Source organism: Ipomoea nil, unplaced genomic scaffold (genome assembly GCF_001879475.1).
Source record: "Ipomoea nil cultivar Tokyo-kokei standard unplaced genomic scaffold, Asagao_1.1 scaffold2541, whole genome shotgun sequence".
In the NCBI taxonomy this organism is placed as follows: Eukaryota; Viridiplantae; Streptophyta; class Magnoliopsida; order Solanales; family Convolvulaceae; genus Ipomoea; species Ipomoea nil.
This window is the reverse complement of record NW_017618969.1, coordinates 426,238-498,326: the sequence shown is the minus strand read 5'-3', so window position 1 is coordinate 498,326 and position 72,089 is coordinate 426,238. Positions and strand designations below refer to the sequence as shown.

Here is a 72,089-nt window from a genome sequence, read left to right as displayed (position 1 = left end):
ATTAACTACATTAAACATAAAACAAATAATTAACGTTAATCAAGAATTCAACCCAAGGTTTTCGGACAAAAACTAGTACAAGTAGCGCGGCAAAACACCGTCCAAAATCGCCAAAGTCTTCTCTTCTCCGGTCATTTGCCCTGAAGAGCAGAGGACACTCTCTCCGGAGAGGAGGGTGGCAAGATCGCCAAAGCCGGAGCAATATTCCGACGACAATCATCACCATGCATCGCAGGCTAATAATGAGGTTCCGGCGAAGGACTTTCGAGGTTGCACCGTCGGCCCTGATTACTCCGCGGAAGATTTCCAACGTTCCCACGTTGGATACCATCTTCGAAGAGGGGAATTTTCCGTCGCCCGCCGCCACCGGCGCCGGAAACAGCATCACCAGCAGCGGCGGCACTAAAGTATTCTACATGGTTCCTCTGGTTCTTTCTCTTGTGTCGTATGCATTGATAAATAGGTACATTGAAATATTGTGAGATAAAAACTGTTAATTACTCATTTTTCGGAAATGTTTTTTCGCATTTCAAGATTTTAATTAATAAGGTGTACATGTTTGAGCTACCCCAAGCTTCAATTTTTCTTCAGTAACACCATGCTATATATACATTTTTCCTTAACTTTTGGTCTAGAGACCGTGTGTTTGGGGGTTTGGGGATCAGTGTATCTCTTTTGGGGTAGCGAAAGAAACATGCAATTATAAAATTATGTAATGTCTTATGTACTGTCTTAATTATGTAATACTAGTTAAAAAGATTACTGTCTTTAAAACTCTTATCGATGATATAAAGGTTTTAATTTTCTTATTCAATTGAATTGTTTAATGATAGAAAATAATGTATAGTATAAAGTGTGATTAGCAAAGGAATGGGAAAATACAAAGTGTAACCCATTACAAACTAGTGTCATCCATGTTGGCAAATTAAAAGTCATTTTATTCGTTTTTTTTTTAAAAAGTCATTTAATTTTATTCTGCCATAGAACAAAAGCAAATCTTTTATGTTCATCACATGATTGGCAAGAAGCAAACAATATGCATTTTAATATAATGTTTCCCTATCCTTAATTATTAATGTTAAATCTTTTTTTTTCCTTAAAAAAACTATTAATTTAATCGACCAAACTCAAATTTTTATTTTAATTTGAAACAAACTCAATTTAAAATACTTGAAATGCTCTCTCTCATGGGAAGATGTGGGATTTGCATTCAAATGAGTGACAGTAACACTATCTCATGTTAAATAACAAACAACTACATCAAGTTGTATTCAATACAATATATAATATGTATTTATACAGAAGATCAATGAACAATTACAAACAACTTCTGAACATGAATTAGGCAAAATGGTTGAACCTAGGACCCCTATTACATAATACATAATATGGACTTATTACAAGGTTAAATCTGTTGTTTTGAACTTCAGAATTTGAAAAAAAAAAAAAGAAGGTAAACTTAACTAACTCTGTACTTCAGAGCTTCACGTATACCACGCTATTCAACCAACTGTTCAGAAGCAGCAATGTCACCTTTCAATTTGGCCCGCCCTTCCAGTTCCGAGATAAGTTTGTTTCTCCATAAGGTCTGCACATTGAAATGGAGCAGATGAGAAAATCGAAGAGATGCAAACGTCAGGAACAGGTGATCAGGGATCCAGGTAAAAGTAAAGAGCAGGAGAATTGCAGTGGTTCAAGATAAAACCCTTTAATGGAGTTCTATTATAGATGCACAAACTGAAGAGGTTCAAGGGTAAATATGCACAATGGCTTAAACAACATTACCCAGCTATCCAGAAAAGAAATTTAAAGAATGATAAGTAATCGACAAAGTAATAAAACAGACAATAAATGATTGCTTGCTTGTGGTGAAGAACAGACAATAATCAGAACTTATATTATAGTACTTGCAGTTCAATGAAATTAGATTCCATACATTATTACTATTGCAACTTTACTTCCAATCACTTCCTTGAGATGCTAAACAAAAAGGACACACGATCATTTCTGAATCTAAGCCAGTGCCATTCTTTCTTTATATGGCAGGACGTTATGTTTTACATGTCTTTCTAGATTTTACCAAAGTACAATTGGTGCACTGGACTGATTACGTGTTCCCAGAGAATCTGTTTACGCATGAAACAGAAATTTCACTATGATTTCTCACAATCTTCTCAACCTTCGACAAAAAAAAAAAAAACTTATATTATGTTCCCCATTAAGCACAGTGGGGGAGGGAGGGTTGGTGTATGAGCTGCTGAGTACACTATACACACAATTTGGGGAGGGAGGTGGGGGGGGGGGGGGGGGGGGGATGCTTTACGTCTTAAACTTCATAAAGATCCAATTATCTTTCCATATGACAAATATCTGTATAAATGACAAACTGACAAAGTGCCCTTTATCTTTCAATTTAGATGGAAGTTGAAAAGAATCAAAAGATGCTTATATGAAACAATAGAAATGATTTGTGAAGTATTTAACAACTACAACTTCTGATAGAAGCTAGATCAGCATCTATTTAACATTACCTTGAAATTTTCAGATGAAGCAGTATGAAAACACATGCGACGAAGATAAATGAAGCGCCAACACAAATATAGGCCATCCCAAGGAAGTTATTCTGGCCTCCCAGCCAGTTAGATGTTGAAAGAACAAGTTTCTTGCGTCCACCAAAACTGTAAGTATTATAGTTGTTCACAAGCTTCACAACTATTACATCACCTGCATCTAAATCTTCTTCAATCCTTCCATATAACTTTCGGAAGGTCGGGAGGGCAGCAGTTCTCATCCATACAATAAGATCCTCCTGATCACTTAGCTAATTGATACATTGAAGTCAAACACAAAAAAGGAGCAGGTAAAAATCATGAATTAAATGAATAAGCAACAATATATATATATAGAAGGTATATGAAGCAAAACAATTTAATTAAAACGCTATGTTGACTGTTTAGATGAGACTCATAGAATATAGAAGATAGTACTGAAGAAACTACTAAGGTTTCAATTGACAACAAGGACTTATTTAGTGTCATTCACTACTTAATGGACATCCTGAGAACATACAATATGAAATTTTTAGTTCATTCTTTTTTTTTTTTTTTTGGTACAAAATTTTTAGTTCATACTGTTTCTATACAAAATGTGCATTATGATGGGAGTATAAAAGACAATATGTCAGTATTCTAAACTTCAACCTAACTGTTTCAAGTAATAGAAAATAGATGCCAATCAGATTTTGGTTACACCAATGAGTACTAAGTGCTTCTTTGGTTCAGCTAGCCTTAGAAAAAAGAGCTTCTTGAATGAAGAAGCTTTATCCAGCCTTAGCAACAATTTTGCACTTTGTTTGGCCCAGAGACTGATTTTCGGAGTAGATAAGCTCCAAATTGGGGCTTGGTGATGAATACTAAAGGGCTTTTTCACAATTTCTATTGCAGAATCTCCAAAATATTATATATTTTTAGCTGATGTTAATTGATTGTTGAGCATCAAAGTTAAGTCTTACAGGAATGCTGGGATCTAACTTTGCACCACCAATTAAAGACCCATTCTGAAAGTTAAATGGATACACATGCTTCCCAAATTTGTGAGCACGGTCACTCCTCCATGCAATGTTCTTTCTGTTAACTTTTAATTCATCAACCCCACGGGAAAAGTCATATGTGTCATTAAACAAGCTCCATGCAATCAGACCACAAGGGACAATTGGTAGACCATTATTTGTGTCCTCAGGTTTGCAAGAGCCTGTAGTGTTATATCTCAATCCATGTAAGAGCTGTTGATCACTTTTGCTTTTTACATACCTAGATTAAGATTTTAAAGCTGAGTCAAAACCCAAATACATGGTAAACTAGACAAAAAGAAATACGTAAATGGAAAAGAAAGGAAAAGAGCAGAAGAAAGGGAGAATATAAACATGAAAAATCACAAGGAACTTCAAATATAACTGCAGGGAAATGTTTGGGTCATATATTATATGGGGAAGCTCAATCTGCTTGGGATAAGAAATAACGCAAGAGCACAGTCAAAGTTCTAGCATTGAATTCCAATCTAATCCTTTTCATGCTCCATTCCGGAACTTTAAACTTCCACTCCGTCAACTTTAATTCCTTCTAAAGAAAGTGATTCTCATTAACATGAAAATTGGGATTTTTTTGTTGGTTCTTGTATGCTCTGTTTAAAATCACGGGCATCAAACGACCCCCTTCTTGATAATGAACAATTAATACAACAGAGAGCAAGACAAAATTGATGGCCACATTAACATGCCCCTCCATCAACCAACGTACAATAGTCAACAATCTCTTCCCTGAATCCTAATCCTAGTGGAGGATTATATGATTGAGCCCATTTCCTTATCATGATGGTGTTGGGTGTTTAAGACATTGGACCATTGGATGAATATCATGATATTGTCTTTCTAAATTTGCAGAAGTTCATCTTCTTTTTTAACCCTTTTTTTTTCCATACCAAGGGTAATATATGTCTTTTTCCATATTTCTTGAATTATTAAATTTTCATGCCAAAAAATTGAATTCCAATTCAATTGGAAATTCCAAATCAAGTCTTTCTGTGATTCGAACATATACCAAAGACATCGAATATAATGTAAACCCACATTGGTTCCTGTAGAAAAGCTCACCTTCTGTGGTTTTGGTAGTAGTTATCAAGCTGATAATAAATGTAAATTGGAGCCTTCATGTACTTAGGCACCTGTGATGGGAAAATGCAAACCAAAAGTACCATAAATATCATCTAATATCCAAGAAACGTTGGGCCAGTATGCTTATATAGTAATAAGTTTAAAATAACGTTACAAAGAAATGCTACCTTTAAGTACCGGGTACAATTTTTGGGAACTGAGTCATCTACGATATATGCCACTTTAGTATTTCTAAATGGTACAGGTATACACTCAGTATCATATCTGTCCACTATCTCAACAACCTGCAATGCAACTTAATTAATCCTTCAAGGAAGACTAGCAATAACTGAATAGAGCAAGAAGATAACCAAAGGGCATATTAATATCACTCAATGTGAAAATAAAAAATAAAAAAATATTACACTCCGTGAAGCGTGAAGAAAGAGAAACCCCATGGGAATAAAGATAATTCCTGTGATGAAAAATGTTGAAATGACCTGCAAATCACAGGATAGCTCAAGTAACTCGCATGAGTTAAAAAAGCTGGTAAAGTGGAGCTGCCAGCAGAGCTTTGTGCTTGCTTACCCATTTTGGTGTTAGAACAGGTTTACAGGCTGGGAGATCTTGTTGAGTAAACTGGTACAGAGCTGCAAGTTGTGGATGAAGTTAACGTTTGAAATTAAGACAACCAACTTTGATCAATGACTTTTGGTGAAAAATCATATCGTTTGCAATTCATAAAAAAAAAATAAAAAAATACCAACTTCATATTCTACTAAAGTTTCAAACACATGAAATGACCACCAGTTATCAGTGAATTCGCCAAAAGAAGGCACTAAATTCTTGATCATTATATCCACTATATACATACATATATAAAGTGTGATACAGAATGGTATTAGTTCCTCAAAGTCAGCCTCCTCCCTTTATACAGCATGAAATTGGTATTAATATGATCTTCAGGCTTCACACATTCCATGGTTAGCAGAAAATGTCATTCGCAAACCATTCAAATTGACAGTTTATAATCATTTCGTAATTTGCTCAAACTACTTTCACATTGATTCAAACAAAATTTATTTTTCAAATGTTCAAAAGTAGACAGAAACAAAAGGAGCTCAAGGATCTAAAAACGCTTGCCTTTTCTCCAGCCTCGTCGAGGAACTGCCGAGGAACTACTTGGTCCCTCCTGCTCCATTCAAGGCAATTAAAAAAAAAAAAAAATTCCCTGAAAAAAACTTCAGAAACTGAAATAAATTCGAAGAGTAAAATATTAGCTCAAAACCTTACATCACAACAAATATCATATAGAAAATGATGATTTTGTTTTTCTGAAATCCCTGATAGAGAAAGGATCAGGATTGAGTTTTCACCTGAAATGAAGTTGTAACAATTCGTAAGAAATGCGATTTGAGATTCGGAAGATGGGGCGAACAAGGGTTGAAGTATGGAATTTCAAAAGAGCGATTGCTTCTGATTGGGGAAAAGCACTCTGCACTGTTTGTATTCATATAAACACACGGATCATCTGTATACACTTCCACCGCAGAGGTTCAACGTCAAATGCAAAGAACGATTGCTTCTGCAGGGGTTTCCATGATTCTCAAAGTATTGGGGAATTTGAGATATTATTAGAAAGTTTAGGGGGTACATGTAGTTATCTGGAAATATTTGTACTCCGTAAAACATAACGGGCCATCGGCGAATCGAAGGCTTACTTGGGTCGGATTATATTGGGCCCGACAGCCCATCCAATCGGCCTTGAATTTATCAAAAGCTTCAAAAAGTTGCTCTATTTGGAATTCAATCGTAGAGTTAATTACCGAAATGGTCCTTAGACTATAGCGAAATTATCAATTTGGTCCTTGACTATTTTTTTTTTTAATCAATTAAGTTCTTCAATTTTAAAAATTTTAATCAATTTGGTCATTCGTTTATTTGACCGTTAGTCAACCGTTAACAAGGGACCAAATTGGTAATTCGCTATAGTCAAGGGACCATTTTGATAAGTAACTTTAAGGGTGGGTTATTCGGTTCAGTTTTCTCGAACCGATCTATACCAAATTAGTTAGATTCGATAATATACCGAACAAACGAACGGTAATAGATTCTTGTATACCGAACGGTTCGGTAAAAACTCAAACCGAACTGAATTGTTCGGTAAAAACCGAACCGAACTAAATACCGTTTGAACTTTGGATTGCTATTTTGTTATATATTAGACTTTCGATATAGACTATGTAAATACCATAACACATAATATAGAACTTTTGATAACAAACAATAAAGAAATCAAATACTCCGTAAAACATTTACGAGAGATACCCGTAAGAATATGAGCTGAACGGCAGAGCAAGCAGCAAAGGACTTGGATTTATTTTTATTTATTTATTTATAATTATTATATTATTATTATTATTATATTTTTTTAAAAAAAATCAGACGGTATTCGGTTCAGTTCAATTTTTGATCGAACAATTCGGATTGATTTTGTATCGAACCGTTCGGTATACAAAAATTCAATACCGTTCGGTTGTTGGTATATTACCGAACCAAACTAGTTCGGTTTGGTTCGATTCGAGAAAATTAAACCGAATTGCCCACCCATAAAGTTAATTACCAAAATGGTCCATTGACTATAGTAAAATTACCAATTTGATCCCAAGTTAACGGTTGACTAACGGTCAAACAAACGGAGGACCGAATTGGTTAAAATTTTTAAAGTTGAGGGACTTAATTGGTTAAAAAAATTAGTCAAGGACCAAATTGGTAATTTTGCTATAGTCAAGGTGGACCATTTTGGTAATTAACTCCAATCGTTATATGGAACTGTGACCCTTGTCCAAAATAGAATTTTAATTTATGTTCACAATGCGCATAATTCATGTTTATAATACAGATACACATAAACACGATATAATGGACACGAATTTTGTGTATTATAAACATAAATTCTGTGCATTATGAACATGAATTCTTTGTATTATATAGTGCACTGTGGACCCTGGTGATATGGATACTACCCCCGTTCCTTGGGTTGTGCTACGGTTAGACCCGGTCAGTAACGAACCCCCGGATCGTCCTTGGGGGAGCCCGATCGCCCCCGATCGGAAACGTAGACCCCGATCGTTTTGCCGAGACGGGCTGTGATGAAGTCCGACCTCTAGCCGTGGACCGACCACTTGCGGTTGGTCCCAACCTACCCCCTTCGGACAGTGGTCCAACGCTGTCAGGGGTATAGTGCCACGTGTCGTGGGCTCCTTCGGCCCCGGCCGGATCCAGTGCATGCGAGCCACGTGTAGCTCATGCTGGAGGCCCGGAGTGTGTCTCCCCTTCCTCCTATAAATATTGCATTAAATGCTGAGAGAGGTGGACTTTTGGACTGACTAGAAGACTCTAAGTTGTTCGACCGGAGACTCCCGACCCGCTGTCGGAGGATCTCGCGCTTGCGTACTCTATGTTCGATACCATACTGTACGCATACCTTCGTATTTACAGTATCATTTTGGCGCCATCTGTGGGGATCAGTACGAGAAGCCATTCAATTTGGCATTACTGACCCTAAGTGAGATGTATCCGTTCATGGATTTCCGCAACAATTAGGAATTCGATGAGAGCTTCTCCGATCTCCGTACTCAGCTCAACTCAGGAGTCAATCTCAATAACACTCCGGAGAGAGCTTTTACCCCTGACCCAGTCAATGTAGTTCACCAAGGAACAACCTTCCCGACGATGGCCGGGCAAGGACCGGCCTTCCCACCGATGGTCGGGCATATGCCGTTCAAGTACCCGATGTATCCGGCCGGGCCGTTCGACCCGCGTTCGAATTTTGGCATAGCCCGCAAGGATTCCCCCCGCCCCTATCGTATCCTTTCCAACTAGTCCCAGGAGGATACCCACCGCAGACCCAGGTGCCCATACCCAACATGACCGAATTCATGCCCGCTAGAGGCGCCACAGGTGCCACGGAGCTAGAGCTTCGCCGAGCACAATCCGAACGTCGCCCGGCCCGATCGAGATTAGGGTCTTAGGGAGTGCCTGGGACGCAGACCAGAGGACCAGCGCCTTCGAGCGACTCCGGCCGACAATGCAACACCGTTTGGGGTCTCGCGGCAATGGCCGAACCTCCATAGACGCGGCGGCGGCGAGTTACCAGGGTGACTCAAGCGAAGTCAGTTCTTCCCGACCTTAATTGAAGGGGCAAAGAACCCAGAAGGCCTGACCGGGATGATCTGCATGGGGACGCTAAGGGATTCCTAGAATAGGTCCGCTGGGAGTTCACCAAGTGGAAACAGGAGCACAGTCCCCGTTCGTATGAGTCCGAGGTGCCGCTGTTACAAATGCCTTCCACGGCCAAGATTATGAACCAGCCATACCCGTACAACTTACATATCCAGGGAAGTAAAGACTATGATGGAAAGTCCGATCTAGAGGCGCATGTCAATTCCTACTACGACAACATGTTGTTGATGGGAGTAATCGACGCCGTAATGTGCTGAGCATTCTACTCCACCTTGACCGGGCGAGCTGCGGATTGGTTCATATCACTAGAACCTGATTCGATCCCTTGCTTCGCCGAGCTTGCCAAGAAGTTCGTCCAAAATTTTGCGACATCCCGGGCTGTGCGAAAGCATTTCACATACTTAGAAAAGGCAAAGCAGCTAGAGGGCAAATCCTCGTCGGACTTCCTAGTAAAGTGGAAGAACGCCATCAGCGAGGTTGAGCCGATGGATGATCGGATTGCGGTGAACGTCCTCCATTCATCCCTCTAGGCCGGGGGGCTATACCAAGATTTCATCATGCATCCCCCGAAGAGTTACGACGAGGCCATCTGTCGAATCACCGATTATGCCAACGCCGGAGAGGCAAATACGGTCAAATGGTTACAGGAGGTCGGAACGAATTGGAGGCCCCCAGGACGACCTGAGGGAAGAGCGACCGAGCCGCAAGGTAGAGGGCGTGGCAAGCCGATCGAGTTCACACCTCTCAACCGCCCAGGCGGTGGACGTCCTCCGATATGCTTAATCGTGTAACATGATCCAGCTCCTCGAGCCGTTCAGAGATGGTCAGGACAAGAACAAGTAATTTGACTATCATCGATGTAAAGGCCACGAGGCCGAAGAATGTACTTACCTAAAACAATTGATTGAGGACTTGTTGCAATCGGGCAAGCTGGCCCAGTTCACGGCAAAGAAAGAAGAATGAAAAAAATCATCGTGGAAGAAAATTTTCAAGAGATCGGATCAAGGAAAAAAGGACAAGGATCCCGATCAGGACCCCCTGCCCCCGGCCAACAAGCAGGTCATCCACGTGATCTTCGGAGGACTGTAGGGTAACGGTGGATCGAAGGTGCGCCTCCCGATCGGCCTCATAGGGTCGGAGGGGGAGGCGAGAAGATTTGGACTTTCCAAATTTCAAAATTTTTATGGTTTTAGTTTTAAATTTCCTTTTATATTAATTATTAAATAAGTAAAATAATATTACAAGAATGGTTCTTAGCGGGTTATAAACAGGTTCGTGTAAACGGGTTAACACGATAATATTAATAGGTTAAACGAGTTCTTAACGGATTTAACGGGTTGACCTGTTAAGACACGAATCATAACGGGTCTTTAACGGGTCAACCCGTTAACGACCCGGGACACATTAAGGCTAAACACTAACCCGTTATTTTCGTGTTTAGTTTCGTGTCGTGTTAACGGGTCCTGTCGATAATTGCCAGGTCTAACGGAGGATGACGAGAGCAAAACCTCCTTCGTCTCGCCGGACGGCCTCTACTATTACTGAGTCATGCCATTCGGACTTGGAAACGCCGGCGCAACGTACCAACGAATGATCAACACTCTGTTCAACGGGCTGCTAGGGCGAACAATGAAGGCCTATATTGACGATATGCTGGTAAAGAACCTGGATCGGTCGCAGCACGATCGGGACCTCCGGGCGTGCTTTGAATTATGCGTACGTATCGCCACCCGACCAAGTGCACATTTGCGGTCCAAACCGACAAGTTCTTGGGCTTCCTGATGACGAAGCGAGGGATTGAGCCCAACCCAGCAATCTTAAAGGCTATTCTCGAGATGCAGCCGCCGACCACCGTTCGCGAAGTTCAGTAGTTAACCGGAAGGTTAGCCGCCCTTAGCCGGTTCCTCTCCAAACTAGCAGAGAAGGCACTACCGTTCTTCAAGACTTTGAGGAAAGTGAACAACTTCACGTGAGATGATGAGTGCAAGGCGGCCTTTAGTGAACTAAAGGAGTGCTTGATGTCTCCGATCGTCCTCTCCAAACCTGAGCCCAAGGAGGAGTTGGACGCATATTTAGCGGTGTTTGACCAAGCCGTCAGCGCCGTGTTATACCGGACGGATCCCGGGGGAGTTCAGCGGCCCGCATATTATGTAATTCACGCCCTTCAAGGTCCCGAGATCCGCTACTCCCGCTTGGAAAAGGTTATCCTCGCCTTGTACGTCGCAGCCAAGAAACTGACCCCGTATTTTTAGGGGAGAACCATCCGGGTGCTAATCGACCAGCCGATTGGAGCTGTTCTGCGAACGTCTACCTCATCAGGACGGCTGGTCAAATGGGCCATGATGCTGACACAATGTGTCATGGAAGGTAAACGGTCGACTGATAATTGCTATATTCTAACAAATAATATGCTATGTTGCAGGTCCAGCATGAATGAAGCTGAGCTATGGCATCAAAAAATGGGTCATCTAAGTTATAGACTTCTCGATAAACTTGTAAAAATAGAAGGTGTTCGTGGGTTACCAAAGATGAAAGTCGAGTCAACTATCTGTGGTGCCTGTCAAGCTTGTTCTCTGTATAATGAGTGGACCAAGCTCGGGCAATCGGTAGAGGCCACGGGTACTCAAGTGAGACGATCCGATCCTTCCATCAACGGTTATTGGCCGGGAGCTGGAGGATGCTGCACTGATGGCCTCGAGATTGGGCCATTAGAAAACCGCCTCCGTGGGTAGGCACGAGAGGGTGGACCATGGAGTGATCTTTGCAAACCTAAACCTGTAGGAGGAATGGGGTTCAAGAGCATCATAGATTTTAACATTGCATTGTTAGGCAAGTAAGCATGGAGGCTTATAAAATCCCAGACTCCTTGGTGAGCAGAATTTTCAAAGCTAAGTATTTTAGGAACTCCTACTTTCTCAATGCCAATCTAGGGAATAACCCTTCCTTTGTGTGAAGGAGTATCTTGGAAAGCCAAAAGGTTATTAAGGACAATTGCAGATGGAGGGCAGGAAACGGGAAGAACATACAAGTATGGGAAGACCCCTGGCTCCCAAATAAACATAACCACTTTATTCAAACTCCAAAACCTGTCTACCTTAATTGCACCAAAATGGCAGCCCTCATGAACATTGAAGGCAATAGCTAGGACAATGAAATCTTAGGGGATATCTTTGAAGAGAGTGACAGAAATCAGATTCTCAAAATCCCTATCCCTAATGTCAAGCATGAGGATAAACTCATTTGGACATTTGGAGTGGTGATAAACTCATTTGGACATTTGGAGTGGTGAGGAGAAAGGAATTTACTCAGTAAGAAGCTGTTACCGGATGCTTGGAGTGAATGGATAGTGAATGAAGATCATAACCCTAAGGTGAAGAACTTCATTTGGCAGGCCTGTACAAACAAGTTTCTCACTACTATTAATCTAAATTTTAGACAAGTTCAATGTTATTCAATGTGTAATATGTGCTTGAACTACTAGGAAACTGTGCTGCATATGTTCACTACTTGCAAGTTTGCCAAAGACTACTGGAAAATTCTCAAAGTTATGCCCACAAGCAATGCCAAAAGCTTTACAGACCAGATCGCAATCAACAAGAAAGGCATGAATACAGATTCCTTCTATTTACTGCTTGTCACATGCTAGAAGATTTGGGAGACAATAAACCATAAGGTGTGGAACAACTCTTCCCCTTCTAGTGCTATTATGGTGGGTGGGGTTCAAAGCTTCTTGGAGGCATGGACCAAAGTTCAAATAACCAACAGCAAATCTCAATCACAACCAGAAGCTCGGTGAAAAAAAAACCCCCAAAAGGTTGGACAAAATTAAATGTGGATGCAGCCTACAACAAAGACTTGAATACAATTGGTTTGGGATTCATTTCACGCAATGATGAAGGCAGATTTTTGGAAGCAAAAGAGAAGATGTAGCAAGGACAATTCCAGTCAAAGGAAGCAGAAGTCATCAGCATTAGGGAAGCGTTGAAATGGTTGAAGGAATTGAACGTTAATCAGGTCCAAGTCGAAACAGATGCTTTAATTTATTGGTTATCCAGGGACTTAACAATCCTAGTCTAGTTTCTTCTTTTGATCTAGTTCTAGAGAATATTCGTAAAATTAGCTAATAATGATTTCTATTGTATTAGCTTTATGTTTGTTAAGCGATCTGCGAACACAGCAGCTCACATTCTGGCGAGGGAAGTTGTTCATTGCTGATTGCATGGTTTGGGCTACTTCGCCCCCCTTTTTTCTTGTTTGACGTTATCTCTATGGAGAATGAAATCTAAGTTGTTTGTTTTCAAAAAAAAAAAAAAATGTTTTTACCTAGAAGAAACCTACAAATAATGCTAATTGCATACATTTTTTATGTTAAATATTTTAAATGCACAATCTTTTTAGAGAATGGTCTAATTGCACGAACTGTAAAAATTTAATGAACTATTTAAGAGTTTTTCAAATTTGTTAAAAATGAAAAATATGGACCAAATTTCATAAAGGATAACAAAGGACGAACCAAAGGTGCATTTTCCACTTTCATGTTTGGTTTGTGTCTTAGGTGTGGAATTAAACCCTAGCTTGTTATCCTTTTTTTTTTCTTTTCTTTTAAAATTTGAGAAATGGGTTGATGGTATAAAAGTAAGTGATCATATAACATAAAATGTTTAACCAAATAAGTTAATATTATAATCTTATAATTTTAACTAAATACAAACTAAGTACATCTTATGTACTTGATATTTTTGGTAATTTGATTTTTCTTTTTTTTTTTTTTTGTAAATGTTACTTTTCCATTCTAAAATTATTAAATACTCTGTAATACTCATTACATGACCGACTGCACCATAAGTTAATAAAGAATCTACATAATAATTAAATATAAAAATATATAAAATTAAAGAATGATACATCAAGTAATTATTAATAGAGACTGATTTATGCCTAAAAGGGGGTGGTTATACACTTATACCTAAATGTATCAAATTTGATATAATTTATTACTCTTGTTATTGTCTTTTGGTTGAATTCATCAAGCATGGGAGTGTTTGGTAAATAGTAGTTAGCTGATACCTATTAGCTGATTGGGTTAGTGTGTTTTACTAGTTGATAGCATTAGCTGATTGTGAAAAAGTGTTTGGTAAATTAGCTGATAGTTGATTACCTGCAAAATGACTTTCTCAAATATCTTATTGAAAAAGTTATTTTGAACAACTTTTTTAATTTTAGCATTTTGAAACAATAAGTTGTTAAAATAACCTAACTAATAAATATATTTATATTGATTGTTTAATCAAATTAAACATTTAATAGTAATAAATAAGTTAAAATTAATTGATAAATTAAATAAGTTAGTTCAGGATTTTTTTTTTTTTTTGTGTACTTTATATATCTTATGTAGTGAAAGTTGATTTTGAGACACCTGGAATTTTTCAAGTCAATTTATGAGATGACATGTTCAAAAGAAGGAAACACACAATTAAAGTGCCTTTAAATTATCAACACGTACTCATGCATGCCATCAAAGTTATGGTCCAAAATTTCCAATTTCCATAAAGAGAAGCTCTTTATTGATGAAGTTGCTTTAAGGAAAAGTAAAATTAAAAGAAAAAAAAATCAATAGTCAGAAAGATACTAATATACTCTGAAAATATTCATTATCTTGATCTCTCAATATTGTTTTATACAAACATTGCACTTCTCCAACAAATCCAACAAAGGATCACGAGGGAATACATAAGAGGTGTTGGGTAAATAGCAATAAGTTAATTGGGTTAGTGGATCTCACTAGTTGATAACACTAGTTAATTGTATAAAAGTGTTTGATAAATTGGTTGTTAGCTGATAGCTGATAACTGATTATATACAAAATGACTTTCTCAAAAAACTAATGAAAAACTTGTTTTAAACAATTTTTTGAATTTTAGCATTTTAGAACAATAAGTTGTTAAAAAAAAAACTAATTAACCGAACAATCATATTGATTACTTAACCAAGTCAAATAATTAATAATAATCAAATAAATCAAAATTAACTGATAAGGTAACTATATTAGCAAACACCACATCATCCGTCAACCATTTAACCACTGTATCGTAATTCTGCTCTACCAATGCAATGAAACACCTTATCAAGCTGAATGCCCTTCAAAACACACCGAATAAATGATACTAATTAATATTAAAGTACTAATTATTCTTAAATTTTAATTGAATTTTGAAGTTAAGAATGTCATACCACAAATTTTACCGTGGACCATGGTAGTAACAGTGTGGACCAGGTAGAAAAACAACCTCGTTTGAAATTTGTTCTGTTAACAATGGTAGATGACAAATTCCATAATGATCCATGTTGCAACCTCTCTCATCATTTAGTTTCAATTTAAACACACAATAGTTTCATTACAACAACACTAAAGTATCATTTTAATTCAATTGAAGTTCCATTTGACAATCTGAGGAATGCGGTTGAGTGGAAATGACTCATCCATCATTAACCAAACCTCAAGGGTTTGATTTATTATTCAGTTTCAGACTTGTTATTTAGTTTTAGACTTGTTATTCAGTTTCAGTTTATACATGCAATAGTTTCATTTCAATTTCAGTTTATACACGCTATAGTTTCATTACAGCAACACTAAAGTATCATTTTATTAATTCGATCAACTACAGTTTCATTTAACAATATACATTCAATATATATATATATATATATATATATATATATATATATATATATATATATATATATATATATATATATATGTATAACTATGAGTTTTTTTTTTTTTTGAATGCAACTATGAGTTTATTATAGCAAACACTCAATAATATTATTTTTTGGTGAAATCACATACAGTATTGTTTAGGTATTATATATAACCACATGGCAAAATATTGTCTCTGATTTTTTAATACATACGTTTTAACAAAGAATGAAACATTGTCAATAGAATAACAAAAATTAAATATTATCACCTTTGTTGACTCAAAGTATTTTGTCAAAGTTATTTGCAAAAAGAATTCCAGTTCTATAAAGGAATATCAGTACTAAGAGGAATAGTTATTGAAGAATACTAGTTCTAAGGGGATTTGTTGTTCAAGATTTTCTAGTTCTATTTTGATTAGGAATAGTTTGTTATTTACGAATCTGTTAGGAATAGCTACTATAAATAGGGGATGTCCTTTATTGTAGATCTCATGCATTCAACATTAATCTTGTGAGGTACGAGAGTCTTTGAGAATAGGATACTAAATTCCCCTAGAAAGTAGTACATGTGTTTAGGTTTCAATAGTTTGGTAGAAAAGATCATTCTATTGTGTAATTTCAGGTTCCAAACAGTGTACTTTAAATATTGAGCTTTTAGTGGATTTAGGCAAGTTTTCAAATTGAGAAGTGCCTCGCAGATTAGGGTTGTTTGCCCGAACTGCGTTACAAATTGTTTGTGTTACAACTTCAGTTTCGGTGCTGCGTTTTACAAATTTTCAACCTTAATGAAACTTTCGATCGACTAACAATAGTGTCCAAAAGAGAAGAAACAACTGCTCTGAAACTCGGAGACGTAACAATGGCACACTGGAAAGTTTTGAAGATTAATTTATCATAACCACGAAAAGAAACGATGTTGTTTTGTTGGACCATGGTCCACTATATATATAACGATTGATGCAGGCCCGGTCTTATAATTTTATAGGCCCAGGGCGTAGCAACAAAAATGGGCTCTATATTAATTAATATATATTTTTATAACTAAAATTTAAATTAAATAAGGGAAAAATACTAATGTCAAATAATTCACAAGTTTTTAACAATTATACATACACACACGAATACTTTTTAATATGAAATTTATAAATATTTTTTTCTTTTTAGTTAGATTAATTTCAAATTTTTCTATATTAATCTCAATATGATGACACAATAGGACTTCTAAACTACATTGACTAGATTTTTTTTTTTTTTTTTTTTTGAAAGGACATTGACTAGATAATTCATAAAAAAAAAAAAAAAAAAAAAGAGTAAAAGACATTTTTGGTCCTAGACTTATAGTGGCTTGGACAATTTTAGTCCTTTATAAAAAAATTTGCCATTTTATGGACAGAGTTATTGTGGCGAGGACATTTTTGGTCCTCCGTTTATATTTTTGTTAGATAACCGTCTGAGAGAGGGGTAATTACGTCAATTTAGGCTATCTCCTTCTATCTATTATATCTATGTGTGTTTTGTTTTCTTCTCGGTCATAATTCGAAGGAGTCGGAGAGTCCAAGTTGCAGTAAAGGCATGGTTGTGGGCAGAGCATTTCGTAGTGCAAAACTACAAATAAATGAGGGTCAGAGTAAAGGCATGGTTGTGGGACCAAAATCGTCCATCTCACAATAAAGAGATAGCCTAAATTGACGTAATTGCCCCTCTCTCATACGGTTATCTAACAGAAATATAGACGGAAGACCAAAAATGTCCTCGCCACAATAACTCTGTCCATAAAATGACAAATTTTTTTATAAAGGACTAAAATTGTCCAAGTCACTATAAGTCTAGGACCAAAAATGTCTTTTACTCTAAAAAAAAAATCTAAATTATCTTTTAAAATATTTTTCATAACTAAATTATAAAATATATTACATATAAATAACTCATTATAAAGTTCACAAAATAACACATTTTTAAAATATAAGTAATAAATTACTCGAATGAAAATAGATTCAAATTTTGATATATTAATCACAAATCTCACTATACTTATAGAAAGGTAAAACAAAAAATCACAAAGTTACAAATTACATTAAATAAAATACAAAATTAAAATATAAATAAATTTCATAAGTTATCATGTAGTGTGATGACATCTTGGTTATTTTTGTTTATGGATGGTCGTAAGTTCAAACCCTAGGTGGTGGAGGCTTAGATTCTTTGGGTTGACAAATACTACCATATAAAAAATTAGGAGTATTTAATTTCAAAAATTTCATAAGTTTTTTTTCCGAATGCTACCACATAGTAGTATCTGTTCATATACTTTCTCAACCTACTAAAATCGCCTCCACTGAGGCTTGAACTCACAACCTTCCTAATGGAAGTCCAACCCGGGTACCATTAGACCACATAGTCCTGGTAAAAAATAAATAAATAAATAAATAAAATAAAAATTCATAAGTTATAATTTTAATACTATATAATAAATAATAATAATAATAATAATAATAATAATAATAATAATAATAATAATAATAATAATAATAATAATAATAATAATAATAATAATAATAATAATAATAATATCCCAAATTGAATTTTAATACTATATAATAATATCCAAAAATTTATCTACTAAAGAGTAAGGAAAGAAATTTTAATGCAAAGTTAGACACAAATGGTTTCGAACCATTGACCTTACAAACAAAAACCACAAACCCTACCATCTCAACTAGCGCAAATTATGCTATGCAATCGAATGCACCATGCACATGCTGCATTCGATCCAAAACGACGTCGTTTTAGTTAAAAAAACGCGCGTTCCACTTAAAGAAGAAATCAGGTTCGATTCCCGGCAATAGCATTTTTATATATCCATAAATTCATAACTATGTATCCATAAATTCATAACTATATATCCACAAATTCATAACTATATATCCACAGTGAATGAATGAAGTAAAAATCCACAACTATATATCCATAGTGAATGAATGAAGTAAAAATCCACAATGATTGAACTAAATATCCACAATGAATGAACTAAATATCCATAAATTCATAACTATATATCCACAAATTCATAACTAAATATCCACAAATTCATAACTATATATCCATAAATTCATAACTATATATCCACAGTGAATGAATGAAGTAAATATCTACAATGAATGAACTAAATATCCACAATGAATGAACTAAATATCCATAAATTCATAACTATATATCCAGAAATTCATAACTATATATCCAGAAATTCATAACTATATATCCACAATAATGCTATTGCGTAGAATCGAACCTGCATTTTTTTTTTAAGTGAGACGCGCGTTTTTAGTCAAAACGATGTCGTTTTGCATCGTATGCACCATGCGCATGGTGCATTCGGTTGCACAGCATAACTATTGCTCAACTAGCTTTCAATTCGTTAATAGAAATTTATAATAAGTCGTTATAAGAAAGATTTACAGTATATATATAAAAGGTAATTGGATAGCTAGGGTGGTGGGGCCCTTCCAAGTGTGGGCCCTGGGCAAGGGCCCAGCCTGCACTTGCCCAAGGCCGGGCCTGGATTGATGCCATACTCCACCCCGCTTGATCCATATATTATGACTTAAATATTTTTTTGAATGCTACTGGCTCTATTACATTGTAGTATCTGTTCATATACTTTCTCAACCTACTGAAACACAAAGAACCATTAACGCCTCTACTGAGGCTCGAATTCACAATAAAATGCAACACATCTAAGGCATGGTAAAAATTTTGTAGTCAAACAATAACAAGTCCCAGAAGTGAAGCATGATAAAAATTTTGTAGTCAAACAATAACAAGTTCCAAAAATTAAAGCATGTGTTTTATCTCAATTTAATTTAATTTAATTTTTTTTTTTTTTGTATCGGGTGATGTAGATATTTGAACCCGTGACCTCTGGCGTGAAGTTGACTTTGATATCAAATTGAATCAACTAAAAGCGTAAATTAATAGTTGGATTGCAGATTTATGTTTATATATTATATGTTCAACACCCACAAATGTAGACAAAAAAAAAATATAATAATAATAATAATAATCAGTAGAGTTACAAATGAACACATAGATCGAAATAGAAGAATATAGCCACGGTCCAACCAAGAATCTAATGCTAACCATTTCCAGGCCGGAAGCTAAGTATAAATAGAACAAGATATGATGAACAACTCCATGCATGCCCAGTACGCAAAGTAACTCCGATCACCGACTTAAACGATAAGTTGAACCGCTAATCAACTCATAATATTACGGAGTATAACATTAGTTTGAGTCGTTTTTATGTCAAATCGTAACAATACCAAACACAGCTACATTTTGTAATTTGACAAAATTGAACATGCTCGTTTAATTAATGTTATCAAATTACAAAAACTATACCACATCTTATTATTATTATTATTATTATTTTGTTAGAGTAACATCTTTTTATTATTTTTAGCATTTAGTATTGTAACGATAGACATTGTAAAATTTCTCAACATCTTTTTGGAATATGTTAGGCAGAGGCCGGTAAAGTGACAAGTCCAGCAATTAATGACTAAGGGATTGTTGGGCGGAGACCAGTGAACGGCCAAATCCAACACTCTACCTCTAAAAAATGTGGTAGTATAAAAAAATAAAATTGTGCATTCACTGTGAGTTATAATTTTTGGCATAATGGTAAATGTTTGATCCCAACATAATACAATAGAAAGAAATTACAACAAACTAAAGAAATCTAGGACAAGTAAAGTTGACAATTACATCGGCAAAAAGGAATGGTTGAATCCTCTTGGTGGGGATTCCAAAATATGGGTGCATTATTGATGCTGTAAGGAATGGTGTGTTGCCATGACGAAAAAAATCCCTTATGACTTCCTGTTAGTGAATAACTCTTGCTCATATGTAATAAATTGCAAATCATATTAGGAATAAATTACATTAAAAAGATATGTGTGACGAATTTGATTGAGAAAATAGTTAAAAAATTATCTTGATTTCGTTTATTTCGTTTACTAGTATCAAAATGATGAATTCTTAATTAATTAAATTAAAATTTTTAATATTATAATATTTCGAATAAAACATCTGAAAGCTTTTTGTCATTACCTTATTATAAGATGCTGAATAATCCAATGTGGGAATTATATAACATGATACGTTAAAGATAAAATAAAATAAAATCTACAGCAGATTAAACTTTTTTTTAGCCAAATGTGGGATCAATATGGTGTCTTAACTTTTTCTGAGAAGATTGGAATGTAATTCAATTATAAACTTTTAATAATAATTTTCTTAAATAAATAGAACTAAAATATCACTTATATGAATGATAAGTGATACTCCCAATTAAAATTATTCTTTATGCGACCAACCCTAACCATATAGTAGGGGGCTTGAGGAGGGTGATCAAGTAGGCCTAACATCTCAAGTCCAATATATTAGTCTATTTATAAGATATTACCATACTACAATTCAGTTGAATGGTCCACCCGACTAATCTTGCTCGATCGCTCTGAGAGGCACAGGAGCTGACTTAGGGAGAATCGTCACGTGAGGGAACAAACCCGATTTATCTCGAAATTCTTTCCCACAAAGATAGCTCATTTGCAACTTCTATTACTCGTTGGGTTACCACTTTTATCTCTAATATATTGTGATATTGACCTTTCAATTTAATTTGCATTATCAATGTAATCATAGTATAATTAATGTAGAATAAAGTTAAGGGAAAGTTGGGAACACTATTGGACCAACCATAAATTGTAAATGATATAATTAAAAGATATGGATCTAATGCTTCCATAAGAATAATGTTAAGTTATGCTAACCCCCCCCCCCCCCCCCCCCCCCCCCTTTTTGTTTTGGATGATAAAGCAAACTTAGGGTGTGCATTTGATAAACTTTGCCTTGTGACCCTAGTCGGTAAAGAATCACAAAAAAATAAACTAACTTAGATTGTCTATAGTTGATCGGCTCAAATTAAAAATGCCAATAAGCTGCTCTGATCCCAATATACCACTCCTATTAAGAATCGAAATTGAAATATTGTATTACAAAACCAATTATATTTTCGGATCAATTTAATTGGGGTTTTCAATAATGCTAACCGGTCTATCATTTAGTGGAGATGAGACTACATTCTTACGCTAAAACCCTTGCATGCATATAATTGAAGGAATCGAATTTCAAGTAGTGATTGAACAAACGTTTCTAAGTCGAGCTTCAAGCCAAGGTGGCACCTTATCAATTAAAAGAAAGTGCCAAATTATTTTAAAGAAAAAAAAAAAGTAAGAGAATATACTAATGTGGTTGCATCAAAATATAAATTGTGGATAAGAATTGTTGCGTATGTATATGCATATGGTTTGTTTTTATGACAACTTGGGAGTGTGGTTGAGTGGAAGCAACGACTCATCTATTTTTAACTAAAGGTTAAGGGTTTGATCTTGACTATACTAAAAAAAATGGTTTGTTTTATGATTGATTTATGTTAGTGATTATAGTTACTTCGAAAACTATTGGTGTTAAAGAAATTTTGAGTACTGTGGCGCTAGTTAGGTTATATTTTGTTACATATGGTAAGGTGGTAAGTTATTGTATCTCCTCTTGAGAAAAAGTGATGAGAAGGATTAAAATTTAAAAGTGTTCAAAAAATAATAGTCTAGGAATGTTAAATGGCAAAAATGATAGTCTGACATTAAATTTAAAATTTTCACTAAAGACAAGGGACCTCTGTTGTAATTAACTCATTATAAAATGAACCCACTCTTAAAATTTTTCAATAAATATAAATTGTCATCGTATTTTTTTTTTACTAAAATTCTCAACTATTGATGAATGTTGTTGGACAATTGAGATTAGTCATCACTTTTTACATGAGGACTATACACTGTTCTCATTTGATCCTACTTAAATATAGGCTTATGATTCCATGAAAACATAATGGAAGAAAAAATTAAGTATCAATCTTAGTCTTATACCTGTAAAAACTGAATTGATAAGATCAATTGCGGGATGGGATGTGAGATGTATGTGCCACGCTCCTTCCACCCAGGCAAATTATACTCTGGACCGCGGTCCACAATGCATTGTGGTCCAGGCATCAAATATGCATTGCAGTTTTATTTCAACACAACTACAATATCATTTTGATATAACTACAGTTTCGCTGTATACACTCAAATATGTGAAATTGTTATTCAGTTTCATTTTGTATACAGTGCAGTTTCATTTCAACACAACTACAGTTTCATTTCAATTCAATTGCAATTTTGTTTGATAATATAATAAAAATAATACGTGAGACAATGTCAATTTAGATACTATAGTGTTCGTCATTTTGGACCATAATCCTCAACGCCTCTACTGAAGCTCGAAGTCACAACCTTCCATATGGGAATCCAACCCGGGTGTCATCTGTACACAAAGTACTTGGCCACTTGGTCTATATATAAATCTTCATATCTGTTGTTTTAATTTGTTGTGTCATTCCTCCTCATCAGCTCAATTATCCCACTAGCATAGCCATATAGCTTCCTCCTTTAATTTATTTTCCATCTTTTCACTCTTCTTCTTCTTCTTCTTATTCTTCAATTCTTGGTGTGAAAAAGAAAAAGAAAAAAAAAATGGAAGGGGGAGTAGACCCAGCAGGAACAGATGCAACAGCTTTCAGAGAGTGTTTAGCTTTGGCATGGAAGAACCCTTATGTTCTTCGCCTTGCTTTCTCTGCCGGAATCGGTGGTCTTCTCTTTGGCTATGATACTGGTCTCTCTCTCTCTCCTATAAATTAAAACACCCACACACATATATAAAAAAATTTTAAGGTGTCAATCTATATCTGTTACTATTTTAAAAATGAATGATAAAACTTTAAATTTGTATAAAGTACTATAGAGATATTACTCGGTACGAACTTAAAATATTTTTTTTAGAACTTTTAACTTATATCTGCCATCTGGTATAAAACCACATCAATATGGATAACCACCTTAAATTTTAATGTTTATTTATTTATTTATTTATTTATTGTAAACATGCATGCATATTGATTCGTTTTGGGTTGCAGGAGTGATATCGGGGGCTCTTCTTTACATTAGAGATGACTTCAAGGCTGTTGACAGGAAAACAGTTTTGCAGGTCACACCAATTTCAATTCCCTTTATTATATTATTAATATTTATATTTATTATTATTATTATTATTATTATTATTATTATTATTATTATTATTATTATTAATGGAAAAGTTTTACATGTATGTAACAGGTAGTATAGTATTCTCAAAATGGAAAGTGACAAAATAAGTTACATAAGCCGTTATAATTGTATTACTTTCGATTTTATTTTTAGAATATGACAAAACCTCGTGTGAGATCTAAGGATTCTTGTTCGTGAGACGGGTCAGGTCAAGATTAAATGTAATACAAATCAAAAATAAATTAAAGTGTTTATCACTTATATGAGAAATTGTAATACTTTTGAAGAAAAATGTTATTTTAAAATCAAGATGTAAAAATATTACATTTTTCATTATAACAAACACTTGCTAACATTACTTATAAGGGAAAGTATAATAAGATATAAAAGTAATCATTTTTTCTTTAAAACTATTACGTTTTTCCTTATAATTAACAAACACTTTATTCCTTATTAGCATTATTACACTTTTTAAAAAATATATTATGAAGTATAATCACCATTACTAGAAACTTTCAAAAAAAATACCATTACTAAGAAACTTTAGGATTCAGTCTTTCTAACTACCATGCCAAATAGAAAAATAAAATTAAAAATTGGTCACTTCGTTTTGGAGGGTGAGGAGGGAAACCTGCAATCATTAGTCGAAGATGTATATTGAGTAAATAACGTTTTTGTTTAATAGACCACAAACTAGCTACATAAAATAGGTAAATTGCACCAGAAAGATCATGGCTCTATTTCACATAGTTAGCTTAAAGGCTAGTATCTACTAACTTATTTTGAAACGCTATTTAGTGTAATATTTCAAAATAAGCTATTATTTTAAATTCTTCATGTTTTACAAAACAAAGCTTATTATAATAAATATGTTATAAGCTGTACCAAATATAGCCGCCATACTTTTGTTTTTGGCTTGACTGAGAGTGTTAATTAACTACTTAAAAAAAAAAAAAAAAAAAAAAAAAACTACCATCAATGATGGTTGGAAAAATTAAAATTTTCAAAAAATTTCCTAGGTCCATTTTTTTGAGTATTCATAAAAGGTGTTCGGAAATAGATGATTTTCCAATGGTGTACAGTTAAAATATAGTATTTGTATCATGTTAGAAAAATCACAGTTAAGGTCAAATATTTATTGGAAAAAAAAAACTATTTGCTTTAAATATTCAGAAATTCAGAAATAGATATTAAATAGGATTTAAAGGCTTAGAAGTTGCTGTTTGGCAAAATCCTCATTTATGTATTCTTAGTCAAACAAAGCATGAACTGTTATGTATCTCTTAGGAAAATTTATTGTTTGATGTGTTTTTACTTTTTAGTCAAAATTTACTTATCTTGCCTATTTAATACTTTTTTTTTTTGGCAAATTATTTAATACTAATTAATTAAAGATTGACTCTTTGGGATGCAATAATAGTTAGAGAGAGTATAGAACATATACTACCTTGTAATAGAGTTAGTAGTACTCAAAAAATTAATTAAAGATTAAATTAACCTTTAATTTTAACTTCAAATTGACTAAATATTTATGTTTAGTCTTGTACAATTTGGTATAAAATTGGGTTAGTTTTTTCCCTCACATGCTTTTAAATTAAAGTAAAAAAAAAGAGAGTTTATAATATAACATGGTAAAGTAGCTAATTGAGAGATTTTTAAATTGGGAAAACTCGTAAGTAGTGTACTTAGTAAACATTACTCATGTATAATAGTCTACAAAAAAAAAGAGTCTATAACCCGCAAATTATACATGAGAGATAAATTACACTAGAAAAATCATATGCGATCAGTTCGGCCACGAAAGTGTTGGCAATTAAGGTGTCGTGTCGTTGCTTTTACATTGGTACAATCTTTTTTTTTTTTTTTTTTTTTTTTTTTGTGATTGTACCGGGTATTATGAGTACATTTATTATCATTGTGCCCGGTACAATTATGAATATATTTTTTGTTGTAACTGTGAAGCAAGAGACACTGATACAATTTAGTAGTATAGACTTTTTCACTAATAGGTTGATTTAAAAAAAAAAAAAATTGATTTGATTCTATGCCATGTTTAATCTTGAATTCTAAGATATTATAATGTTGACCTGGACCATAAGATGGACTTAGAAAGACCCGAAAAAACTAATGGTTTACATAAAAAAAAAAAAAAATATTGTAATTGGTGATCTTGGAAATACTACAGGAGGCTATAGTGAGCACAGCAGTGGCCGGAGCAATCATAGGCGCTGCAATTGGCGGGTGGTTAAACGACAGATTTGGAAGAAGGGCCGCCCTATTGGTGGCGGACTTCCTTTTCTTCGTCGGAGCTGTGATAATGGCGGCCGCTCCAAGCCCTGCCCTCCTCATCGCCGGGAGAGTTTTCGTGGGTCTCGGCGTCGGAATGGCGTCCATGACTTCTCCGTTGTACATTTCCGAGGCCTCCCCTGCTAAGGTCCGGGGAGCTCTTGTCAGCACCAATGGTTTCCTCATCACCGGCGGCCAATTCCTGTCCTACCTTATCAACCTCGCCTTCACTAAGGTACGCCGTCACTCTGAGCATATAATCATTAATGTGCAATATAACTATGAGCTTAGCCTTTTAGTTAAGATAGTATCAAATCCAGATTAAATAAACAATTACGGTCCACGTGTTGCTTGGAACTCGCCGAGATGTAGCACATGCTTCATTTCACTCACATAAAGACTTAAATCACGAAGAGTCTGATCTTGTAATAATCAAAACTTTAGATTCATTTGTCTGATTTTTGGTTATTCAGGCGCCGGGGACGTGGCGGTGGATGCTCGGGGCGGCGGGTTTGCCGGCGCTCCTTCAGTTCATATTAATGCTGCTTCTCCCGGAGTCTCCTCGCTGGCTTTACCGACAGGTCGTAGAAATGATGTTTTTCAATGTTTTTGGTCGTGATTTTAACGTGGTTACTGCTTAATCTCTTGTCTTGTCGGAAAACAGGGGAGAGCAGAGGAAGCAGAGGCAATTCTGAGGAAAATATACTCGCCGGAGGAAGTAGAACCGGAGATTCAAGCTCTGAAGGAATCAGTTGAGAAAGAAGCAGAAGAATCCAAGGAATCCGAGAGAATCAGCGTCCTTAAACTCTGCAAAATCACGGCCATAAGACGGGGTCTTATCGCCGGCGTGGGGCTTCAGATTTTCCAGCAATTTGTGGGCATAAACACCGTGATGTATTACAGCCCCACCATAGTTCAGCTGGCCGGCATCGCCTCGAACCGGACGGCGCTCCTCCTTTCGCTAGTCACCGCCGGGCTCAACGCCGCCGGCTCCGTCGTGAGCATATATTTCATAGACCGGACAGGGCGGAAGAAGCTCCTGGTTTTCAGTTTGTGCGGCGTGATTCTCTCTCTCGGGTTTTTGTCGGCGGTTTTCCACGAGGCTACCTCGCATTCCCCCATGGTTAGCCAGGCTGAGACCGCACATTTCTCAGGATTCGCCTGCCCTGCTGGCTATCACGACGGCGCCAGATCGTCTCCGGTTTTGGATTGTACTGGGTGTTTGAAAGCTTCTTCTAGCTGCGGTTTCTGTGCTTCTCCTCAGAACAAGGTATGAACTGAGTACATACTCCTATGCTTTGCTTTTCACCCAAGAATGCATGCTAGCTATGGCGACACCAAGTGAAGTTAATCAGTTTCTTCCACCGGGTAATCACAAAATTACAAGTTCTTATCCTAAAAGAAACTGTTAGTCTATTGGTCTTCTTAGTTTGAGCGGATTAAAACAACTTAATTAGGCTCGTTTACCTCTTTCTGCTCTTTTGCTGATTAGGGTTAGAAGGTGAGTTTACCTAATGCAACCCCAGTCAAATTTAGTTTATCTTCTTATGCTCCTTTGCTGTCTAGGGTAGTCACATACAAGGCGAGTTAATATAACCCCGTTGGTCGGTCAGGCTCGGTCAGACTATTGACTTGGTAACAATAAAGTTACAAGTTTGACTCTCAACGGGAGGCCTATTGGCCTTCTTCTTTTGAGCCAATCAGAACAATTTAGGCTGGTTTATATCCTTATTGTCCTTTATGTCATAAGGCGAGCAAGATTTACTTTAGTACACCCTTTGACCTCTAGGCAGTGTCGAAAAAAATGCTAGGCGCCCAATTTTATTTTATTTTTTATTTTATTTTTTAGGTTATTCGCCAAAACAACATCGTTTTGGTGAATAACCTTTAAAAAAGAAAGGGTTCGGCCGTCTAGACCGCCTAGGCGGCCGGCCGCAGAAAATTAAGGTCGATTTTGACAATCCTCGATGCAGCCAGGCGTCGCCTGGCGCGATTTTTACAATTATACCTCTAGGTGGTAGTGACTGTGGGTTTCTAATGTAATTCTAGAAAAGAATGAAAGCCTATGAATTTAGTACTATGTTTTTGTTATTGCAGCTACTTCCAGGTGCCTGTTTGATCTCAAACGATACAATTAAGGATGCTTGTCATGGAGAACACAGACTATGGTACACCAGGGGGTGCCCTAGTAGTTTCGGTTGGCTAGCCCTAATCGGTCTGGCGCTCTACATCATCTTCTTCTCCCCGGGAATGGGCACAGTGCCATGGATTGTGAACTCGGAGATATACCCTCTGAGGTTCCGAGGATTGTGTGGAGGCATTGCTGCCACGGCCAACTGGGTTTCCAATCTCATCGTCGCCCAGTCTTTCTTGTCTCTAACCCACGCCATTGGAACATCATGGACCTTCCTCGTATTCGGTGTGATATCTGTTGTCGCCTTGTTCTTCGTACTGGTTTGCGTTCCAGAAACCAAGGGGCTCCCCATCGAGGAAATTGAGAAGATCTTGGAGGGTAGAGCCCTGCGATTAAGGTTTTGGAAGAAAAGGTCTCCAAGTAGCAGCAAAGATGGAGAAAATGTTTGATGGGATAAAAGAGTTGCAACTATTCTATAATAATTAGTTTTTAAGTGTACCTAGGTTTCTAATTTTCTATCGTCAGACATAGTGACACTGACATGTGTGTTACGTTTGTATATGTAATTCAAGTTAGCATATGTTTATATTTTTCGAGTGTTTCCGTCCACCTGATTTAAAAATAGCATATATTTATGTTAGTTGGCTTGGATTACTTTTGTATATGTAATTCAAATTAGCAACAAAAAAAAAAAAACATTTATGTATATGTACAAGTACGTGTGCATAATGTTGATATATTATTCTCACCAGAATAAATCATGAAATATAAAATGGGACAAAGGAAATATATGCTTACAATATAATATATGCATGTATTATATTTAATATATTAGAAACTTTTTAAAATTTAATTAAAATAAATATCAATATTTTAATTGTATTTTATTATTGTATTGAAATTACAACAACATATTGAGTACACATTCATATTCAATCTCTCTCTCTCTCACTTAATTTGCTTCTTCTTCCTATCCGAACAATGCTATATTTAGGTAACATGGGAGGGGTACGGTTTGATTCGTTTAAGAATGAGTTAAGTTAAACTCTCCCAAATTAATAGGATCAAATCGAAGCTCGGCTTATTAGTCTAATCCCATGAGACGCGGCTACTATAAAAAATCAAATCATATTTTACTACTTGATATAATTTTTACATGATTATATTAACTTGAATTGATTTCAATTAATATAATAGTACCTCATCTAACAACTCATGGACAGGCAAGGGGTGAGAACCTGAGAATAGACATTGCAACTCGCAATTTACCTTTTTTAATGACATAGAGAACATTTTTGTTTGTCATGTCAATCGGTCAGCTAACCAAGTTGCTCATGAACTAGCTCGGGCTTCTAGTTCTTCTTCTGTCCTTTGGGTCTTGGATGTATATCCCGCCTGATTATATTTCGCACTTTATGAATTAATGCATTTCTTTGGTTTTCAAATATATATATATATATATATATATATATATATATATATATATATATATATATATATATATATATATATATATTGCAATGTTTAATAGGTAAGTATAGGTATTTAATGCATTATTAACTATACTTTGGTTTAAAGATGGACAAATATCGACATCTTATAGATTTGGAACTTTATATTCCATATATCTTTTAGTTTCCATATTTCCATGTAATATAACCCTAAACTCTTCTCCTTATTTTCATTATATTACTAGTTTACTACTATACAAGCCCTACTACCGACTTAACCTTTCTCCTCAATTCCGTCCATCTTCTTCTCCCTACCTTCTTCTCTCAAAAGATTAATTCTCAATCTCAAGAGCTCCATACTCTGACCCGACAAAACATCTAATAGTACATAAAGGTATATCTTAATATTTATTAAGTGTTTCTATAATAGGATGCTGAATTGCATTTTTTAAGCGACACCCAACACAATTTTCATAGATTTGGACAATTTTTGGTTTAAAATTATCTTTTAGTTAATTTGTTTTTTATTTAATGTTTTAAAAAAATGTTTATAGACGTAGATAATCGTTATGGCGAAGACAATATGCTCAATTGCATTGAGGCTCGTGGTTTGTGCGATAAGCATTGCAGCAGCTATTACAATGATATATTGCCGTGATGAGATAAATGTTAATGGCACATCTATCAGATTATCAAGCAGATACTGGGGCAGCTTCGAGTAATATAATATAATGCCTTTCAACTTACTTTTATTTAACTTTCAAAAAAAAAAAAACTTACTTTTATTTACATTATTTCTTCTAATTTTTTTTTTCAATTTTATTGTCCATTTATATATAGTGTCTTGACTGATTAATTGATCGATTTCGAGATCTTTTGATCAGTTCGAATCCCATTGAGTCGTATTATTTATGATAAATAATTTTTTTCTTGTGTAATTTACAGATTTTTCTCCGTCCGTTTTACAGTCTGGATCCACCCAACTAATCCCGTTTGCTTTATTCATTTTTTTTAATAGGTTCTTTAAAATCATGGGATTCATCCAAGGCATTTATAGCTTATTAGTTATTTTTCTCCGCGACGGAAGTCCATTGTGGCTACTAGTTGTTGTCCTAGATATGGTACTAATTACTTATATTTGCCAATTTATTTTAACTCTATATTAATGTGTTAATTTTGGTTTTATAATAATTATAATTGGTCAATTAAATAATTAATATTATTATTATTTGATTGCTTTTTTACAAGATTCTTAACACGCTGAATGCTGCAAGCTTGGGAGCAGCCATGTACACATATGTTCTTCTCCGGGCCGGAAATTCCTCCGTGAGTTGGTGGCCGGTGTGCAAAGTGGCGCCGGTTTTTTGCATGAAGGTGAAAGGAGCCATTGTTGCCGGCACCGTCGCTATAATCTTAAACTTCTTATTTATGGGCTATACAGTAAATATTATAGTGGATCCTCTTCGTAGTTTTAACTAATAAGGCCCGCTTCAGCCAACTATTAGTCTATTATGTAGTCTGATAGCACATTTGTTACTATTTCAAATAGGTGATTAGAGCCCTAAAAGATACTACTTAAGTGGTATGATCAAAGTGCCCTTAAATTAAAAGCTCTTTTTTAGCTTCATCCACAAGCATTGGATTTGTTTTGTTTGTTTGTTTGTTTTTTTTATTTTTTATTTATTTTTTATTTTTTATTTTTTGAAAGCCAACACAAGCAAGAAATATATTAATGCAATAAGATGATAAATACATGAGTTGTTATATCACGGATGAGGGTCTACTTTGCAAGATGGACACTGGTCATAAACGACGTATAAATTGTGTATTTTTTGCATTGAAATTGTGAACTTTTAGAATATAAATTGTGTTTTTAAGTCAAAACACATAATGGATACATCCTAATCTGTTAATATTGTGTCGTTGCATTATTTGAAAGAAACTTGTGAATACAAAATAAAGTAAGTGGGAGATATATTAAAGTAATGAAGTTTTAATTTATATATGGGTACCAGTGTCTTTATATTGAATATATACTTTAAAATTTGAGTTATGGCAACCAAGACAGATTTATCATAATGTAGGCTTCACCTAAAGTATTTTTTGACCTTCAGCCAAAGTGCCAAACAAACAAAAAGTTAAAATATATATTTTTCAAAAAATAAATAAGTTTTTAAAAATTATTTCCCTAAGAACATTTTATGGTTTCCAAACAGATTGCACCCTTAGTATTATATATTTATATAGTATCAACGCACCCTTTTTTTTTTTTTTTTTTTTTTTTTTTTTTTACAACAAAGGAAGGGTGGAACCCTAGGAACAAAAACAAATCAACTCCCCTATGTTTACTAATATGTAAATCATACATAAATTAGTCATTGTACTACACATAAAATTTTTATTAATACTATAGTCTATATTCCATTAGAATTAAATTGATACAATTATACAAATGGACCAACATGGTAAGTTTTATTAACATACAAAAAGTAGTTCAATACAAGTAATTAAAATCATAACATTAACAACAACAACAAGAAATCAGTTAAGGTTTCAGAATCAAAAGTGGAAAATATAGAGATTAGAGGATACATATACATACATACATATTTTTACTTCAAGAAGCTGGAAGCAGCATCTACACTGTATATTGATTCTTGAGTGCTATCATCCATGGCGGCACAAGTCTCAAAAGAATAGTTAAATGAGCAGTAATCATCTCCCATGCTCCGGACCGGAGTAACTTCACCACCCTTTCCCATCGTCTTCCTCAACCGATCAAGCTCCGCCGCAACTTCCTTCATGCCCGGCCGTTTTCTCGAGCTCCATTTCAGACATTTCCTCGCGATCTTAACCACCGCCATGATCTCTTCCTCTTCACCTTCCTCCACAATCTGCTTATCCAAGATTTCAAACGCCCGGTCCTGTTTTGTCAGTGACACAAACCGGCTCACCAGACATTCATCGTTTTTATCCGTCGGGATAACCTTCCGGCCTGTCAGGAGCTCGGCCAGGACGACCCCGAAGCCGTAAACGTCGCTCTTGTCGTTGAGTTGGCCCGACCTAAAGTATTCTGGGTCGAGATAACCGAATGTTCCTCCTACTGTTGTAGTTAGGTGGGTCTTGTCCACGGGCACCGACTTCGATAGCCCGAAGTCGGACACCACCGCCCTGAAATTTTCGTCCAGTAAGATGTTGCTCGACTTAATGTCTCTGTGGAAGATCGCCATCGAAGCGCACGAATGTAGGTATGCAAGTGCGCCTGCAACTTCTGTGGCGATTCGGTGGCGATCCATCCATGATAGGCTTCTCTTCTGATCAGTATGGCCACGACCATGAAGGTAGTACGACAGGTTACCTGTTAATGTTTTTAGTTATTAGAAAAATAGAGATTACAAATAAAACTAAATCATATGTCAGTGTATTATATAGTGGACTGTCCAAACAATTCAGTTAGTTTTTGGGTAGATTGTGAGTAATACAATATTAAATTTTAGTAGTGGCATTGTGGGAGCACCAAGAGCTGGTTTTCCTACCTATTGAGCTGGTCCTTCCATCTACTGAACTATTGAGTCACCTCAATTTATATTTTTACTATTTTGTCAGATCAGAGTGTGGGCCAGAGAGAATTTTGGGTTTTGTAGTCAATATGTACTTATATAATAAATAATAAACTAGGGTCTACCTTGCATTGTAGCAATCATTATTGTGTGGACCATATTTTGTATACTATAAAATAATATACATTCAGGACAAAAATAATGTATATTCATTACAAAAATAATGTACATTGTATTCAGGGGATGTACATTATTTTTGTATCGAATGTACATTATATTGTATAATATACATTCAGTAAAAAAATAATGTACATCTAGTATATTAAAAATGTACTTTTTGTTATGGTTCACATAACACTGTGTGGATCATGGTCCACACAATAATTTGCCACATTGTAGACTCTAGTTCAAAATAATTTTCAGATTATGTGTCTGCCGTTGACATATTCTGTACCTCCTGTAGTTAACTGTTTATGTGCATGTAAATAAATTAAAAGCATATAACTTGTTAACTATGGACACATAAACTATATCAACTGGAGACACATAATTTTTGGATCAGAGTTCACAATGCAAGTTGGACCCTGATCCATGGTATAACAATTGGCGGTAGACCACCTCTTAAGACATTACCATTGCAAAAATAATATTTAAACTCCAAAAACCTACTCTCAACTTTTACTCTCACTAAGTGTTCAAATTTTATAAGAGGAAAAAAAAACAATTGATAAAAATTATGACTCCGTACATTAAGCAATTAAAGCATATCACATATTATAAAATAGAAAATGGGAGTATATGTTGAAAACTCTTAGGCTATCCACATCCCAGCCAAGAAAGGATTGGCAAGATGATGTGGAATAGTCATATCATCATTTTTTTTTTTTTTTTTAGTTAAGGGCTTTGCAAATTTGTTATTGTTGCAAATTTGCAAAGCCCCTGCAAAACTGCCGCGGCAGCTTTTGTACTTTGTATTTTTTTTAAAATTTTTTTCTTTACTTTTTATAATTAATAATATTATTTTAACATGTGGAGCCCACTTTTGTAAATTTGATTAGATTTGTAGAGATGTGGTATGAATAGTAGATGATTTGCAAATTAGATGATGTGGAAGTAGAACCTATTTTTGAGAGTGGGAGATGTTTGTAGGGATAATGTTAGCCTTACCATTAGGTACGTATTCATAGACAACCATTGGAATTTGCACCTCCAAGCAACAACCTAGGACTTTAACAATGTTTCTGTGGTTGATTTGAGAGAGGATGAAGATTTCATTAATGAACTGATCTATCTGATTCTCATCCAATTGGTTTGGCTTCTTTAAGGCCACTATGCTTCCATCCGACAACATTCCTTTGTATACGGTACCAAGTCCTCCTTTACCCAGAATTCGACCGACATTGAAATTATCAGTTGCTTTTTCCAGTTCGTCAATGGTAAACACTTGGGTATCTGCTACACTCCCTTTGTTGAAAGATATCTGTTGCTCCAACAACAACCCACCATTCTTCCTGAAGAATTCTTTCTTTACTTTTGCTTGTTTCCTCCTCTTTAGTTCTTTGTGGAGCCAAAAGCCAAGAACTATCATTGCCAGAAAACCAATGGAGAGTCCAATACCTGCAGTCATGTAAAAATATAGCAAACAAAAAATTCATCTTATAGGGAAAATATTGGAAGTGGAAAATTTTGAGATATTGAAATCATTTTCACTTTTAATTCTCTGATTATATGTTACTTTCACATATAGTCTTTAAGTATTATTTTAGTCACATTTGGAGGACATTTGGTATTTTCTCATCAATTAAATTTTTGAGAAAATATTTTCAAAGAATATATTTGATTGAAATAACTTTACTGGAAAAGTTAATTAGCATGTTTGGAACAATTAATTACCTTAAAAATTAATTAACACATTTGGAATTGGTTTGTTTAAACAATAGTTATATAAAGTATACAATGTATAATGAATCAAGCTGTAAATTACCATATAGTAGGATTGAACCCATTACATCCCATTTGAAAGAATCATTTCATGTCACTAAACCACAAGAACACACACATGTAGTACTGCATATATATATATATATATATATATATATATATATATATATACACACACACACTTAGGGTGTGTTTGGTTGGCAGGTTTAGCACTCAGGTATGGGTATGAAAGTGATTGTTATTGTTTAGTTGACTGATTTTTAAAACACTACTATGAGTTTGGAATACCCCATTAATGGAAAAACCAATTCCCTTATTTTATAAGAGTTTCATCCCATTATTCATCCTTAGCCTAATCATTTCCATTACACCCTACTACCAAACATGCAACATACTTTCACCAAAACCCATTACCATTACCAAGTATTTGATACCAATTTTGATTCCATGTGCGAACCAAATATACCCTTAATGCATATTCAAATATAATATATTGCTATATGCATTAATTACAAATATAATATATGCACTAATTACAAATCAGATTACGTAGGGAAAACTTTAATTACGTACTTGGATATTTTTCTAAAGAATGTGTAGTGGTGGGAGTATCAAATTTCTTATATTTATAAGAGATTTTTAACATGGCAGTATGACATCAAAAATGATAAATATGTAATTGAATAAAGTTGGCATATTCTAAGTAGGCTAGGAAAAAGAATGTCACTCCGTTATGTGTGATTTTTGTTTGAAAGTTATGTGTGATTTTTGTTTGAAAGTTAAAATGATAAATATGTAATTGAATAAAGTTGGCATATTCTAAGTAGAAGGCCAGGAAAAAGAATGTCACTCCGTTATGTGTAATTTTTGTTTGAAAGTTACTGGCTCTACTACATTGTAGTATCTGTTCATATAACCAATATAACACCTCCACTGAGGCTCGAACTCATAATCTTCCAAATGAAAGTCCCACCCAGATACCATTAGACCACATAGTCCTGGTCATTATGTGTGATTTACTTTCCTTGATATCACAGAATTGAATGTGATTCCATTGACCTGAAGTTTTCTAAGTCAAAGATTGCACCAAACGATCGAATATCTTTCCACCTTTTAAATTCATAGAGAAGTTCAAACTTTCCTCGTCCTAAACACTCTTTTCTTCCTAGTTCTTTACCCTACATGTATTTTTTATAAACATTCTTCTCCTCTCAATTTAGTGTAGACACCCAAATTGATGTTATTATGGCCACATTTGCATTGCATAATTACATTCGAAAGAACTCACAAGATGACATGATGTTTAATATACTCGAGCAACATCCAGATTACATACTGCCCTGATGATCTTCAAGATTTTAGTGGTACTATCACCGACAATGAAAATTTAAGTGAGACAACTAGTGAGATAAAGGATATTCAAAACAATATCTCTACTTTACTATGAGATGCTAGATCATAAATTTGAAATATATATATTTCTAGACTTTAAATTGAAATAATATATATCACTTTTTAAGTTCAAATATATAAATTTATAAAAATGTCCTTTTATATATATATATATATATATATATATATATATATATATATATATATATATATATATATATATATATATATATTATACTTATCATCTTATTCACCAACTAATTTTACAAAACATCTTAATTTCAATCAGTTAACTTATTAGCTACTATCTTTTCAGCTAGCTAGACATGCCAAACAAATCATCATAGAGTATACTATATACTCCCTGACCCTTCCCCTCCCTTTTTTTTTTTTTTTTTTTTTTTTTTTTTTTTTTTTTTTTTTTTTCATAAGGAACAAGTGAAATTGTCATCCCTACACAAAAGTGTCAAAATGTTTAAGTCAATATATGGTACTAATGGATTAAAAATATGACTCATTTTCCAAGTATTTTTTTGCTAGAGATTTGGCAAAAAATGACTGTGTGACAAATTAAAATTGAAAGTTGTGCATCAAATGAAACAAAACTAATTATTGTGGATCAATTAAAAATATAACGTAATAATCATGGACTAAAATTGAAAACAATTCTAATATTAATTACTTGCCCCTCTCACTCCTGTCTCCTGGGACCCTACACCCCGAACAAATAAGATAATGGAGGGGTAGATAACTCAACAGTTTATTATATGGGAAGACTAGTGTTTGGTGGTCAAAAGTGTTAGTAATGTTATATTTCCTATTCATTTAATATGTAACATAGCTTGTATTATTATAGTTGAATTAGTCATGTAACTAATAGCTACTGTATAGGGTTAGTTAGATAGGATTCTAATCTCTTTTGTATCTCTGTAACTGGTTGCATTTTGAATTCACGATAATCATTCACTCATCTGGTATCAGTTAGCTAGGTGATCTCTCTCTCTCTCTCCTTCCAAACCATGTCGACAAACTCTAGCAAAAGAACGGTCACCGCCGCTACACCACCACCCCCGTCCACCCCCGACACCCTAGCCTCGGCTCACCACTTCATATCCATGAAGCTTACCACAAAGAAATTCCTCTTCTAGCGCACTCAATTAGTGCCCTTTCTGCGTGGACAAGGCCTGCTTAGGTTCGTCACCGGCAACACACCATGTCCTCCAGCGATTCTCGAAACTCCAGCGTCCGGCGAAGCTGCTTCCGAGGCCACAACGTCGACAACCATGGTGAATCCGGCGCACGGCGTGTGGGTGCAACAGGATCTTTACCTCGCCGTTGGCCGCACGACGTCGCAAGAGGTCTGGACATCCATCACGGCGGCGCTCGGTTCCTCGACTCGGGCGAGGTGTTTCAACCTCCTCGTTCAGTTCCAGTCGCTCAGACAAGGAGACAAACCCCGCGGAATACCTCGGCAGAGCACAGCTGTTGGTGGAGGACCTTGCGTTAGCCGGCCGTCCGATTTCGCTTGATGATCAAAATCTCTGGGTTTTCCGTGGACTCCGGCCAGAGTTCCGGTCGATGGCGTCTTCTCTCGCGGTGTCCGGCGCACCGGTGTCGATACCGCAGATCTCGGATTATCTCCAGGCCCAAGAATTCATCTGGGCAGATGAATTCTCCTCTCCCGGTGGTGCACCAGCCGGCAGTTCACACACGGCTATGGCGGCTGGTCGCGGCTACGCACCGAATCAGGCGGCAAGCGGAGGTCCCCGACACCCTGGTTCTGGACAGTGGCGAGGTCGGGGAGGCGGCCGTGGACGTGGAGGACAAGGCAGGGGCCGCGGTGGTGGTGGTCCGCGGTGCCAAATTTTCCGCTCGCATGGATATACGACTCTTCATTGCTTCAAGCGCTATTCCGGCGCACCACAGCCGCAGGTTCACGCGGCGGTTCCCGGCGACGACAGCGCAATGGTGGCAGACGCATGGTACCCGGACACCGGGGCGTCGTCACACGCTACACCCGATCAGACGATGATGGCGCATTCCGACTCTTATTCCGGCGGTGATGTCCTCCGCGTGGGCAATGGGTCAGGTTTGGGTATAACCAATATTGCCATGCATCACTAAACTCTGTGTCTAGAACTTTAAAATTAAATAATATATAACATGTCCCCCGTCTTTCTTTACCATTATTGTCTGTTAATCGCTTTTCAATTAACAATGATGTTTTTTTTTGAATTTCATCGTGATCATTTTGTTGTGAAGGACTGTCACACCAAGGCGGTGCTCCTTAGGGGTCCTACCACGGGGGGATTGTACAAGCTACCCATGTCTCGGTCACATGTTGCATTAATAACCGCTCGTGCGTCACCTGATGTTTGGCATCGTAGGCCATTGGACATCCGCATGAAGGTGCCCAAATCCGTGTCTTACAAAAATGCCCGGTCACTCAAGCCAAATCAAGTGTGTCGCAGTTATGTTCGTCGTGTCAACTCGGGAAGTCGTCTCGTTTCTCACTAGATAGGGTTTTTTACTCTAGTAATAATGTACTCGACTTGCTGTATACTGATATTTGGGGACCGACACCCGTTGTTTCTGCCGGGGGTTTTAGATATTTCGTTTTTTTTCTAGACGATCATACACGTTTTTGCTGGTTTTACCCTTTGCGGTTAAAATCGGACATTTATAAAACTTTTGAGTCTTTCCGTGTCATGGTAGAACGCCAATTCTCGCATTCTATCAAGTCTATACAGTCCGATCTCGGAGGCGAATATCGCCGTCTACACTCAATTTTTCAGTCTCTTGGCATTGTGCATAGGCAATCCTGCGACTATACGTATGATCAAAACGGCCGAGTAGAGCACTGGAATAGGCATGTTGTCGAAACCGAGTTAGCTTTACTCGCAGACAGCTCAGTCCCCATCAAACACTGGGACGCCGCGTTTGAAACAACTTCCTATCTCATAAATTTTCTACCCTCGTCCGCACTCAATTTTGTTAGTCCCTATGAGTCTATCTATAACAAAACTCCGCCATACACTTTCCTTCGCGTGTTTGGGTGCAGATGTTACCCCTATCTACGGCCCTACAATCACCATAATATAGAGTATCGTTTTGCGCCCTGTGTCTTCCTAGGCTATCTTACGTCTTATAGGGGGTACCGATGCATGGACCTAGTATCTGGGAATACCTTTATCTGTCGCCATGTTCGGTTTGACGAAAGTGTGTTTCCCTATGCCACAGGTACACATGAGCAAGGCGGGGCCAATACCACACCGAATGACGTCCATGGACTTCCGGTCCCATAATTCCGCTACCACAGGCCGCACCGCTTAATGAGTCACCTTTGGCAGTCCAGGTGCCACCATTAGCGATACAACAGCAGCCGGCAGACAGAGTGGTCCCACGGCGTAAGCCCCGAGCCCGGGCCCGAGCCACGGCACAACCCCAGGATCGGGGTCATGTCATGCGACTCCGGCACATGACACGAGGCACAGATGAGCCCTTTCAAGCTCTAACCGCCTCAACCGATCCAACTTGCTACACTCAGTCCGTGGCACACCCATAGTGGAGGGATGCTATGGATCAGGAGTTTAATGCACTCCTGCATAATAACACCTGGTGTCTCACCCCGTCCAAGCCCAATATGAATGTTGTTGGCTGTAAGTGGGTCTACCGCACCAAAAGGAAGGCTGATGGTGCTGTAGAGCGGTACAAAGCTCGCTTGGTGGCTAAGGGGTTCAATCAAGTTGCCGGTGAAGACTTCTTTGAAACCTACAGTCCTGTTGTCAAGCCAAGCACGGTTCGCATATTGCTCGCCCTAGCTATATCGAGGGGCTGGACTATGCGGCAGCTGGATGTCCACAATGCCTTCTTAAATGGACATCTGGCAGAAACGGTCTATATGCGTCAACCGCCGAGGTATGAAGACCCCACACATCTGGATTATGTCTGCCGCCTACAACGGTCTCTTTATGGTCTCAAACAGGCCCCACGTGCCTGGTTTAAACGGTTACATGATTTTCTTTTGACTACAGGTTTCGTGGCATCCAAAACTGATGTCTCGCTTTTTTACTACACATGAAATACCTCTCGGGTTTACCTGCTCGTTTATGTGGCCGACATCATCGTGCTTGGCAAAGACACGGACCTGCTTCTCTCACTACTCAACCGGTTGTCTACCACTTTCAAGATCCGAGACTTGGGCACTCCCACGTTTTTCCTCGGCATTGAAACTATCCCGCTTAAAGACGGCGTCTTGCTCTCACAACGTCGTTACATGGCTGATATTTTGACTCGCGCGGGCATGACTGACTGTAAACCTCTGTCCACTCCAGTTGCGGTCACACAGGCCATATCTCCGGTTACGAACCCTTATGAGAACCCTACTCAGTATCGTCGGTTAGCTGGGGCCCTACAGTATCGCACTATCACTCGCCCTGATCTGTCCTACGCTGTCAATAGGCTCTGTCAGTTTATGCACACTCCGACTGATGAGCACTGGGATTTGCTTAAGCGGGTCATTCGGTATGTGAAGAGCACACTGGCGTATGGTCTTAAGCTATCTTCGTCACCGTCCTCCAACATTCATGCCTACTCTGACTCAGACTGGGCTGGGTGTCCTGTAGATCGTAAGTCCACCAGTGGTTATGCTGTGTTCCTTGGGACGAATCTGGTCTCTTGGGTTTCTCGTAAACAGCAAACCGTGGCTAGGTCCTCCACCGAGGCTGAGTATAAGGGCCTAGCCGATATAGTTGCGGAGGTCACTTGGGTTGTATCTCTACTCCGGGAGCTTGGTCTACACACTGGGAATCCTGCGACTCTGTGGTGTGATAATTTGGGCGCTACTTACATGTGCGCAAATCCGGTTTTTCATGCTAGGACGAAACACGTCGAGATAGACTACCACTTTGTTCGAGATAAGGTAGCGTCAGGGGAGTTTTTGGTTAATTTCGTCCCCACCAAAGACCAGTTAGCTGACGTCTTCACCAAACCTCTGCCATCGGCTCGCTTCACCTTGCTGCGGGACAAGCTTAGTGTTGTGTCTACACCACCTTCAGCTTGAGGGGGAGTGTTAGTAATGTTATATTTCCTATTCATTTAATATGTAACACAGCTTGTATTATTATAGTTGAATAAGTCCGGTAACTAATAGCTACTGTATAAGGTTAGTTAGATAGGACTCTAATCTCTTTTGTATCTCTGTAACTGGTTGCATTTTAAATTCACGATAATCATTCACTCATCAAAAGAACTCATCGGATCGAGTGTAACTCCCACACTACGACTATTAAAGCTAGAATAGGAGGGAGGCAACAACCAAAAAAGGGACTAAAGCTGTAATCATTAACAAATTGAATCATAATATTGCATTTTAACAAACCAATTCAAGACTAAAGGATTGAATATAATGAATTAATTAAACGTGCAACATATATTATAAAGATGAATAAGCAGAGTTATTAAAGAAGAATATATAGAAGTGAATTACGTACCTAAACATAGGTACAAAATCCAGGTGCGTCTATGTTGGTCAAGTATGCATCCGTCGGTGGTGTCGTGATAGCCTGAAAGGCAGTTGCAAGAATAGCTGCCCGGAGTGTTAACGCAGTAAGCATTCTTGGAGCAATTGTGCTTTGCGCCATCTCTCCCTTCACACTCATTGATATCTTCACATTGGGAAAACAAAAATATACAATTATTTCTTTTTACTTAAAACAGCAATTGCAAAACAAGTATGAACTCACAATTTATTTTTGAAAAATGTTTCTTTCCCTCCTAATGTGTCACTTAATGAATTAGTTAATCAGTCACACCTTAGTCTTGCTCGCATGCACAAGGGATCTAATCGGCCACACTGTCCATCATTCATGGCCTTTTTTTTTTTCCTTCTACTGTCATCTTCAGTCCTAACATTAAGTCGGGAGACGAACCACAACGCTAAGTTCAAGGGGGCATGAACTCATAAATTTTATAGTAGAGGAACTTAATTGATTGTTAAGTTTGAACATATATATATATATATATATATATATATATATATATATATATATATATATATATATATATATATTGTGACAGAAATCCACAAGTTAGTGGTTGTGATCGAATGCGCACGAATAAACTTCATTCCTTTGTAATAATCCACAAATTACACACACACACACAAAAAAAAAAGATAAATCACACCAGAAAGACTCTGTATTTTGAATTTGACCAAGATGGTAAGAACATAAATAATTTTGATACCAAGCAAACAAACTTTATAATACCTATTAATTGATCATTATTAACGAATAAACTTAATAGTGAAGCCATGGTTGGTTTGAGGATATTAGTTTATTATATGAATAATTTTAACGACTTATAGTTTATTACGGAATACGGAGTAAAAGATATGCAGGACTAGCTAGGACTAATTACTTATCGAAATTGTTCATTATGAAGTTCAACCCTCAAACATCAAAATCTTAATGGTATATTTGGTTTGCAGGAAAAATTATGACAAATGGAAATAGACTTTTATAATCAGCCTCGGTAACATAATTAGCTTATCAATTAATTTTGACTTATTTAATTTAACTACTATTAATTGTTTGACTTTGTTAAATAATCAATGTGTGTTTGATTAATAAACTTTTTGTAACATTTTTTATTTTTCTAAAATGTTAAAATTCAAAAAACTGCTCAAAGTAGTTTTTTCGATAAGTTTTTTTAGAAAGTCATTTTGCATATAATCAGCTATCGCTAACAGTTAATTTGTCAAACACTTTTCTACAACCAATTAATGCTATCAACTAGTCAAACCCACTAACCCAATCAGTTAACAGCTATTTACCAAACACCCCTAACATATTACATATATAAAGGTAATATTATCTCATTATGCTTATTTTTCTTTCTCAAGTAACGAAAAATTTAAAATATCAAAAAAATCTCATGTAATTTGAATTACTAAATTTTAAGAATTAAAACTCTAAAAAAAAAAAAAAAATCCCTACCACCAAATTAAAACATTGCATGGGAATTCACACTTTGAAGAAATTGAAATGCCAAAGAAATTCAATTTCAATGAACCAAATGGGTTATAAGAATATAACTACAAAAATTATCCATTTTTTTAGATCAGAGAAAATGAAAAATTGGAGAAAAGAAAACAAAAAATATGATTTATTTGTATACATTTTTTAATTTAAAAACCAAAATGTTTGAAAAGTATTTTAAAAATGAAAAAGTGAAGTAAACACAGTTCGAGTAAGAATTGAGATCTACAAATTGTGTATATAACTATTGGGATAATGTCAATGTTTTTTTTTTTAATAAGTACTTTAAAAATATATCAAGGCAAACTTATATTGAAATTGTTCATACATATATAATTGAATGTTAAATTTACGTATTTAAATACGCAATTCTAAGCTTACAAATGCAATATAATATAGTCAAGATTGATTATTATAATTGTCAATAAAATAATTGTATAGGTATGGTTGAAACCAAATACGGGACATGATGGATAGCAAATAAAAATTAGGGCATAAAATATTAAATATATACTAATATTGAAGAGCTAACTGCTGATTGCCAAACAAGGACATTGCGAGATAGTTTCTCACTTTAATTTATTGTGTGATTTGAATACTCTTTTTGTCAATAAATCCCCCAAGTAGTTAATATGATTGGATTAATTATATTTTTTTATTTTTTTAAAACAATTATATATATATATATATATATATATATATATATATATATATATATATATATATATATATATATATATATATATATATATATATATATATATTTAGGTTCTCGTGTGGGTGATGGCTTCAGGTGCGGTTGTGCGGTTTAATTTGAGCCATTCATCTCGCTTTAATCAACGTCCAGGATTATCAAAGTTTTTAAAAAAAATGCGGTGGTAATTTTGTAATTTTTGCATCTACGTCAAAATTAAGGTGAGCGGATCTGTGATTAATGTGCGTGAGTTTTGTGCTTAATGTGCGTGAGTTTTGTGCTTAATGTGCGTGTGTTTTGTGCTTAATGTGCGTGAGGTTTGTGCTTAATGTGCATGAGGATGTGCTTAATGTGCATGAGGATGTGCTTAACGTGAATAGTTGTTAAAACTTATGGCATGTTTGGTTCATGGAATAGGTCGGGAATGGAATAACATTCCTTGGAATAGACCTATTCCATTGTTTGGTTGGATCATTTTGTCATGGGAATAGCATGCCTAGGAATGAGCTATTACCTTCGCAAGGGTAATAGCCATTCCTAGGGGGGCCTTGGTATTAGCTATTCCCATGCCCTTGGGAATAGCTTTTATATCACAAATACCAAAAATACCCTTTGCACATTATATAATATTTATATTTATTTAATAAATATAATGTATTATATAAATGTATATATTTAATTAATTATAATTTTTATCTATCAATAAATATATATATTTAAATAAATTATTTGTGTGTGTGTGTGTGTGTGTATATATATATATATATATATAATTAACTGTATAAGAGTCCTTAATTATGGAGCCTTGGCTCATAAATTAAGTAGTCTGCCCATCTGCATGCCTAGCGGATAGGCATTGCAAGCTTGCCTAGCGGATGAGCATTGCAATTGAAATTATGGAGCCTTGAGACTCCTTTTATAGGAGCCTCAAGGCTCCATTCCTTACTTGTCAAACCGATGTGGGATAAGTGAGAATATAAATATAAATATAAATATAAATATGTATTTGTATAATAATAATAATAATAATAATAATAATAATAATAATAATTATTATTATTATTATTATTATTATTATCATTATTATTATTGTTATTGTTATTCTCTCTCTCTCACACACACATGCATATACATGTATATAAATATAAATATAAATATAAATATATATATATATATATATATATATATATATATATATATATATATATATATATATATATATATATAACATTCAGTATATCATAATCATATTCATTATTATTATTATTGTTATTATTATTATTATTATTATTATTAATTTTTTTATAAGGGTATTTATGTCTTTAAAACCTATTCCATTTCTATTCCTTTAACCAACCAAACACTGGAATACAATTACTAAAGTCTATTCCTCCAGCTAACCAAACAACAGAATACTATTCCTATTTTATTCTTTACCTATTACATTCCTTGTGGAATAGCATTCCTATTCCCTCCAAATTCATTCCGTGAACCAAACGTGCTGTTAAAGTCTGTGAGTGAATACTTAAAGTGCGTGAGTTTTGTGGTTAATGTGTGTGATGTTTGTGCTTAATGTGCGTGGGTTTTGTACTTAATGTGCGTGAGTTTTGTACTTAATGTGTTGTTGAAACTTAAAGTCTGTGAGTTAATATTTAAAGTGCGTGGGTTTTGTGCTTAATGTGCGTGAGGTTGTGCTTAATGTGTGTGGGTTTTGTACTTAAAGTGAGTGAATTTGTGATTAAGATCTAACACTTAAGGTGCACCTTAGCTTATACTTCTTTGTTCCAGGCACGCGTTTTTTTTTTAATTTAATTTTCATTGATTTGAACCGTTGATCTAAATTTGATCAACTGCTCAGATTTAACCGCACAACCGCACGGGAAGCTATACCCGCACCTGAACCCTTCCCTATATATATATATATATATACCCTTAGGTCATTTTACATGTTAATCTAAACAACTAATTTTTTCGAATATATTTTTACTAACCGTTGATATAATTCGCTAGTCAAATTCGCTAATATAATCTGCTAACGCTAATCGCTAACTGCTAATTGTCAAACAAGGACATTGCGAGGTAGTTCTCATTTCAATTTGTTGTGTGAATTGAATACTCTCTCTGTCAACAAATCCCTCAAGTAGTTAATATGATTGACTTTATTAATTATATTTTTTTTTAATTTTTTCATGGTATTAATAAAATACTTGGTAAATAAATATATAGCATTATTTTGTATTATAACTTTGATATTTAATTAAAAAATAGTGCACAAAAAATGATAATAGACAATGTAGTGAATATAATGAATTTGAATGTAAAGAATTTTTACATTGGAGAAATATAAAGACAATATAACTACTAAAATTATTTCTCTTAATTAATTTATTGATAATAAATAATTTTTTTTAATAAAGATATTGTAGGGACAATGCAGCGAATATAATCAATTGATGAATTTGAATGTAAAGAACTTTTATATTGGAGAAAAATAAATACAATATAACTAATGAAACTATTTAATTTATTGATAATGAATAATTTTTTTTTAATAAAGACATTGTAGACACATAAGTTTAAATTAAAGAAATACATATGTATTATTTTGTGTTGTAGTTACTAAATTATTATTTAATTTAATAAGAGTAAAATAGAGTACTAATTATGCCAACTTTGATTGGAATGAGGTTCGAACCTAAGACCTTTATTATTGAAATCAATTAGTAGGTTAACGGTGAACTAACAAAAATTAACGGAAAATATAATATTTAACGGAAAAGTTAAAGTATAATCATATTCATTAAAGATAAATTAGGAAATTTTAAGAAAAAATTAAAATCTGATCAATCTGAGCCATTCATTTGATTAAAAAATTTGACTGCTATTTTTTCTACCCATTATAGTCCTAACTCTTTTGTACTCTTATTAGTATAGTAGATAGTATAGTAGATAGTATAGTAGATATAGAGTTAATTTCACCAGAGGTCATTTGTCTTTGGTGGTAATTTTAAATTTAGTCCCAAACTATCGTTTTTTCATTTAACATCACAAACTATTATTTTTTGGACACTTTTAGTCTTTCTCATGATTTTTTTAAAAAATTTTTAGAAAGGGCATTTTTGTCTTTTCATATTTTTCTTTTGTTATTTTTTCGGTTTCAACCGATTTAGGACTTTAAGTAACCTCTGCTTTTTAGTAACAATATTTTTCAATTGGTTTTTAGTAAAGTCTTAAACCAATTAAACCGGTTGAAATTTAAAAAATAACGAAAGAAAAATATGAAGAGACAAAAACGCCATTACTAAAAATAGGAAAAGTCTTGAGAAGGACTAAAAGTGCCCAAAAAATAATAGTTTGAGATGTTAAATGACAAAAATAATAGTCTGAGACTAAATTTAAAATTGTCACTACAGACAAGGGACCTCTGGTAGAATTAACTCTATCTATATACTAATATTAACACCTTTTTAGAGGTTGAATTGTAATTTTTAAAACATGAGGGGATGTCACTAATTTTTAAAACATGAGACATAAAAAACTTGTTATGTGATTTCACTAATGTGTTTTTAACTTTCATCAAACAAACAGCGAATCAAACAGCTCACGAAATAGCTAGATTATTGTTCGTTTCTTTGTAAGGAGTGATTCATTAACTCATCTATCTTTTGCAATATTTTTTCTTCCGACTTGATTTAATATATGTTTGTTTTCTAAAAAAAAAAAAAAAAAAAAAAAAAAAAAAAAAAAAAAAAAAAAAAAAAAAAACATGAGGGGATGTCCAAGCTAGTATTATTGGTCTAGTAGGGAACCTAAGTGAAATGATAGGTAGGCTGTCTTCCACTAACGTTAATTCTCATTTGTCGTATTATATATGGGACCAAAGCATTTTGTCTTCAAGAGAAGAGATTATTTTATATATATTTTTTCTATGTTAGAAACTAAGATTTGCTTAGGTGATGCCTTCCACTTACGTCGCTGTCCAAGTGGGAAAGCAGCATATGAGAGTGGAGATAAGTGCCATCATGTGTAATGAGTTCTTTACCATTTTTAATGTTAACAAAGTTGAATTTGCTTTCAGGCTTGCGTTTAGTCCGGTGAAAACATGCTTTTCGTTAGATCGTACGAATAATTATACGCGTACACATATTTTGAATATGTTTGACAAACCTAATTGAAAAGGTTAAAAGAAGCTTAAAGCTGAAAAACTATAAGCTAGGACCTGAAAATTGAAAAGCTGTTAAGCTAGTTGTTATGCTTGAAAGTGTTTGGTAAAATTAACTTTTTGATAAGTGGATAAATGTAAAAAGACAAAAAAAGGACATCTTCACAAAATTTAAATGAGTTTGTTTACATATTAAAATTTAACATTGTCTTCAAAAAAAAAAAAAAATTAACATTTTGAAATAAAATTATTAACATAATTCTAGCATTCCATAATGAAGTAGCAATATTGTTACGAATCTCCTTCATCTTATAATAATAATAATAATAATAATAATAATAATAATAATAATAATAATAATAATTGTTCTTGTGAAAGTTGTGGATAAAGGAGAAAGAAAAAGATTTGAGAAAGGTAAATGATGCCATTTCTTTAAAATAATAAGGACAAAGATGGAAAAAACAGTTAGGAAACTACTAGCTTATTTTGAAACGCTACCTAAGGTAGCGTTCCAAAATAAACTCTTATTTTAAGCTACGGGTTTATTTTGGGAACATTACCAAACAGAGCTTATAGCTTATTAGTAACTTAAAATAAGTTATAAGCTCCTAAATAAGCTCTGTCAAACAGAGCATTTATTGTATGAATGAATTATTGCACTAATGCAAACTAATTACTCCCAAACATGCTTGGATGACGGTAGAGACGCTGGGAGTAGTTTATGTGCATTCAAGGAGTAGATTTTGTGCATTTATATAGTTCTTATGGTCTTAAATTAAGCATTGCATGGTTCTCAGTTGAACGTAACTATATAGTTCTTATGGTCTTAAAGTCCAAAATGCTAAAATTCAAAAAGTTGCTCAAAGTAATTTTTTCGATCAACTTTTTAAGAAAATCATTTTACATATAATCAATTATAATCTAACAACTAATTTTTCAAACACTTTCCTACAATCAGCTAATGCTATCAACTAATCAAATACACTAACCCAATCAGCTAACAACTATTTACCAAACACCTCCTATACCTTCCATTGTTGTGTAAAATTTCTCTCCTCATGCCTAACTTATGATTTAATTTAGTTTCCCATAAAGGGAAATAAAGATAGTGGAGAGTAAAATGAATTTGATCCCCCAATTATATGTCACTAGGTTATTTTAGTCTCCCGTTATTAAAAGTTACAAATTATATCCCTAACTTTATAAGATTGTTACAATTTTAATATGGCTTCCAACGACAAAATCCTCATACGCTACACTAATTTTTGCAAATATTTCATAATAATCTTATAGTTTAATTATCTAGTGTTCTATGTGGGAGGATAAAAAATTAGAATGATTTTGTAAAGTTTTAACAGTATAATTTAAACTTTTGATAAAAGAAGGTGAGGAAACATGTAACTAGAGGAGCAAAATCTACGGTCACTACATAAGGATGATGTTCATTAGATAAATGTCTGTATTATATATGTAATACTGTAATAGTCTCCAATCAAACCATGTCATATAAGATAATAAATAAACTCTACATTAGAAAGACTTTCAATCAAACCATGTCATATATGATAAATAAACCACATTAGAAAGACTGTGTAACGAGCTCAACCAAGAAAATGTTGACCTTATATATAGGGTTGATCAAAATATCTTTGTCCCATAATTATTTTGTTATATGATTAATTCTAACTTAGTTATATAATTCTATCAAGATCAAACGTTTACCACTGGTCCACTACTTTAATAGTTATAACTAATAACTAAGACTAGACATCTGTTTTTTTTTTTTTTTTTTTTTTTTTTTTTAGTACACTCTAACCTCTAACTTATCTATAATACCTGGTCCAACAAAATATGTCAACCCTTAATTGAGATGAGACTCGAACCAATGAATTTTCTTATGAAAAGTAACTGTTATAGGTTGTTTCGTTCACGGAATAGGCCTGGAATAATGTCATATCATTTCCAGTAATAAGCATATTCCTCTGTTTGGTAACCACTTACCTTCTCAGGAATATTGTTCCCGAGAATGACCTATTCCCCTTATAAGGGGAATAGAGATTCCTAGGGGGTTCTCAGGAATAGCCTAAAGTTTCTATTTCCTATTTTACCCCCTAATTAAATTTATGTTCTATTTCACCACCACCACCACAACCAACACCATTGCCACCGTTGCCGCCATTGCCACCGTTGCCACCACCACCACCATCACCACCACAGCCACGGCCGCCACCACCACCACCCAGAACCACCACCACCATCGCCAACGCCACCGCCACCCTCACATATTTTTATAAGGGTATTTATGTCTTTTAAAATATATTTCATTTCTATTCCTTAAATCAACCAAACACTGTAATATAATTCCTAAAGTCTATTCCTTTCACGAACCAAACAATAGAATACAATTCCTATTCTATTCCTTGCCTATTCCATTCCTTGCCTATATAGCATTCCTATTATCTCAAAATTCATTCCCTGAACCAAACGTACTGTTAATGTTATATTTTGATGGGAATTCAACCTTTTGGGAGAAGAAGAAACAAATAAGTATTTAAGGTTGATACTAAATATGTACCTTGACATCCACTTTGAAGATATGGGTTGCCCTCGTACCCCGCCTTGCAATGACAAGAATACCCTCGTCTTCCACTACGGTTCACACAATCACTGTTGAAACCGCAGATCGTCGTCGTTCCTGCTTCGCCGCAGCTCCGATCCGATACCGTCCAATCCAGCACCATCGGCAGCTTGTAACTCCGGTCACAGTCGGAGACGTTGATTCTCCCATAGTCGGAGAAATCCCTGTCCACAATGAGAAGAAAGTTGCACCCTCTCCCCACCCAAGACCTATCCAAGGTGTTCATCGTGTGCATCATCGCGCTGAAATTCGTCATCGGCCCCGAAATGTTAAGCGACTGGCAGCAGCCGCCACGACCGCTAGAGCAAGATGTAGGCCCTATTCGGTAAAATGACTAGCTTCTCAGTCAATTATGGCTTATTTGACCATTACTAGCGGTTTGATTTCTTTAAAAAAATCAATATAAGTGTTTGGTTAATCAACTTTTTGTAACTCAAAAATGCTAAAATTCAAAAAGCTGCTCAAAACAACTTTTTCAATTTACTTTTTGAGAAAAGAAATTATACTAAACAGTTATTAGCTAAAGACTAGTTTATCAAACAGTTTTTTACAATCAGTTAATGTTATATAAGTTAATTAACTCAATTAGGAATTAATAGTTATAAGGTAACACCCATTTACCAAGAGGACTCGAGTTGTCGTGGTCTCTGCAGAACGACGCGCACTCGCTTATGACTTCGCCGCTGCTCCGGTCTTTAATGTACGCGAAAACATCGCAGCCCATGGCGACCAGCTTGTTCTTCGCGGAGGAAAAGTTGTAGTGTTTACTGGGTAGGAGGTCGCTGCCGAGGAGAGATCCGTCGAGGTTTTCTCCGGTGGATCGGTTGAACAGAAACGGCAAGTTAACGGCTTCGATGGAGACGTATTCTGTGGAGATGTCGTATATGTTTAATATTAATCCTCCGACCAACGACAAAGATGCGAGATGAGTGGACTTGTTGCATGTGACCTCGAACTCGTCGTCGAGGTAGCAGCCTTTTCCGATCCCGAACGGATAAGGTATGGTTAGGTTTCCGCATTTTTTCTGACAGCCGGGCTTCGCCATCTGAACAGATGATGAAGCCTGCGTGGATGTCAGATGAATAAGCAACAAGAAGGAGATGGATATTAGAAGAGGAGGAGACATGGTTGTTGTTCTAATTAAGCATGAAGATTAGAGAACTTGATGATTATTGGGGGAGGTATATATAGACCAAGCAATTTGTGTAAATGGGTTGACACAATAACAACTTAACATGATTACTATAAAACTAAACATGGGTACAATCAATTAATTAAGGTTAACTGGTTAGATTTTTAATTAAACATGAATATAATTTTTAAATTGATCGAGATACTAGACTCAACCCTCATATCAAGCGCTTATTACTACACCAGAAGGTATAATTAGTAGCAGTTTACACCACATACGTTCGCAGGATGCTAGATGACCACATTTCGATTTAGATGATAGGATCACTACTGGAAATTATGAAATTTCCGACCACCTGAAATTGATCTTAAATTAATTCGAAAGCCTTGTTCCGACCAGTTTTGGTATCCGGAAAAAATTTTGTTGCTATTTCCGACCACTTTTTGGTATCAACTTGATTTAAAATCACTTTCTGGTGGTCGAAAATTCCATAATTTCCAGTAGTGGATGTTGGTGCTTGAACTTGACCCTTCATGTCTGCCATCCAACAAAAATTATACGAATTCTTAACGGGTTAAGCATATTGTCTCGTTAAAACATAACTTTTAATGGATCAACTTGTTTAACGATCCGAGACACGATAAAATTTAACACGTTAATGACTTATGTTTCGTGTCATAGATTAGCAGGTCGTATTGTAATTTTTCTGGTCTATGTGTGTATAAGGGGATAAGCATGAACATGATTAATGTTGTTCATGAACTGCTAGGAATTTAGTAGGAATCTATGGTGGGGCTATGAAGAAAAAACAACCCAAAAGAATTCTAAGTGCTTCACTGACTTTTATGCGTCGTTTCAGTCTATTTCCATGATAGTCACTGAGTTTGTAATTTAACTAAGCTAAAGCAATATTAGTGTGCCATTAAACCTAACTCAACTACTAAAAGGACCTAAATAGGATGCCTTTTGACTACATTAAATATAAGAAATTTATGCTCAGTTGAAATATCTAGAGCTTTGTTTGGTAGGTGAAAATTTGAATGACCAATGAGTCAGGTCTCAGCCAGGTGATACTGATGGCTATGCAATAGCTATATTAAGTTGCAACTCATGAGGGCCATTGAAAAAAAACCGAATATTTGGAGATAATTTTTCCTATATTTTAAAAAATTTAAATTTTATTCATTATATATGAAAGATAAAATTTAAAATATGAAATAATCTTTATTTATATAACAAATTATATATACACAATTAAGTTCTAGTGCGGGTGCATGTTTCCCGTACGGTTGTGCGGTGAGTAATGTGCGTGAGTTTTGTACTTAAGGTGCGTGAGGCTTGTGCTTAAGGTGCGTGAATTTTGTACTTAAGGTGCGTGGGTGTGTACTTAATGTGAGTAGTTATTAAAACTTAAGGTGCATGAGTTTTGTGTTTAAAGTGCGTGAGTTTTGAGGTGTGTGAGTTTTGTGCTTAAGGTGCGTGAGTCTTGTGCTTAAGGTGCGTGAGTTTGTGCTTAATGTGAGTAGTTTTTGAAACTTAAGATGCGTGTAATTTTGTGCTTAAGGTGCGTGAGTTTTGTGCTTAAAGTGCGTGATGGTTGTGCTTAAGATGCGCGAGTTTTGTGCTTAAGGTGCGTGTATTTGTGTTCTGAAGTTATTTTGTTTGTGTGCTTAAGGTGCATGTGTTGTGTACTTAAAGTGCGTCAGTTTAATGTTTAATGTGAGTCCAACTGCACGAGAAGCCCCCTTCTGCACCTGATCCCTTCCATATATATATATATATATATATATATATATATATATATATATATATATATATATATATATATATATATATATATATATAGTATTAGGTTCAAATGCGGATGGTGTGCCCAGCTGCGGAGGTGTAGTGAGATGAGAGCCATTGATCTTGCTTAAATCAATATCCAGGATTAACAATGATTAAAAAAAATACGGTGGCAATTTGGTCTTTTTGCATCTAGGTCAAATTTAAGGTACGTGGTTTTTCTTCTTAAGGTGCGTGGTTTTCCTTCTTAAGGTGTGTGGTTTTGTGCTTAAGGTGCGTGGTTTTTGTGTTGTGTACTTAAGGTGCGTCAGTTGTTAAAAACTTAAGTGCCTCAGTCTAAAGCTTTAGGTGCGTGGTTTTCCTTCTTAAGGTGCGTGATTTGTGTGTTTAAAGTGCATCAATTGTTCAAACTTAACCCCATTTTCACATGGGAGCATCTCCGCACCAAAAGTCATCCATATATATATATATATATATATATATATATATATATATATAATACGAATGTCCATAATAAGAATTTATCATTTTAATTTTATCGTGATCTTTATTTTCTAAGCAAACACATTTTTCACAACTCTAATTGATCGTAATAAATGTTGCATCGAAACCATGTTGATATCGTGTTTGCTAAGGATACATGTGGTTGACATCTTCTTCTCCCAAAAGGTTGAATCCCCAACCCCAAGGGCTTCTCACGCCCAGGCCTGACAGAGCATTTGGGAGGATGTAAATCCAATCGTTATACCCTGCACCACGGCGCACAGTGCACTGTGCGCCCCGCGCCTCCCAAAACGGGTACGACGTCGTTTTGGGAGGTGCGGTAGGAAGTTGTCATGATTATGTATATTTGTTTATACAATTATGTATATTTTTTATTATGTACATTTTTTATACAATTATGTACATTTTTTTATACAATTATGTACATTTTTTTTATACAATTATGTACATCCGAATCAGGAAATTTTTGTGTATTATGTTAAGAGTTGATGCGTATTATGTTAAAAGTTTATGTTTATTATATATTATGTTAGATTATGTGTATTATCTTTTAAAAAAGAGTATGTGTATTTTGTTATAAATTATGTACATTCATGTATACAATTATGTGTATTCTAGTATAACATTATGTACATTTTTGAACATGAGATTTTTTTTAAAGGAAAATTAACTACCAAACACTGGGTAGCGAAATTAAAAAAAAAAAAAAAAATTGAAACGACGTCGTTTTGCATTTGGGCGCACAATGCAACGCGCGCCATGATGCAGGATATAAATTGCCATGTAAATCACGGTGACTCAATGGTTCAGCAAACAGGGCCAAATGCCGGTGCGCACAAGGGATCTGTCCACTTTGGACATAATCCCCACACTGCCGCTGCCGAGGTTCAAACCTTGGTATCTTCTCCCAAATACTGCCCACTGAACCTTGGTTGACATCTTCTAATACTATAATTAGTTGTTCTAATTGTACTCCTGTAGTTTAGCTTTGTTATAACTTCTTCTATTTTATTCTCTCCTTGTACTCTATTTATAGTTTGTTGTATTTACTTCAATGAATATCAAGTTCTGTTATTTCTACATGGTATCAAGAGCCTAAAATCTCATACGAAAGATTTTTTTTTTTTTTTTCTTCCCAACTCATGGCTTCCGCTGCTATTGCTGCTCCTGCATCTACCAACGATGTCATTCAATTAAATGTCTCTTCAAACTTTCCTATTAAACTCACTACCATGAATTTCCCAATTTGGAGACGCCAAATTCACGTTAATCTTGTTGGCTTTAACCTCCTGGGCTACATTGACGGTTCTACCAAGGAACCAACAAAATTCACCGATCCTGCTCAAACCGTTACCAACCCGAGCCATTTAATTTGGTACATTCAAGACCAAATTATTGTTTGTGCACTTCTGGGAAGCTGTACTGACACCATACAACCTCTCATATCTTCGGCTACGACAACCAATGATGCATGGAAACATCTTGTTGCCAGTTATGCTAGTGCCTCTAGAGGACGTATCATTTCCCTCAAGGCCAAGCTCACAAAAAAACTCGAGAGGTTCTTGGTCTATCACGACCTATCTCAGTGACATGCGAGCCATAGCTGATGACCTAGCATTGGCTTAGTGTCTGGTGTCTGATGAAGACCTTACTGTTTACATATTAACGCAGCTAGGAGAGGAGTACAACTCCATTATATCTGTTGTCCGTATTCGTGAAACGCCAATTTCTTTGGGCGAATTGGCATATGTGCTAACTGGCCATGAACGTCAGTTAAAGGACGCCGATGAAACACGTCAGTCTCTATTCGCTACTGCCAATGTCACTCAACAGACCTCGCCTACGAACAGGAATAGCCAGCTGTTAGGAATAAATTGTAATAGATTTTGATATGCCATATTGTAAATCGTAGATCCCCAATTTTATTTTGGTTAGACTAGTCGAGTCATAGACCAAGAAAGGGAAAAATATATTCATTAGTTGAGGAAATGGATGAAGAAGATATAAAGCCTAAAATCAAGAATTTGCCTAGAGAAAATGGCAAACAAAAGAGGAAGATGTATGCATATGAAAATATGTACACAAGTTATGAAGACTATCATCCGAAGAGGAAATCTCTCAAAAATATCCAAGAAGAAATCTCTTAAGAAATCAAGAAGAAATCCCTCAAGAAATCCCGAAGAAGAAAGAACGTGACTTGAAGTTTGCATGAAGCTATCTTGAAGATCAAGCATCTATAGAAAGAAAGGAGTACACCAAGTGAAACAGGATGATAACCAAAAGGTTGTATGGATGAGTTGGAAGAAGCTTGAAATATTATATGCAAAGTCACAGGTTCAAATCTCACATCTCACATATTTTAAAGAAGCCAAGTTTAAATCCATCAGATGAAGTATGGGCGATGGTTTGGCCGAAGGGAAGCAATTTGCAAAGTCGGATGAGATTTCCAAGTTGACTAGCAATTTGCAAAGTCAATTGGGATGAGATTTCCAAGTTGACTATGGGATGAGATTTCCAAAGGGCTTCAATTCAAGGGATGAAGTTTCAATTCCAAATCAAGTAAGGGATGAGATTTCAATTGCCAAATCAAGAAGGGATGGAGTTTCAATTGCCAAATCAAGAAAGGGATGAAGTCTGGAACTATGGGATGAGATTTCCAAAGGGCTTCAATTCAAGGGATGAAGTTTCAATTCCGTTGAAGGGCTTCAATTTAAGGGATGAAGTTTCAATTCCGTTGAAGGGCTTCAATTCAAGGGATGAAGTTTCAATTCCAAATCAAGTGGAGAAGAAGTTGCAGAAGCAAAAATACTAGTCTAAACTAGTAAGGGATTAAATTGGAGATTATATTTTGAAGATAAAAATCTCAAGAGGCGTGATCTACACCAGATGAAGATTTTTGGGACGCCATTTTTGCTAAAACTTCAAGCTCAACTTGCAGAGAATCTCTGACATATCTGCAACGTTATCTTATCCTCTGAAAAGGCTAGACAGCTAGATGAAATTAAAAAATGAGAACGTTTCTTTCCAACGGACAGATTCTCATTACCAGCTATAAAAGGATGAAGATTGAAGCTGTGGAAAGTAGAAGCAAATAGCAAGAAGCAAGAATACAAAGAGCAAAGAACATAGCTAAACAGAGCATACAAAATTCAAAGAAAGCTTTCCACCTCAAGAGCTTAAATTGATATATTATTTGTGAGATAAACACTCAAGAGTGATACAGAGCTTACAAAAGAAATATCCAAGAGTGTTAAAATCTTCATCAACAACAAGAGACTCAGCGCATCATCAAAGATCATCTACAGAGTCTCAAAGTTGGAAGCAAGGCAAAACTTGTTTTGGAACAAAACAAGGGAAAGGAGGAAAGTAACACGGAGTTGTGAAATCCTGGATTGTCACACGGAGTTGTGAAATCCGAAGCAGCAGTGTCGGAAGACATTGGGCGTGATTAGTGCGGGCTTTGTGATCAAAGCACTAGATCACGGAAGATACGTTTCTACCGGATCGTAGAAGACGGGGGAAAAGTAACGCGGAGTCGTGAAATCCTGGGAAAGTAACGCGGCGACGTGAAACCCAAAACAGCAGTGTTGGTGACATTGGGCGTGATTAGTGTGGGCTTGGTGATCAAAGCACTAGATCACGGAATTCATTGTATCTTGGAACCAAGAAGTGGTGGATATAGTGAATTGCTCTTGGAGATAAGAGCAAGTGGAGTAGGAGGATTACACCACCTCGCGAACCACTATAAATTGCCTTGTGTTCTTTACTGCTTTCTTTACTTACTGCTCTTGCTTGCTTCTCACGAGAATAATCTTGACACATTCTACACACACACTGTATCGTTTATTAATTTCCGCTGTGCACCATACTCTAACAATCTAGTTAAGAGTTTTGGTTTATCTTTGGCTTAGCAATTGTTGTGCTGTGCGAAAAAGTTTGAGTCTATTCACCCCCCCCCCCCCCTTCCTAGACTTTCACCTTACCTCTTTTGGGACCAACAATTGATATCAGAGCAGGCTGCCTATCTGACTCAATCTCATTCGAACTAATACCAACAATTGGTATTAGAGCCTGTAGCCTATTTGAGTCAAATTTGTTTCAAAGCAAGTTGTCTCTTTGGGTCAACCTGTTTCTGACTGCTAGGCAGATCCATCTTACCCAGTGTGTGTAAATTGGATTATTTGTCTCTCGTATCCACCGAGAAGATGAATAAAGATTTAGCTCAAAATCTATTATTTTCGCTTGATAAATTTGATGATTGGAAAGTTCGTATGCAGGTTCATCTATTAGCTTTACACGATGAAATGTGTGAAGTTATTTTCATTGGCCCGATCGAAATATTGAAAGTAAATACGACTTTTCTTCTATCTCCGGATGCTCAACAATTCGTACCTAAGCCAAAACCGGAATGGACATCGGATGATAGAAAGAGGAACAATCTTGACAACATTGCCAAAGATATTCTGTTCAAAGCCATTGATGATACAATATTCCCAAAAGTGCGAAAATGTACAAGTGCAAAAGAAATTTGGAATACTCTCATCAAGATCGGAGAAGGAGATGAACAAGAAAAAGATAACAAGCTCACTATTGCTATGAAGAAGTTCGAGGACTTCAAAATGCTCTCAAACGAATCCATTGTTGATATAGAAGCTCGAATGATCAAAATTCTTGGAGAAATTAATGACCTTGGCAAAAATATTAGCCAAAAGGAAATTAATCTCAAAGTTCTACGAGGCTTACCATCTACATGGGACATGAAGGTTACGGCTATGCGAGATCACCGAGATCTAAGAATATTGTCAACCGACAAATTATTTAGTGATCTTAAAGCATATGAGTTCGAAATGAAGGCCAAAGATGATGAAGTTCATGAAATTCGAAATCCAGCTCTAATGGCCGAACAACCGTCAACCTCCAGGTCAGTAGATAATATTGATTTTATAACTGATGAACAATTTGCTCTTTTTGTTAGAAAATTCAAAAGGTTCATGCGAAAAGGAGACAACAAAAATTCTACTCGTGGAAAATTTGTCTCTCGCACGACACAAGAAGAGAAAGTCGAAGAAAACAACAATTTATGCTACAATTGCCGCAAACCTGGACATTTCAAAATAAATTATCCGTATCCGATCGTTAGCAAGTATCAAGGCATAAATGTTGAATCTACACCGAATATCCGAAAGCAAAGATCGAAGGTTCAAGCGCGACAAAAGAAAAGCTCTCGTGAGTAACGAACCAAACGAAAATGATGAGTCGAATGGATTGTCATCAAGTGATGAAAGCTCAAGTTCGGAAGATGACACGGCTCTAGTATGCAAATCAATTGAGTTGAGTTCAAGTGAAGAGTGCTTTATGGCTCTTGGAGCAGAGGAAAAGGAGGTAACATCTAATTCCTTCAATTCTGTTAATTCCTCTTTTTCTCGTGAATCTATTGGCAGTCTAATGCGAGATTGTCAAGAGATTATGCTCACTCATCCTCAACTCAAGGAGCGAAATAATATTCTAATTCTTGAAAAAGAAGAGATGAATAAAAAATTGCAAGATGCTTTACTTGAAATGAGTAACTTGAAGAGTGAAAATATTCAACTTCAAGAAGAATGTAAAGCAAGAGAGGTTAGAGAACATAACCTTCGGTCTACCATTGCTACGTTTACTAATTCGTCCAAAATTATGGATAAAATGGTAAACATGCAAAAGCCATCAGGAGATAGAACCAGAATCGGTTATGACTCCACATGTTCCCAAACCCCTCCGAAACTGACTAATTCTACTACTCCTTTAACCAATAAAGTGCAAGTGGTAAAATTTGTTAAAAGTCAGTATAGCACGATGAGACAAGGACTTGCTATCATGAGAAAGCAAAGTTGAATGTTGAAAGGCCAAAACAGTTCAATACTACGGCAAAGCAACAGAAATTCTTCAAGCAAAGATATGCCAAAGAGTCAAGTGCAAAAAGAATTTTTAGAAAAGAGGGAAGCTTTTCTAGAAATAGAGATGGAAGATTTTATTCCACTCAAAAGGATTGGTTGTGTAAATCTTGTTTTAATGCTTCTTATAGACGAAAGCAACAATCCTCTTCCCAGGTGCCTAAGTTTAAAAATATTTTTCAAAATCAGGCGCCAAAATTTTTTTCAAAAGTTAATTATGATTATCGTGTTTCAAATGGTTACAAATCGCCTTATCTTAATTCAATAGGATCTAGGTGGGTTTGGTTACCAAAAATTACTAACAGCAAAGGACCCAAGCAAGTATGGGTACCTAAAACCAATTAATCTTTTTTGTAGGATGTTTGGTACATCGACAGTGGTTGCTCACGCCACATGACCAGAAATAAATCTTGTCTAGTGAATTTCAAGAAAATCGATGGACCAAAAGTTATATTTGGAGGAAATCAAAATTATGGAACTACAAAATGAGTTGGTACAATTGAAAGAAATGGTTTAAAGATCGAAGATGTTTCATTTGTTGAAGGCATAAAATTCAATTTGTTGAGCACTAGTCAATTCTGTGATAAAGGCTATCTTGTGGAATTTTCTGAAGATAATTGCCTAATAAAAAATGAGCTCTCAAATGAAGTTGTGCTCACTGAAAAAAGACGAAAGAATATGTATATTGTTGATTGGAGCACAAGCAAAGATTCCGTATGCTTAATGGCCAGAAATTCGAATGAAGCAAATTGCGAATGGCACAAAAAGCTCAACCATTTAAACTTCAAGACTATCAATCAGCTTGCAAAGAAAAATCTAGTTGAAGGACTACCAAGTATTATCTTCAAAAAGGACCAAGTGTGTGATGCATGCCAACGCGGAAAGCAAATCAAATCATCATTCAAATAAAAAACACACGAGTCAATGTCAAGACCGCTAAGCTTACTACATATGGACTTATTTGTACCGGTTGATCCAATAAGTGTAAGTGGTAAGAAATATACTCTTGTAGTTGTTGATGATTTTTCCAGGTACACTTGGACCGTGTTTCTCAAGAAGAAAAATGAAGTTGAACAAGTGTTGCCGAAGCTGTTGAAACAACTACAAAATGAGAAAGAATTGCAAATATCAAAAATCCGAACGGATCGTGGAACCGAGTTCGTGAACAACGTTATACAAGCTTTTTGCAATTCACATGGAATTTCTCATCAATTATCTACCGCAAGAACACCGCAACAAAACGGTGTTGCCGAAAGAAGAAACCGGACGCTTAAAGAAGCCGCACGAGTGATGATTAGTGCAGCCGGTCTCCCGAAACGATATTGGGCGGAAGCTATCAACACTGCCTGTTACACTCAAAATCGAAGCATGATCCACAAGCAGTATAACAAGACGCCATATGAGCTTTATAAAGGGAGAAAACCAAATATTGGTTATTTTCATATTTTTGGATGCAAGTGCTTTATTCATATTAATGATAAATTGCATCTAAAAGCTTTTGATGAGCGTGCAGATGAAGGAATTTTTCTAGGATATTCGACTACCAGCAAAGCATTCAGAGTGTTGAACAAAAGAACAATGGTGGTTGAAGAATCCATACACGTGGTATTTGATGAAAAATCACACGTCAATATTGATGCTCTGGACGAAAATGGTGAAAATATTGAACAAAATGGTAACAAGTGTCATATTGATTTTTGTGATACTGATGATACGTGTGAAGAAAATATTTTGCAGGGAATGGATGAGTTGGAAATTAATTCTCTAGAAAATCCCATCTCTCATCCAGTAAGAAATGAAGTGCGGGATACAATTGGTATTGAAATTGCAAATCAACCCAGGGATGCAGTAGAAGTGGAAATTCCAAATCAGCCCTTGGATGCAATTAATGGAGAAGTTGGAAATTTACAAAATGAAGCAGAAATTCGAACCAGTGCTACCTTTTCTCAACCAGTAAATCCACCTAGCACCATGCACCCTTTTGAACCAGACTTAAGATGGCTCAAAAATCACCCACCAGAATTAGTGATCGGAAATGTTCGAGATGGCGAGAAAACAAGATCATCTACCATGGAAGCATTGTTCACATGTTATTTATCTCAGATTGAACCAAAAGAAGTGGACGAAGCTCTAAATGATCCAAGTTGGATTGACGCCATGTAAGAGGAACTCGATCAATTCAAAAGAAATGACGTTTGGGAACTTGTTCCAAGACCAATGAACCACAATGTTGTAGGAACTAAATGGGTCTTCCGGAACAAAGCAAACAAAGAAGGCATGATTGTTAGGAATAAAGCAAGGCTCGTTGCAAAAGGATACTCTCAAGAAGAAGGAATAGATTTTGATGAAACTTTTGCACCAGTAGCCAGACTCGAAGCTATAAGGATTTTCCTAGCATACGCCGCACACAAAGATTTCACCGTTTATCAAATGGACGTGAAAAGCGCATTCTTGAATGGACTACTCGAAGAAGAAGTTTATGTCGAACAACCCCCAGATTTTGAGGTAAAAGGCGAAGGTGATAAAGTCTACAAACTTAAAAAGGCATTGTATGGGTTGAAACAAGCACCTAGAGCTTGGTATGATACCTTATCAATGTTCTTGATAAGCTGTGGATTCACCAAAGGCCTTGTTGACAAAACTCTCTTTAGAATTCAAGATGGTAATCATATTTTATTAGTGCAAATATATGTTGATGATATTATTTTTGGAAGCACTAACAATTCTTTGTGTGAGAAATTTTCGAAGCTTATGCAGAATAAATTCGAAATGAGCATGATGGGTGAATTGAATTATTTCTTGGGCTTACAAGTCAAACAATTGAAGGAAGGAATATTCATCAATCAAGCAAAGTACACCCGCGACTTGTTAAAGAAGTTTGGCCTTGATGGAAAATCATCGATCAAAATTCCAATGAGTACATCAATAAGGCTAGACAAAGACGAAGATGGAAAAGATGTCGACCAAACGAAATATAGAGGAATGATTGGTTCACTACTATACCTCACTGCAAGCATGCCGGACATTTCTTATGTTGTGGGAGTGTGTGCAAGATTCCAAGCAAATCCAAAAGAAAGCCACCTCACCGCAACAAAGAAAATCATAAGATACTTGAAAGGCACAATCAATGTTGGATTGTGGTATCCTAAAGGTACAGATTTTACGCTAACTGGTTTTTCAGATGCGGATTTTGCAGGTTGCAAAAAAGACAGAAAAAGCACCTCCGGAACGTGTCAATTCTTGGGAGGGAGGCTTGTTTCTTGGTTTAGCAAAAAGCAAAATTCCATCGCAACTAGTACCGCCGAGGCCGAATACATTGTCGCAGGAAGTTGTTGTGCTCAAATTTTGTGGATGAAGCAACAATTGAAGGATTATGGAGTGAATTGCGACGATGTTAGCATATTTTGTGACAATACAAGTGCAATCGCTATCACCCACAATCCGGTGCTTCACTCAAGAACCAAACATATCGACATACGACATCATTTCATAAGGGATCATGTTGAAAAGAAAGATCTAAAAATCGAGTATATCCCTACGGAGAACCAAGTTGCAGATATTCTCACGAAGCCTTTATGCGAAACGAGATTTTCTACTTTAAGGCATGAATTGGGAATGTTGGAAATGAGCTAAGTATCACTAAATTTAATTTCTTGATCTAATATGATACATATGCTCATATTATGTGTTCTACGTGTTTATATGCTATTATGTGTTTTACGTGTCTATATGCTTTTATATGTTTTACGTGTTTGCATATTTCTATATGTTTAATTTCTACGTAAACTAATAATTTGCTAAATGTGTTAAGTTTTTAATTATGAATTTGCATGTAGTGTTTAACGTGATTTTATATGTCATGCAAATTAATTTGACAAAATGTGCAATTTTATTTAATCTAATTTGTTTTTGAATTGCATGTTTTAATCGTTACTTGGACCGCAAGTTATGTTTATGTTTGTGTTAATTTGTTTGCATGAACAATCTATTTGCATAATATGATTTATAATCTGGTTTATAATTTGCATATGTATGTGATAATTTTTTTTTTAATTTTTACTAGTTTCTAAATAATTGCTTATGTGTTTAAGAAATTTGTTTACATATATGTTTAGAATGTACCGTATATATGTATGTATTTTCTTGGTAATTTAATTAGAATTTGGTTAGTTACCAAAATTTGTGCTTATTTTAATTGGGAGTTACCATGTATATGCATGATTATATATGGATGTAATTTAATTGCTTTAATTTAAAATTCCATATATGTTTCGGAAATTGCATGTGTGATTTACGGATATGTGTGTGATTTATGTGATCATAATTATGTGATTATCTGATGTGTATATGTTTTTGAGAATAAAAAGGAAGAGATCAGATTGGATTGAAACCTCCTCCCTCTAAACCTCTACTCATAAAACCCAATCCCATTAAAACTCTCCATCTCTCAAAACCCACACCCCTTAAACTTCTACCCATAATTAATCCCACAGAAATCTGACCCTCTCTCTCTCGTAAATCAGATCCCCTCTCCCGAAAAATCTCCTCCCAAATCCATACTCTCTCTCAAATCTTCAAAAATAATCAGAAGTGTCCATTCATAATCTCCTTACTCTATACACCTTACGTATATAGGGTACCTAAGAGACTGTGAAGCATTTAATGCTCTTGTCTGCTAATGATAACCCTTTTCTCTTTCCTAGTAACACCTCAACCAAAAGACACCTCCACCCCTAAAAGTGCCTTGTCACCACACCTATTCTAAGGGTCTCAATTGAGATTTCTATCTGAGATTTATACCTCTTCTCAAATCCTTCTTAAACCATACGAAACCCTTCGTATTCCTCTCAGACGAAATTTCCAGTTTTACCAAGATTAGAAAAATCTCTCCCTCTCAAGCTCTCAATCTCACCGGCGAACACCATGTCTGGAACCAAAGCCATGCAACCCAAAAATCTGCTTATTCTACAACAATAATTGATTGATGGGATGACACTCAATCCGGAGTTCTTCATGATTGGAGCAGTCGACAAGGAAATAGCAAAGAAGATTCTCAATGCTTTGAAGGATTGTGGACTATATGACTTCTTCACCTACAAATATGCTGGAGCTTTCATGCTACTGTGAAAGACAACATGATTCATTCTAAGGTTGGAAGAACAGATGTTCATATTTCTAAAAAGGACATCAAAGATTGCTTCAAATTCCCTGATTCAGAGTTGATGCCAGAAACTCACCACTATGATGTTCAATCTTTCTGGGATGAAATTCGTGGTCCAAAAGCACCTGTAGCTCACGGCTTGACCGAGCCAAAGAACGTGTTGAAACCGGAGTATAATATGCTTATTGAGATGATGTACAAAATTCTTGACAACAAGCTTGGAAGTGTGGACTATCTATCTGGAACTTCCGTGATTCTGATGAACGGAATCATGCAAGGAATAACTTTCAACTGGGCTAAGTACATCTTCAATCGCCTATTATTCTTCGTAAACAATGCAAAACCTCATGGAAGACCACTCGAAGGAAATCACTTTCTTCATAAAGTTGGGTACGAACTTATTGTTGGAGAAATTCTAAGAAAGAAGAATGTGCCTCTTAGAAGACACAAAAGTGTTGGAATTTACAGAACACTTTTCAGAAAATTTGGACCCGACTATGGCAAGAAATCAAACCGAAAGAAAGGATATGAAGGAGGTGGTTCCACAAGCACACCACAAAGTTCACGAAGAAGGAACAGTAGAACCGTATCAGCAGCGAGTACACATATGGGTTCTAGCAATCCAAGCAACAGAGATCAAGAAGCCGTAAGCTCGGTTGTAGCACTTATTCCATTTCAAGAAGTTGCAGAATCCGAAGCTCATGAAGTAGACATACCCGTGATGCCAGCTGAAGAAGATACCGCCCAAATGGAGTTTGCAGGAGTTGAAGTGCAAGTTTCAAATGACTTGCAAAGGAGAATCTCGAGTCAATCAGCAGTTGAAACTAATGTTGAACCCATCGTGTTCGACTCAACACAAACCCGAGATGATCTAGAACTAATGGAGGAATTAAACCGAGTTCAAGCATGGAAGGAATGTAGATTTGAAAGATATCATTCTTTCATCTCAAAAGTTGACTCGGAGTTGATACGAAGTGAAGAATTTGCCTTTGAATGGCTTGGAACTGACTCAATGCTCGAAGCACTGAACATGGATGCAAATCAAATTTATGGACTGAAGCTTCAAGAGAAAAATAGTAAAGGAAAATGAGTGGCCACAGCAGCACAAGAAAATGTCACTCAAGTCCCATCTGACAATATTGAAAAGGAGAATGAAGTGAGACTACAGATTGCTCTACACAGATCTTTAAATGACACTCATCGACATCCAGGTGATACTTCATTTAATATAGCCAATGATTTTCTTGAAAATTTTGGAGAAATGGGGAATGAAGGAAGTACACTTGTTGAGGTACCAATTTCAGCCTCTGAAAATCATGAGTCTATTCCTGTCAGAGTTCACTGTGCTGAACTTTTAATATCTAAAGTGACCCCCACCAATATTGATATAAATGCAATGGACCCTACAAGGGATGAAGTAAGGGATCAAATTGATGGTGAAATTAGACCCTCAATTGGGGGGGAATGTTTGTATGAAGCGCCAGTGCACGCTAACAACTCTGTGATGTCTCTTCAAAATAACTCTCTGGAAGAAGTCAATTTAAATATAGAGATTATTTCAAGAACAGAGGTTATTGAAGAAGAAATTGGAAATCAACTTCAAGAAGCCGAATCACCAGAAGAAAATTTGCAACTTGTTGAAAATCCAATTCTTGGTGATCCACGAAGGAATTTGTTCAAAAGTCTACACTCTCTGAACATGAGTAGAAGCCGAACCCGAGAAGAAGATGAAAATGATTTGTTAACATCACTTTTTGCAAAAGTCACAGAGACAAGTGATGTTGTGTGTCAAAAGATTGGAACAACTCTTACCAAGCAAGGACATCTTTCTTTGCAACACTTTGAGGACACATGAACAAATTTGAAGGAGCTTTTGGAGTATCAAAATACTTTGCAGACAAAGATTGACAGAGCCGAAAGACATCTGAAAGGAGATCTCACCAAAGGATTATTGGAGATAATCCAACTGATGAAGAAGGAACGAGAAGCTACCGAGAAGATCAACAATGAAAGACACATGAGACAAATAAAGGCTATACAAGACCAGGAGACAAGGATAAATCACCTTGAGGTAGAATTATCCTCTATGGCTAACAAAATATCTGATTTGCAGGATGTTTCTCTCAAAACACATGATGGTGTTAAGCTTGTTAAAGCCAATCAAGAACAAGATTCCAAATCCCTTGGCTTTTTGATTGATAATGCCATAAGGGGGAAAGAAATTCTCAATCATCTGGCTTTACAACAACATGAATTCATCATTGGAAGTCAACCGCAACAGCCAGTTTTGACCGCCGCACCAACGAAAGGTCGTGGCCGAGGACGTGGTCAACAATCCCAAGTTGGTTTCGCTCAATTTGCAAATCCGAGTCTTGGATCAAGCTCATCAAAAGTTGCTGAAACTCGAAATTGGTTCGAACGCTCAAAAGGAACCTTAACACCACAGAAAATTTGGACATCCGAGAATGTGCCAAGTATGGTGAAAAGATGGCCCAAAGCTGATCAAGCTCAATGGATATCTGAGAAGAATAAGGAAGAAGAAGCAAAAAGGAAGCAAACCGAGATGTGGTATGAGCTTAGAGATTATACCAACAATAATGGTGAAAGTTTGGGATTCCAAAGAAGCTTTGAAGAATGCATAATTTGGTGGGAAGCCGGAGCTCTTCCGAGCACCAATATTAAAGAGGCCTTTGGACACTACATGGCTGGAAATATGACTAAGAGGTTTGAATGTGAAAAGTTCAAAAATGATATCTGCAAGATGAGATAACATATCAAGGATATATTGAAAGCTGACATGGGAGTCAAGAAACCCAGAAGGTAATCAAATATGCACTCCTCAAAAATATGATGTTTCGAATATCTATATTTTGGAATGATTTTGGCTATAATAATATTTCCTCTAATCGACTAATATGAATAAATATTTCCCATGGTCTGATCTAAGTCTATTTTGATTTATTTTGTCTATCATGTATTAGTTCGTGAATTAAAAAGACAAGAATTGTTAAACGCATGCAAAAATTTGAAAAAATAAAAATTGATTAAAATTAATCAAGGATGCGTATAGGACTTGTCTAAATTAATTCACAAGTATTTTCATTTTCCCTAGAATTATTTTTTTCAAACTCATCTTGGCTTTGTCAAAATAAAATTGAGCAAAAATTGAAATTATTTTTCAAAGACTTAAAGCCAATGTTTGAGTATAAGTTATGGCATTATCAAAAGGGGGGAAATTGTTAGGAATAAATTGTAATAGATTTTGATATGCCATATTGTAAATCGTAGATCCCCAATTTTATTTTGGTTAGACTAGTCGAGTCATAGACCAAGAAAGGGAAAAATATATTCATTAGTTGAGGAAATGGATGAAGAAGATATAAAGCCTAAAATCAAGAATTTGCCTAGAGAAAATGGCAAACAAAAGAGGAAGATGTATGCATATGAAAATATGTACACAAGTTATGAAGACTATCATCCGAAGAAGAAATCTCTCAAAAATATCCAAGAAGAAATCTCTTAAGAAATCAAGAAGAAATCCCTCAAGAAATCCCGAAGAAGAAAGAACGTGACTTGAAGTTTGCATGAAGCTATCTTGAAGATCAAGCATCTATAGAAAGAAAGGAGTACACCAAGTGAAACAGAATGATAACCAAAAGGCTGTATGGACGAGTTGGAAGAAGCTTGAAATATTATATGCAAAGTCACAGGTTTGAATCTCACATTCCATATATTTTAAAGAAGCCAAGTTTAAATCCATCAGATGAAGTATGGGCGATGGATTGGCCGAAGGGAAGCAATTTGCAAAGTCAATTGGGATGAGATTTCCAAGTTGACTATGGTTTGGCCGAAGGGAAGCAATTTGCAAAGTCAATTGGGATGAGATTTCCAAGTTGACTATGGGATGAAGTTTCTAAAAGATTGAAATTGGGATGCAATTCAAATTGAAGGGATGAAGTATCTCAAAATTGATATAGGAATACAATCTCAAAATTGGTATAGGGATACTGGCGAGCAAGGATCGATCCCACGAGGAGTAACTAGTTTAATGTATGTGCTCAAATTAAAGTAAAGGGGGGTTTGGTATGAAGATGATAATCAAAGAAAATAAACGAATAAAGCAATGAAAACAATATATTGAAAGCACCTATAATAGAAAACCTTGGTTAGTAAAGATCCACCACCGAAATTTAATACTGATCATTGATTCAAAAGGTAATTAGTATGCAATTGAATATTTGTCGTGAAATTATTTCATTTCTGTTTTCCCTTAGTTGTAGGTAAATAAAGCACAAGCGGTTTAATTACCCCTAACTACTAAATAACCTAAGACAAGCGCTATAGATTTAATTTAATAGCAGCAATAAGAACTAGGAAAACCAACAAACTAAATAACACAAGCACAAGCGGTTGCATTTAATTTAGGAAAATATTCTTCCTGAAATCAATTATCACTAAGTCGTCAATAATTAACCTCAGTTGCTACTGAATATTAGAATAATTTGTAGCACAACATTATCTAATATAGCAAATAATTATATGAAATAACTTAGAAGAATATTTAATACCCAAATGCATAAAAATTATATAATAAAATAAATAAATAATCTTACAGCATAATCAATTCCGGGGCTTCAATTCACTAAACCAAGCTAAAGAAATTAGCCACGAATGGACATTGACAACAACTTTAAAGAATAATCGAGAGAGAAAGAATGAACATTTTACAATAGGAAACTTCTACTATTTATAGTATTCTTAAAATAGGCCAAATGAACCTCAACCACCCAATTTCCCTAATTTTGAGCCTCATGAAGTTGTCTTAGCTCTTGGTCGTCGAAAGTTGCGCGCTGCAATTGGTGATGGGTTGACAAACACTTCTTCCGCTTCTTCCGTACTTGAGGTGCGCTGCAAATAAGAATTAGGACACAAATGCTTCATTTGATTTTGTCTTTTTGTGTTAAGAGATTAAGAATTGGACTAATAATATAATAATATAATATACTTAATTACTTGATGATTTATAATATATATATTTACAAAGCATTAAAGCATATGTAAATTAGTACACTACGTAATATATATGTATTCTATATATTATTTATTATATATATAATACATTATATATAAAAATAACTAATTATTAGATAATATTAAATAATTAATGCAAAATTATTATAAAGATGTACCTAAAATATGAGTGTAAAATATGCCTATCAAATTCCCCCACACTAAAACATTTGCTTGTCTCCAAGCAAAAATATTATTTACAAAGTCAATTGAAATAAAATTCTCAAAACTCATAACATATCATGAACAACAATCTGAAGCACCCTGCAATTAATAAGTTAGCACCCCTGTCTGAAAATTGAGAAAACTAAATAAGTAAGCCCTCACAGGAATATCACTCATCACTCAAGTGTTTGGTGGGTATTAATTTCACTCAAGTTCATTCCTATAAAATTGCTCTACCATAGGCTTGCATATCATCTCAATCACCACTACAAGAGTCATGCATGACACAAATCATAAGGACTTTCCACAGGTTGTAATGGGGCTAGGGTTAAGGTAGGGAATATTTAGGAAAGTAGCTTAAACAAAAGCTTTCAAACTAGATGAGCAAATAAATACAAATAATCCAAGATACTTGCTCAACACCAAGTATAGAATGTTTCCTTAGTATTACCAGAATTTCCCTTTACTTCATTTATTTAGAAGTAACTTCAACTCAAAATCAATTGCTGATTCTTTCTCATTTTCTCATAAATTTTCAGCAATATTTTTCTTTTTCAAACATATATTCTCCATTTTTCCATTTTTTCATTTTTTCAATTTCCATATTTTTTTTGGAATCATGAATTGTCTTCGTTTTCTTTTTCATAGAAGACCAGTGACAAATCGGCAATGAAGATACAACCCACCTCATTCTCCATCATATTAACACAAGAAAGTGACCTCCCCCACACTTCTTCCTCACAACCTCACGTAGATTACACGAATAATTCAAAATTTGCTCCACTAGTTATTCAGCTGGGTGAAGGCATTATTTTTAGATATAAAAGGCTTGTAATGTGGTTCAAAAAAAAAAAAAAAAAAGAATGGCCATAAAGTTCAAAGTGGTTAACAAGGGAAAATAAATCATAGGACAAACCGGTTATTTGGCTAGTGAGGCTCAAAATCAAATAATGGCCTTAATCACACTTGAATCATGCATGGTCTAATTAGCTTTAAAAGAGAATCAAGGCAAGTTCTAGAGAAACAAAATTATGGAAGAAATCGCACAACAGAAAGAAAATAAGACCGAAGTGTCAGTCAATAGCTCAAAACACTCACAGGTTTATTGCTTACTTAATATAGCCACTACATATCGAACAGGAAATGCTAACAAATTAATCACAACTTGCCAAACTATTTATCCAATCATGTTATGAATTTCAAGAAAGGAAAATATAATTTTTTTCAAAATAATATATATATATATAT

General features: G+C 35.5%; 3 protein-coding genes and 1 long non-coding RNA gene across 8 annotated transcripts in view; 2 read left to right on the top strand and 2 right to left on the bottom strand.

The window, feature by feature from the left end:
- LOC109153819 overlaps positions 1-4,813 on the top strand; it is a 6,313-nt gene extending 1,500 nt beyond the window's left edge. Inside the window, exons 2-3 of the long non-coding RNA XR_002049605.1 lie at positions 484-492; positions 4,801-4,813. This is a non-coding gene — a long non-coding RNA (uncharacterized LOC109153819). The remainder of the gene's footprint in view (positions 1-483; positions 493-4,800) is intronic.
- On the bottom strand, positions 1,241-6,287 carry LOC109153818 (putative ALA-interacting subunit 2). 5 transcript variants are annotated; one of them, XM_019301685.1, is made up of 9 exons: positions 6,025-6,287; positions 5,792-5,898; positions 5,237-5,298; positions 5,074-5,148; positions 4,837-4,953; positions 4,649-4,719; positions 3,512-3,809; positions 2,532-2,821; positions 1,241-1,588 (listed from the first exon to the last, which is right to left on the bottom strand). In XM_019301685.1, exons 2-9 carry the CDS (start codon positions 5,847-5,849, stop codon positions 1,537-1,539), a joined length of 1,023 nt encoding a protein of 340 aa, XP_019157230.1. In that variant the 5' UTR covers positions 5,850-5,898; positions 6,025-6,287; the 3' UTR covers positions 1,241-1,536. The 5 variants fall into 5 exon arrangements, with proteins under 5 accessions (XP_019157230.1, XP_019157228.1, XP_019157227.1 ...); XM_019301683.1 differs by having other exon boundaries at positions 5,792-5,889; XM_019301682.1 differs by having other exon boundaries at positions 5,792-5,879.
- Positions 6,288-23,076: 16,789 nt separating this feature from the next.
- Positions 23,077-28,853, top strand: LOC109153813 (probable inositol transporter 2). Its single transcript, XM_019301677.1, has 6 exons — positions 23,077-23,362; positions 23,664-23,734; positions 25,979-26,314; positions 26,553-26,660; positions 26,744-27,349; positions 28,177-28,853. The coding sequence occupies exons 1-6, from the start codon at positions 23,224-23,226 to the stop codon at positions 28,660-28,662; spliced, it is 1,746 nt and encodes a 581-aa protein (XP_019157222.1). The 5' UTR covers positions 23,077-23,223; the 3' UTR covers positions 28,663-28,853.
- Positions 28,854-32,225: 3,372 nt separating this feature from the next.
- LOC109153812 (wall-associated receptor kinase 2-like) lies at positions 32,226-52,262 on the bottom strand. The gene is made up of 5 exons (XM_019301675.1): positions 51,713-52,262; positions 51,029-51,409; positions 42,050-42,223; positions 34,392-34,841; positions 32,226-33,022 (listed from the first exon to the last, which is right to left on the bottom strand). The coding sequence occupies exons 1-5, from the start codon at positions 52,215-52,217 to the stop codon at positions 32,277-32,279; spliced, it is 2,256 nt and encodes a 751-aa protein (XP_019157220.1). The 5' UTR covers positions 52,218-52,262; the 3' UTR covers positions 32,226-32,276.
- Between the last annotated feature and the right edge of the window lie 19,827 nt (positions 52,263-72,089).

Excerpts from the sequence above, each read along its gene's own strand:
- LOC109153813 (XM_019301677.1), top strand. The coding sequence starts at position 23,224 with ATGGAAGGGGGAGTAGACCCAGCAGGAACAGATGCAACAGCTTTCAGA. Across the intron at positions 23,735-25,978 it reads ACAGGAAAACAGTTTTGCAG|GAGGCTATAGTGAGCACAGC; the intron begins GTCACACCAATT and ends GAAATACTACAG. Across the intron at positions 27,350-28,176 it reads GTGCTTCTCCTCAGAACAAG|CTACTTCCAGGTGCCTGTTT; the intron begins GTATGAACTGAG and ends TTGTTATTGCAG.
- LOC109153818 (XM_019301685.1), bottom strand. The coding sequence starts at position 5,849 with ATGGAGCAGGAGGGACCAAGTAGTTCCTCGGCAGTTCCTCGACGAGGC. Across the intron at positions 5,149-5,236 it reads CTGTTCTAACACCAAAATGG|GTCATTTCAACATTTTTCAT; the intron begins GTAAGCAAGCAC and ends TGTGATTTGCAG. Across the intron at positions 1,589-2,531 it reads CTTCATCTGAAAATTTCAAG|ACCTTATGGAGAAACAAACT; the intron begins GTAATGTTAAAT and ends TTCAATGTGCAG.
- LOC109153812 (XM_019301675.1), bottom strand. The coding sequence starts at position 52,217 with ATGTCTCCTCCTCTTCTAATATCCATCTCCTTCTTGTTGCTTATTCAT. Across the intron at positions 42,224-51,028 it reads TCTTCAAAGTGGATGTCAAG|ATATCAATGAGTGTGAAGGG; the intron begins GTACATATTTAG and ends CCCAATGTGAAG. Across the intron at positions 33,023-34,391 it reads CTATGAATACGTACCTAATG|GTAACCTGTCGTACTACCTT; the intron begins GTAAGGCTAACA and ends AAACATTAACAG.